Source organism: Garra rufa, chromosome 17 (genome assembly GCF_049309525.1).
Source record: "Garra rufa chromosome 17, GarRuf1.0, whole genome shotgun sequence".
Taxonomy (NCBI): domain Eukaryota; kingdom Metazoa; phylum Chordata; class Actinopteri; order Cypriniformes; family Cyprinidae; genus Garra; species Garra rufa.
In genome coordinates this window covers 39,657,465-39,729,553 of record NC_133377.1, presented here as the reverse complement: position 1 = coordinate 39,729,553, position 72,089 = coordinate 39,657,465, and the positions used below count along the sequence as shown (strand labels likewise).

General features: G+C 35.2%; 1 protein-coding gene across 1 annotated transcript; it reads left to right on the top strand.

The window, feature by feature from the left end:
* Positions 1 to 36,730: 36,730 nt before the first annotated feature.
* Positions 36,731 to 62,323, top strand: slc39a4 (solute carrier family 39 member 4). The gene is made up of 12 exons (XM_073822352.1): positions 36,731 to 36,998; positions 41,523 to 41,834; positions 45,114 to 45,318; positions 47,371 to 47,513; positions 49,756 to 49,927; positions 52,480 to 52,652; positions 55,433 to 55,603; positions 55,689 to 55,784; positions 58,117 to 58,171; positions 58,358 to 58,510; positions 61,451 to 61,638; positions 61,775 to 62,323. The coding sequence occupies exons 1-12, from the start codon at positions 36,798 to 36,800 to the stop codon at positions 61,901 to 61,903; spliced, it is 1,998 nt and encodes a 665-aa protein (XP_073678453.1). The 5' UTR covers positions 36,731 to 36,797; the 3' UTR covers positions 61,904 to 62,323.
* Positions 62,324 to 72,089: the final 9,766 nt, after the last annotated feature.

Genomic DNA, 72,089 nt, shown 5'->3' with positions numbered 1-72,089 from the left:
ATACAATTACTTTAATATAATTTTACTTTTTTATCACAATATGCTAATTTTTTGAAAAGGACCTGTACTTCATTTTAAACCATTTGTGAACTTGGACCACAAAACCAGTCATAAGGGTAATTTTTTTGAAAATGAGATTTATACATCATCTGAAAGCTGAATAAATAAGCTTTGCATTGATGTATGGTTTGTTAGGATAATATTTGGCTGAGATGCAACTGTTTGAAAATCTGGAATCTGAGGGTGCAAAAATGGATGACCAAATGTTGTCCAAAGTTCTTAGCAATGCGTATTACTAATCAGAAATTAAGTTTTGATATATTTACGGTAGGAAATTTACAAAATATCTTAATGTAACATGATTTTTACTTAATATCGTAATGATTTTTGGCATAAAAGAAAAATCGATCATTTTGACCCATGCAATGTATTATTGGCTATTGCTACAAATATGCCTGTGCGACTTATGACTTATTATTTTTTGCATACTACTGTTTTAAAATCTGTTTCACAAACTATTTAAAAGAAAAGTATGCAATGTACATTATATACGACACAGAATTCAGCAATTTAAGTATTTCCAGACTGAGAGGGTGTTTCTGAATAGTGGGAAGCCTAAATAAATGCTTTTGTTTGGGCAAAGGTGATGTTTACTGGATCATGTGCTGAATACTAAAAGTTTTACTTCGCCTCTTTCAGCGACAGGTAAACATCTGACCTTCGCCTCTCCTTCTGTCATGTGGAGGGATCCAGACGGTGCACAGGTTCATTTTTCAATCCGCTTCTCTTCAACACTGTAATCACAGCATTTCAAGCGTCACTCGTCTCTGAAATCGCCCTCTTGCTCATAAAGCAGCCTATCATTGACCTATCAAAGACAGACGCCATATGCAGCGCGCCCATAATCTCAAGCTGAACATTATCATCCTTCCAAAACTGCAGGAATATCGCGTCTGGAGTGGACGGGGTTCACAAAGCATGCTAAAATATGCAAATAAAGGCTCTTAAGAGCTTGCACAGTGGTTGGTTTCCGAGTCGAATGCTAACGATTATTAATTTGGAGGGGTTTTAATCTCGGCGCATGGAAAAGGGCCCTTTTCTGTGGTCAGGAATGTTGATTGGATTTTGGAACGCACACTCAAAATACAAAAAAAAAAACTATTTCACATTAGCAAAATAATAACCCAATGACATGGGTCGATTGGTTTTCTTTTCACATATTAGATCAACCAAGTGAGAAATTGGAAAGGAACTGTTCAAGTGTGTTTCTCGACTGCTCAGCGCTGATAATGAGTCAGGCCGCTAATCCGTGAGTCTTCTCGGCTGTCCGAGGTTAAGATGCACGGACGTTCGGCGTGTGTTCCAGGGTCACGTATCCCGACCTGCTCCAGATCATCCTTTAAGGGCACTTTCCCACTGGAGTTTACAGAACATCAGTGAACACAGAGAAATCCATTGATTTTAATAGGAACGAGGATGTCAGTGCTGGAAAAAAAGTCTTAGAAGGTTTTAGGTAGATTTTGGGCATGGGGTCCTGCTTAAAAGACCAATAACCGACTTTAAATTGGTTTAGGCTTCCAGTGGAGGTTTGAAAAAGTCCAAACTGATTTAGGTCTTCCTACACATTTAAAACAAACTTTTGTTTGTAAGTTCATGAAAAGCTAAGAATTTTATTATAAAATGTACAATTCAAATGAATAAGCCTGAAATTATAAATTATAAATATATTATTGTAATTTATATTACTATCAGGATTAAATTAAATTTGAATAAAAAAAAAGATTTAACTTTTATTTTATAATTATAATTTATTGTATAATTACAGTAGTATTTTGTCTTATTTTTAAAAAATAAGACAAAATAAAAATAATATTAAAACAGTTTTACAGTATTATTATTATTACTGAAGTCTTTGATTACTTTGTTCTTTTTTATCATATCGCAGTTAATGCCAAATTCCAAAATAATCACAATATTTTTCGTGACCAAATCATACAGCCCCATACCTAAATAAACAATTTTAAAAAGTAAAACACAAAGATAAAATATTTATTTGTTTTTCTGCATGTCATGTTATTTTGGTATCATTTAGGTAGTATTTTGAATCAGCTTTTATTATCTTTTCTGTTTTAGTTTGTCATTTTGTTAAATTTTTTTTATTATTTTTATTATTTTTTTAATACGTACACTGTTGTACATCAGTATGATGTTTTTAAAGAAGTCTTTTCTGCTCATCAAGGCTGTGTTTATTTGATTAAAAATACAGAAAAAGCAGTAATATTTTGAAATATTATTGCAATTTAAAAAAGTGTTTTTCTATTTTAATATACTTTTAAATAGAATTTAATCCTGAGATGCAAATCTGAATTTTTAGCATCATTACTCCAGTCTTCAGTGTCACATGATCCTTCAGAAATCATTTTAATGATGATTTATTATTAATGTTGGAAAAAGTTGTGCTGCTTAGTTTTCTATTTTTAATAAATGCTGTTATTTTTAATGCTTTATTCATCAAAGAATCCTGAAACAATTCAGTAATATTTCATAATATTACTTTTTCTGTATTTTTGATCAAATAAATGGAACTTTGATGAGCATAAGAGACTTCTTTAATAAAAAAAAACATTAAAAATCTTGCTGATTCTTAACTTTTGAACAGCAGTGTATATTTATAGTTTTTATTTGATTTTAGTTTGTTATTTTAGTACTGAGAAATGTTGCCTTTGCAATTAGCTGAAATAAAGTTTATATTGTGCTTCAGTTAACAGTTATTTTATGTCAAGTACTTAAATTTATGGTTTTAATTTTAGTTTCAGTTTTAGTCAACTAAAATAACCCCAACATCAGAGAAGCATAAACATGTAAATGTGTTGGTAAATTATTAAAAATGTAAATTAATACTTTATTTATGTCAAAGGGATGCGGCTGACAAAAAAGTTTGTGAATCCCTGCTGTAGTGTGTAAGCTCCCTGAAAGGTTAGTTAGCAGATTTGTCCAGCTCTGTCCTGGTGTACAGTAAGTGATAGTCCCTCACGCTAATAATGGCAGATAATGGGTAATCCAGAGGCAGGTTGCGTGTTGTAAATCTGCTAGTTGTTGTGGAAGGTCTGAGCGTGTCAGAGAGTCTCCTGTTAAATCAACAGCAGCGTGACATGCTGCCCCGGGCGTCCTGACAGCTCATGATGAATGAGTGTTTGTCTCTGGGGTCTCGTGTACAGCATCTGAGGGCTGCTGGGATATTGGACAGGAGAGTTCCCGCTTCGCAGCTGCGTGCTGGACTGTAGAAGTGCTGTGTGTTTGCGGTTGCATCAATGTTTGTCACTTTGCAAAATATATAAATCAGACTCTCATGAATCTTTTTGAACTTGATCTTTTTTGTTCTATTTGACAGATGTAGGCACTATGAGATGTAGCTGAAACAAATAACAGGATACATGTTTGGATCAACATGGGTGAGTTAGTAATGGCTAGTTTATCGGATGCAAAACTCACTTTTACATGTTGTTTGAACATTAATGTGTGTTGGCAGTTCGTGTACACAACCACCCTACAATGATAAAAATCCACCCAGTTGTATTTTTTAATCTTTAAAAGTAATATCCCCTTTTTAAAATCAGGTCATTCTCGGCTTCTTGTCGGTGTGATGGCACACAGACAGAGGCCACTCCCACTATAGTTGATGGACATGAGCGCCTTACCTTAGACCCGCCCTCAACGAGCTGAAACAGTCTGACTCCGATCGCCATTGTGTCGACTCAGGTGCAGGGGAAGACAAGTCTCAGATTGAGCGATTGAGGTGTTCTGTTGTTGGATGTAATAATGAACATAGCAGTCATCATTTTCTCCCGAGCTGCAGAGGATAACGTTAATTTAGTTTTTAAAAGAAAAGCGCAGACCCGATTTACATATGTGTCTATGTTTGTGCGAATCATTCCTGATGCAGCTTCACCCACAGCAGAAGTGAGTATAAAGGTTTTTTATGCATCTTTGCAAATGGACTTTCTTAATAATGTGCTTGTTGGCAAGTTTCATCGCCAAATGTGGCTAAAGTAAACATTACGGCTCATCATCCCACAGCAGAGAGGGGCGGGGCGAGCAGAGCTCATTTGCATTTAAAGGACCATGCAATAAAACGAGTTGAATTTTTTTGCAGAGCTGATTTTAACAAGGTAAAAGGGTGTGTTTTTTACACTACTATTGAGAATTTTTAACCAAGGTATATTATAGAGTTTTCATTAAGACCCTAAAGAAGCATATGAACTTGTAGAAAATGGGCATCCGATGACCCTATTAAGGCCAGAGGCCTTAGACATGTTTCTGTCCAAGTTGTACATGCAGTTTATAAAAACTGAATGAATTGAACATGCAACTTCCAGTCAAGAAGGAAATTGCAATTAAACAGTTCTTTCATTACATTGCAAATAGTACTTTAAGTTAAATGCATTGCATTGTGGAATACAGTATGCATGTGCCGTGTTTGTATACAGCACAATTTCATGCATAGAAAAAATACACCTCACACAGTATGCATTTATGCTCTACTTATGGATATTGTCTACTAATTGTATTAAAAATGCTACATAATTGGACACTATCAGCTGAATTAAATGTAACATGATGAGTTCATGTGACAATATGGCAGACTACTACTGTTTGAAATGTTTATGAGGGGAAAACATTGGAATATCGCATTTCTGAACAAAATCAACATTGAATTGGCACAAAATGGAAATAGAAGTTGGGGAAGCTACTATTGCTCTTATTAAATGTGATAGCCTGCTGTTTAGTATGAAAGCCCGTTTCCATCATTGGATAAAAATTTATCTCAGAATTCTGAGTTTATATCTTGCAGTTCTGACTAATTTTCTGCCATAAAATAAAAAATAAATGGCAAATTTTTTATCTCACAATGATGTTTTTTATGTTTGGAAGGGACTTGGCATGGTAGAAAATGATTCAGTTACATAACTTGTTGAGGCATTAGTTACTTTTAGGAATTAATTTGTTACATTTTTGTCCATCGTAGTTTATGCACGTCGCCTTACCTTATTAAAATTCATCCATTTTCAGTGTGCATATGCATGCTCTTTATTTGTATCTTGCAGTTTTTTTAATGCAATGTCCAAAAATCTGCAAGAAAAAAATGTATGAAGAATGAATGAAGAATGTTCTATTGTTATTCACTTTTTAGTTCACTTAAAAAGATTTGAATTTGGTACTTTCAAAGGGGACTGCCACGAGAACTTAAGTTCTGTGTGAATGCTGAAAGAGCAAAATGCATGAAAAGCAAGGAAGCAATAAAAAAAAATCTATCACCACCAACCGTAACATGAACTTAGATTTCACGCCTGAGGCAGAATCGGCGGCTTAAATCATAAAATCATTTTATCTGCTGTGGAGTTCTGAGAGAGAAAGAGAAAGAGTGAGAGAGCACGTGCAAAGACGGAGAGTTTCCGGTATCTCTGCGTTCCGTGGGGAAGATCTCGCATCTCTCCCAGGAATCGTGCGGATTAAATCCGTGTTCAGCTCCCCAAACAAACCCAGCGCCGCCGCTGAAGATTTCTAATCGTAGCCTCTGCAGTTTCTCCTTCTTTCTGATTACTCAATTAAGCCCATTGTTTACCTAATCGCTTGGCTAATTATCTTCCCGTGTCAGGCGAGGGGTCTGATAGGCTCGGAGAACGTGTCAGATAGACGGAGAAGCGTTTCACGGGGCGAACGGATGATGGGACGTGCGGCGGCCGCCGTATTGCGGAATGTTTCCGGAGATATGTATCTCCTCCACAGCTATTCCCAAACATATTGTACGGAAGCACAGCAAGCTGTGACCCAAATAGCAAACTCAATAATCTTCCGAAACAGACTCAGCAAGTGGAAGAAGAAGAAAAAACTTCTCCCGCTAAAAATACTACAGGGATTGTTGCACAAAAGCTGCTGCAGGCAGAAGAAATCAACAAGAAGTCATAACAGAAGTGAGATAATTCAATTCAGTTCTTACACAAACACGCTTCTAAGCATTAAATTGTAAAACGAGTGATAATTAAAACATTTCCTTCCAGAACAAAGAGTTTATCTTTAAAAAAAAAAAGTATAATCGAGAGAACTAGACGTGTTCTGAAGAAAATGAATGTTGTTTTCTTGTGCAGAAGTCTGCCATTGTAGTGTCAGGGCATTGCTATGAGGTGGCAAAGGACTTATAAATATTCTATAACAAGGCCATAACTATGTCTTGAACATTTAAAGAAGTATAAAGTAACAGATCTGTGAAGAAAATGCTAGCATAGAATTAATCATTTTGTAAGTAATATTTTGAAATATGCACACATTCACTCTTTTTGTATGGCTGAATGCAAAGCTTTTCTTTTCTCGTCACATTCAACTAGGAATTACCTGAATCATGTAAATGATACCATATTTTCAATTCAAAACTGCCATATTTGAGGGGGAAAAAATCAGTTTGCATTGCTGGATATTACTTTCTATCGTATAACTCTTTTTTTATATATATATTAAAGATGCTGTATGTAATTTTTGACTGTTCTAAAGCATAAAAATGCCATAATATGTTTGCAGATATTTAGGAAGCATGCTAAGTACATACTTGTTTCTTCGAAAAACAGTTCTACAGACAGGTAGTTTATTTTAAAATGTGCGTTTTGTTTTTGTTTTGGTGTGTGATTCTGCCCACTGCCAATTTTAACCAATAGTATTTTGACCCCCCCGGGTTGCCAGTTGGCGGAAAACACAGTGTATTTTAGCCATGGAAGAAATCACAGATTCTGCCTGACCTCAAAAACCTAAGCATCCATCTGAAGATCTCTATGACCAGAGGGGAACATCAGCTGAGTGTAAAGTTCCTTGCACACTGAATCCGAAGCATATTAATTCATCAAAACAATACAAAATGGAGTCTTCAAGCAGTGAGGATGATTTTGTTTTCCTCTCTCTTGTTAAAAACAGAAAAAGAAAGAGAAAATATTGGGTTCATCCAATTATTTACCTCAGGATGTCAGTGGATCAGTTTGATGCTTTGCTAGCAATCTGTTTTTGTCATACAGTATTTTGTGCTGTGAGAAGAAGTGGATTAACTTGTCAGACCCCTTTTTTGATTTTGCCGTTCGCTTGTCACAACTCCTCTCAAAATGTTTGCTACTGATGCGAAAAACAAAAAAATCAAACCCGATCTGATTTTTTTTAAATGACGAATTAAAATTTTGGAGGCAGTATAACGTGATTGACACAATGTGAGGTTGTATTTATTTTTTTAACGTGCAAAAAATTCGGATGAAACTTTTAAACTCAGTATACAAGGACCTTAAAGGAGTAGTTCACTTTCAGAACAACAATTTACAGATAATTTACTCACCCCCCTGTCATCCAAGATATTTATGTCTTTTTTTCCTCAGTCGTCAAGAAATTATGTTTCATAAACATTTCTGGAAATTTCTCCATATAATGGACTTAAATGGTGCCCCGATTTTTGAATCTTCAAAATGTCGTTTAAATGCAGTTTAAATGCAGCTTCAATGGCTGTAAACAATCCCAGCCGACGAAGAAGGGTCTTGTCTACCGAAACGTTCGGTCATTTTCTTAGAAAAATATATTTTTATATACCTTTTAAGCACTGAAACTCATCTAGCACTAGGGCTTGTAGTGTGCGTTCCCGACTTTACGTACTCACGTCGAAAGGTCATGCGTGACGTATGCGAAACTACAGACCCAGTGTTTACAAAGCGAACTTGAGAAGAGAGAAGTGCAACGCAAACAAATACTACTCCTTTAAGGCTTGTCATCTTTAATTGTCAATTGCACCTGTTGCATATCTTCAACCCATGTGAGCGGAGGAAGAGGATAAGGAAGGGGGGTTGGAGAAACAACTGTCTCTAATATTTTAAATTTAAACTGCAGTACCTATTTCATCCACTAACTAGTCTTGCGTAGCCAGGCCTTCAGACTGACGGGCAGAATGTCTGGGAAACTTGGCTGCTTTGAATGGCCAAGGGCAGCGCAAGAGGCCACATGACTGACAGGTAAACCAACCAAGTATGTTTAGTTTTGTGCCGCATCATGTTTAGGGGTGTGGAAATAGCCTCACAACGACTCTTGTGAGGCCATGTGTAAAACTGTGTAAAACTCTTGGACATATTTTAAAGGGGTCATCGGATGCAAAACTAACTTTTACATGTTAGTATCAACTCATTCTCAGCTTCTTGTCGTTGTGTCGAAACACAGTTGATTGACATGAGCATCTTACCTTAGGCCTGCCCTCACCGAGCTAAAACAGTCCAAATACGATTGCCATTGTGTCGACTCAGGTGCAGAGGAAGACTCTAATTGAGCGATTGAGGTGTTCTGTTGTTGGATGTAGTAATGAACATAGCATTCGTCATTTACTCCCGACATCTGAGGCACTTAAGAGGCAGAGGACAGCGTTACTTTCAATTTAAAAAAGGAAAGCGCCGATCACAATTTACATATGCATCTATCTTCGTGTGAATAGTTCCTGATGCAGCTTCACCCACAGCAGAAGTGAGTATAAGGGTTTTTTATGCATCTTTGCAAATGGCCTTTCTTAATGTGCTTGTTGGCAATTTTTGCCGATAAACGTGGCTAAATGCAGCTAAATGCGGCTAAAGTAAACATTACAGCTTCTAATTCCTCAGCAGAGAGGGGCGGGGCGAGCAGAGCTCATTTGCATTTAAAGGGGATATGCGTTAAATGAGCTGATATTTTGCAAAGGTAAATGGGTGTTTTTTTACACTACTATTGAGAATTTTTAACCAAAGTATATTAGAGACTTTTCATTAAGACCCTAAAGAATCTATTGAACTTGTGGAAAATGGGCATCCGATGACCCCTTTAAAGAGTGCATGACACAAACTTTAAAGGTCCCATATCGTACACATTTCTGGAGGTTTATTTTATTTGTTGATGTCCTTAAGAATATATATTTGCGGTATAAGTGCCAAAATCCATCTCAATATACTTTTACAGCTCCTTTTTTAGGAGCTCTGTCAAAAACAGGTCGATTTTGGCCCATCTAATTAATATTCATGAGCCTCTCTTCTGATTGGCCTGTTGTTTTCTGAGTGACGCACAACCAGGCCAATCACAGGTAACTACGGTCATGTATGCTGTAAGCGTAAGCGAGCTCAGAGCTCAGAGAGAGCTGATACTCAACAGGATATTTTAGAATGATCATTAATGTTTTTTCTTTTACAAACACCGAATGCAGTAGGCTACATAACTGTTGCTTTAGTAAAGCCCCTTTCACAATGCGCGCTGATTCTGGAAAATTACGGGAACTGTGTGAACCAAAGCCAGAACCTAAAGGCAGTGTTGTAGTAATGATGCACGTTATCAAGCGACTCTTCACAACGAAAAATAACGTTACATGAAAGTGGAATGAAGCAGCGATCATCAGGCAGAGCCAGCTCCTCACTATCAGCGCTGGAGCACAGTTTGTTCAGGTTAGTTTCAGTTTAGTGAAACGTACGCGTCGCATTATATCTCACATCCAAACGTCACATGTCATTATGGTTTGTGTGTAAAGCACGCACAGATTCCGGAAAACAACTGTGAATGAACCAAATTAAACAATTCCGGAACAAATCATGGGACACATTATCCGTGTATTTACCGGAATCGCTGTGTGAAAGAGGCTGAAGTTGACGTGCCGCTGGTCTCTTATATTCACGTTGTTCTGAAGCCTGTGTAATGATCGTAGCTTGACATCTATCGACTGAACAGGGTTTTCTCCACTTGTTTTCCTGTTGTTGTTGCTCAATGGAATGGATGCGTTGTTGTCTGGGGGTTTGACAAAAGGAGGGTGGGACGTTGGTTTGTGACTGAAGGCGGTGACTTGAGTCGATCGGACGTCACATCGTTACGGAAGTCACAGTGGCTCATGAAAATGAACAGCTACTTTAAGCAGGCTGTGTGCAGTTTACTGTGGATTGACTGTTTTGAAACTCATATGGTAGTTAGATAGCCCCTAGACCTTAGTTATCATGAAAAAAGCCAGGAAATTTTGATTTTGACGATATGGGACCTTTAAGTATTTAACATGCTTTTAAAAAATCCAGCCTTTGGGTGATTCTGATAAGTGCTCATTGTCATTGTCTTTGTTTCCAGGCAGGATGTAAGAGAACGCAACACACACGTCTCCTGGAAATACTGTGAAATTTAACCAATCCGCTGACGACTTTGAAACTCCTGTAGTGTTTTCCAGCCAACAGTCCGTGGGTAAGACTATCCACTAACTGTCAGTATTACATACTGCACCTTTAAAAAATTTGATACTTCCATCTTACCTCACTCTCTTTCAACTTTAAACTGATGCTTTGCCTTGGAATTCACTTTGCTTCTGTGAACAGTAAACTCCTCCTACTTTGATTTGATTGGCCATCTCAGTCATTTTGACTTTGACGAGCATTGTTAGACAACTGAGGTGGCCTAAAATGCAACTTGTAAACCTTTTTTGACATCCTAATAAACCGAGCACTGGTTTTCTCCTGAATATTGTGCTTGGTTTGAGGAATCGTTCATGTCTGGACAAACGCTTTCATACTGGTGGTAAATTTGAGCAGTAGTAATAGTTATGCTTGCCATAGTACAGTTTGTTCTTTGTTTTAATATTCTGGACTCGACAATCTGTTCCCAAGTTCATGCCGTCAGACTAGTTATGAGCACAATTAGGAAGATAATGAAGTCAAAGGTCAAGAGAAGAGTCTCTGCGGCCATTCAAGAGAAGCTTTCTCTGCTCTCCAGTGACTCGACCAGCTGCGGTTCTGTCAGGCTGTTTTCACACTCAGGGCCTTTGAGATAAGGACCGCCATGAGTACCAGTAACAGATGTTTACAATAGGAGCTATATAACAGTTTTGGTCCTGTGTTTCAAGTAAAAACATCTAAATAAGGCTGCGTGTCCACCAAAGCTTTTTTTCCTGAGGCTAGCATAAATGGCAGGAGCATGACAAGGCACTGAGTGATATTTTTTTCTTCTTTTTGGTGCCCAGAGTTAAGAATATTCAATGTTAGGTAAAACACAGCGCTCATCATAGTCACTTTTTAGTAGGGGTGGGACTAATTCCACACCGACCAACCGCCACGGCCAGAACAGGTACTTTAGATTGTGTCAACATGTTTATTTTCATAAATAAACTATATCATAGCAGATATTCTGTATCATAGCAGCCACAGCATCTCAGCTAAAAAAAAAAAAAGCCTCAGAAGCGCTCTCAAGCACTCACAGCAAGGCATTTTTAGTAGAGCACCTGACATTTTCAACTGAACTTTTTGCTGGACACACAGCCTAACGCCCGTTTCACACCGCAAGCATGAGCAGAGCGTGAGCTTCACGTCAGCGTAACTACAGCTTTACTGCAGCTGCAGACTCGCAAGAGTATTCACACTGGAAGCGTTTGTAGAGCGTGCAGTGGCTCCAAAGCATTTAGTAATCAGCTTTTCTCTGTGAAATTGATTACAGGTAAATATGAAATTGATAATGAAACTGCAGAAGCAGCTTCAACCCAGGCCTTTTCCTTCGAAGATAAGTATTTGTAATACTTATTGGTGGGATCATAAAGCACTTAGGGGAGCGCAGGGCACAAACAATGCGTTTTGGCTCGTTTATGTGTCTTGTGTTCTATGAGAACTATGTGTGGAGGGAGTGGAGTGTTTTTCTGAACGTTTAATCTATTTGCGCACATTATTTTGAACTATACTGTGTAGCTGTTTGTTGCGATTAGGGTCGTCCCACGCATGGTTGCGATGTGTTCATTGTCAAATTCAAAAATAGATTATTTTTATTATTATATATTTTTTAAAATGGCATTATTTTATTTGAGAAAGTTAATAATTTTATTTTATTGACCAAATATTTTAGTTTGTCGGGTATATTTTTTTCATTCGATCAGATAACATTTTAAGCTGTCATTTGGTGATGTTACAACGTGCTCCTCACGTGTTACATTGTATCCCATCCGCTTGGCATGTTGTCACACTTCACTTCCTTTCTTTTGAGGTAAATAACAAAAAAAACGTATACACTGTAATTATGAAACAAAGGGGACAAACAACATTTACACAAACTGAGAAATGCAAAAAGTGTTATGTTGTGCTCCCCTAATCATAAAGCTGCACATGAATGAGGTAAAATATGGGTAGCGCTAGAGCCTACATATGTGTATTTTTTTTACAATTACATTTTTCATTTATTATTATTATTATATTTTATTATTATATTTTACCTTTATTTATATAGTGCTTTATACAATCCAAGACTCAATCAAAGCAGCTTTTTCTCGATGCAAAAAAATAAATAAATAAATAAAAGAAAAAAAATACTGCCGTATTTTGTAATTTTCTGGCTTTTTTTAATACACCATGCTTGCACCCAAAATGAATAATTAAAAACACATTTATATCTTTTGTAGCCTAGGCCTACATATTTTGGATTAATTTTGCTTTTGACAACGATTCTTGTTAAACTCACTAGACATGCGTATCATATGTTTATGTTAAGTGTGTTCTATGCATTTTATATAACTTTTTTGTGTGAAATTATATTTATTTTGGCCATCAGAAGTGTACTGTCCCTTTATTTGAGCGTGAGCAGCTTAGCAAAAATAGACTCGGCGCCGAAACCATCGCTGCAGCGCTGCTCACGCGACGCTCCTGCTGCCGGTGTGAATGCACTCATTTGTTAACATGGGCAGCGAAAAAAATATGCGCTGCTCACGTGCCGCTCACACTTGTGGTGTGAAACCGGCCTAAGATTTATTTGCCTCAGAAGAAAAGTTGAATAGGATAACTAGATAAAAGTTGGTCAAACTTTAATGTTGAGACAGCCTGGCCAGAACATTATAAGTGGCTTAAAAAGCTTAAAGCTTTCAAGGCTAGTTTGAAGGTGGTATACAGACAAATAGATAGATGTGCTGTTGCTAGGATGTGCTGTGAGGTTTCTAGGGTGTTTCTAGGCATTTGTTAGGGTCATATTAGTAGTTACTAAAGTGTTGTAGGTGGTTAGGCTATCCTGGGTGGTTGCTAGGGTCTTCTGATTGGTTTCATGGGTGTTTCTTTGCAGTTACTAGGGTTTTCTGGGCAGTTCCTAAAGTGTTTTAAGTGGTTTCTAGGGTGTTGCTAGGCATTTGTTAGGGTCATCTGAGTAGTTAAAGTGTTGTAGGTGGTTAGGCTATCCTGGGTGGTTGCTAGGGTCTTCTGATTGGTTTCATGGGTGTTTCTATGCAGTTACTAGGGTTTTCTGGGCAGTTCCTAAAGTGTTTTAAGTGGTTTCTAGGGTATTGCTAGGCATTTGTTAGGGTCATCTGAGTAGTTACTAAAGTGTTGTAGGTGGTTAGGCTATCCTGGGTGGATGCTAGGGTCTTCTGAGTGGTTGCATGGGTGTTTCTATGCAGTTACTAGGGTTTTCTGGGCAGTTGCTAAAGTGTTCTAAGTGGTTTCTAGGGTGTTGCTAGGCAATTGTCTTTTGAGTAGGTGCTGAAGTGCCATTCTAGGTGGTAGCTGGGGTCTTCTAGGTATAGGTGGTTGCTCTGGTATTTTAAGTGGTTGTATGGTTGGGTTTTCTGGGTACTTACTAGGCAGATGCTAGAGTGTTTCGGATGGTTGCTAGTGTGTTCCTGGTGGTTCCTATGGTGTTGTTAGGCAGATGCTAGGTTCTTCTGGGTAGTTACATAAATGCTAGGTGGTTACCAAGGTATTCTGAGTGGTTGCATTGTTTTTGCTATGCAGTTGCTTGTTTTTTTTTCTGTGTGCGATTTTTCTGGGTGGTTAAAAAGCAGTTGCTAGGGTGTTTCAGATGGTTGCTACCTGTTTGCTAGTACATTCCTGGTGGTTACTAGTGTGTTGCTGGGTAGTTGTTGATGCATTCTGGGTGTTGCTGTGCAGTTGCTAAAGTATTCTATGTAGTTACTAGCATATTCTGGATGGTTCTGTGTGGTTGGTAAGAATGTAATATTTAATTCTGGGTGGTTGCAAGGGCGTTGCTATGAAGTTGCTAGTTTACTGGGCAGGTAACATGATGTTTTGGATGGTTGATTAGCAGCTGCTAACATATTCCGGGTGGTTGCTAGGGTGTTGCTATGAAGTTGCTAGTTTACTGGGCAGGTAACATGATGTTTTGGATGGTTGATTGGCAGCTGCTAACATATTCCGGGTGGTTGCTAGGGTGTTGCTGTGCAATTGCTAGGTATTTGCTAATAGATCATAAATCCGTTCAATTTGTTCTACAAATGCAGTACACATGCTAGAAATATGTTGGCAACATGTTAGCAGTGTCAAAACATGTTAACAAACATGTTAGAAACATGTTGAGTCACGATAGCAGTATTAATGTTATAAACATATTAATTCATGTTAACAACATGCTAACAGTGTTAAAACATGGTAGCAACATGCTAGCTAAAATATGCTAATTCAAGTTAACAATATGGTAAACATGCTAGAAACATGTTAGCATTGTCAAAACATTTTAGCAAACTTGTTAGAAACATGTTAATTCATGATAGCAATGTGTTTAACAACATGATATCAGTGTTAAAACATGCTAGCAACATTTAACATGCTAGAAACATGTTGGCAACATGTTAGCAAACATGTTAGAAATGTTAATTCATGATAGCAATGTGTTACAATGTTATAAACATGTTAATTCATGTTAGCTACATGCTAACAGTGTTAAAAACATGTTAGCAACATTAAACATGTTAGAAACAAGATAAAAATATGTTAATCCTAGCAATGTGGTAAACATGCTAGAAACATGTTGGCAACATTTTTGCAGTGTCAAAATATGCTAGCAAACATGTTAGAAACATGTTAATTCATTTTAGCAACATGCTGACACTGGTAGAACATGTTAGCAACATGTTAATTCAAGCTAACAATATGTTTAACATGTTAGAAACAAGCTACAACGATGCTAATTCATTATAGCAATGTGTTAAAAATTCTATAAACATGTTAATTCATGTTAGCAACATTTAATGTTAAACAATAGAAACAAGCTAAAAAGACGCAAATGTTGCTAGCATGTTTTAAAATGTAAACAGTGTTAAAACATGCTACCAACATGTTATTTTATGCTAACAATATGTTAAAAATGTTAGAAACATGCTAAAAAGATGCAAATTCATGATAAACATGTCAACAGTTTCAAAACATTCTAGCAAACATGTTAATTCATTATAGCAATGTGTTAAATGTTATAAACGTTAATTCATGTTGGCAACATGTTATTTTATGCTAACGATATGTTAAACATGTTAGAAACATGTTGGCAACATGCTAACATTTAATGTTAAACGTGATAGAAACAAGCTAAAAAGATGTTAATACGTGCTAATGTTGCTAGCATGTTTTAACATGTAAACAGTGTTAAAACATGTTAACAACATGCTATTTTATGCTAACGATATGTATGTTAGAAACATGTTAATTCATGTTAGCAGTTTCAAAACATTCTAGCAAGCATGTTAATTCATTATAGCAATGTGTTAAAAATGTAAACCTGTTAATTCATGTTAGCAACATGCTAACATGAATTAACATGTTTCTAACATGTTTAACATATCGTTAGCATAAAATAGCATGTTGTTAACATGTTTTAACACTGTTTACATGTTAAAACATGCTAGCAACATTAGCACGTATTAACATCTTTTTAGCTTGTTTCTATCACGTTTAACATTAAATGTTAGCATGTTGCCAACATGTTTCAAAACATTCTAGCAAACATGTTAATTCATTATAGCAATGTGTTAAAAATGTAAACATGTTAATTCATGTTAGCAACATGCTAACATTTAATATTAAACATGATGATGAAACAGGCTAAAAAGATGCTAATACATGCTAATGTTGCTAGCATGTTTTACCCTGTAAACAGTGTTAAAACATGTTAGCAACATGTTATTTTATGCTGTCGATATATTAGAAACATGCTAAAAAAGATAATTAAAATGCATGTCAGCAGTTTCAAAACATTCTAGCAAACGTGTTAATTCATTATAGCAGCATGTTAAAAATGCTATAAACATGTTAATTCATGTTAGCAATGTGATGGTAACATCTTAGCTATTTATCTAAAATATACTGACAATATTCTAAAACATGTTAGCAAAGTGTTAAAAATGCTAGCAATGTGTTAAACATGTAGACCTAGCAAAATGTGAAAATACTACAATTTATGTTTCTATGCGAGTTTCTTTCTCAGTTAAGTCTTGCCTTACATAATTGTTTCTCAAATAAATACATCTCGTTTCAGATGTTTTTACTGAAAGACAAGACAGACTACTGATTAAGAACATGTTTTATGCAGTAAACGGACCACAGCAACATCTCTAGTGCAAAAGCACCTCAAGAAAAGAAAAAGAAGATAAAAACAAGTAAACTTTTGATATTCTTCAGCTCATAGAGCCCTAATGATAATCAAATGAGGGCCCAGAGAACAGATATAAATAAATAAGAAGCAGATAATTAAGTAAAGTAAGTTGCGCACACACACAGAAGTGAGTTAAAGCAGCTGCTGGGCCCAGGGAGGAGCTGCTGGGGAGAAGCAGGTTCTGCTCAGGTACCCCAGGCAGACGCGCACAGCCGCGCTAATTGCAATAATGACTGCCGCACAGACGCTAATTAAAGCCGCGTGTTGGATGGTGGTCTGCAGCATGGCCAAGCACTGACAAACTCTGACAGCGCACGCTGGCATCCGCTAACAAAGACATAATCTCAGCTGCCGTAAAAAAATACAGCGGGAAAGTAAATATTTCCGCACGATCCCCGTGCTGACCATATGGCACGTCTGTAATTATAAGGCCTCCTTTCCCCTTTTCTCCTGTTTCTTCAAGCCGAGGAGTGCGGGAGGGTGCTTTGCCTATCAGGCGGAGTATAATTGAACAGCTTATGCAATTGCTTTAATTATATACGGCAGTCGTACCGTCTCATCCGGGCTTGCAACATGTGGAGTGTTTCATCCATTCTGCTTCGCTTGTCACGCCGCAGTTATGCTGCTTTATGTCCCGCGTGCGAAGCGCGACGTTCGCTATATAACCGTGTTTATGTATCTCGTGCAAAAATATTCCAGTAGCCAATTAACCTCCTTCCTCTGTCTGTCGGGGTTTCTAATTTGGCAGATGCATATGTAATTAGTTAATAACCAGTGGTGATATAAATATCAGTGATTCAAAGGTCAAAATGTTGTTGTGCTTGGAAAATGTTGAGGAATTCCTCTAATTACTGTTCTGCTCAAAATACTGAAGTGATTTCACATCTTTTGCACAGTGTTTGAGCATTTTTACTAATGTAGCGAGAACCAGTGCTTGATTTACTTTTCACTTACTTTTAAATTACTTTTTTGAATCCGATTTGTAATAGTGCTAATTATATATTCTTAATACACTTTAAAGACAATCAAAAATGTGTCTATACACTATCAGTCAAAAGTTTTTGAACGGTAAGATTTTTTTTTTTTAAGTAGTCTTTTCTGCTCAACAAACTTGCATTTATTTAATTCAGTAAAAGTACAGCAAAAACCGTACAATTTTGAAATATTTTTACTATTTAAAGTAACTTTTTCTGTTTGAGTATATTTAAAAATATAATTTATTCCTTTGATTTCAAAGTTGAATTTTTAGCATCATTCCTCTAGTCACCGGTCACATGATCCTTTAGAAATCATTCTAATATTCTGATTTGCTGCTCAAAAAAAAAATAAAATAAAAAAATTTATTATTATTTTTATTATGTTGAGTAGAATGATGCTGAAAATTTAGCTTATATCACAGGAATAAATAATATTTTCAAATTGAAAACAGTTATTTAAAATAGTAAATATATTTAAACATTTTACTGTTTTGCTGTTAGATCAAATAAATGCAGGCTTGGTGAGCAGAGGAAACTTCTGACTGGTAGTGTAATATTTACAAATATAATTTTTTTCTAAAATTAAAATATAATCTAACATTAATATAATAATGCATATATTTATCAATATTAATAAAATAAAATACTTTTGCATCTTGTTGGTACACTTAAAAAAAACATAAAAAAAATTATATATAGATATATTTTTTCCCTGTGTAGTCACACACATATTTTGCTTGATTTCAAACTTTTTGCACAGTATTTAAGCATTTTTACCAATGCAACAGGGAACCAGTGTTTGATTTACTGTTTGCATCCAGTTTAATTGGTGGTAATTACATTAAGCATTGCTATTATTATTGCTCATGATGTGTAAACCATACATTATCATAAAACTCATCCTGCAGCGTTTGTTATGTTGGGGAGAGATGTGCTTGCTTCCTTTAGAGCAGTGAAACAAACAAAGGGCTTCTGTAAATGGTGGTGGTCTGTGGATGAGGTGGTTGCTAATTATCATGACTTGACGACCCTGAAACACAGTCACCTTCATGACGGGGGATGTCCTGCACCAGCGGGTCTGACTTCAGTTTTGGCCGACCAACAGAAACATTTTAAGGACACTGGCAATTAAGAGGTTCAAATACCGTTTAATTACATGTATGAAAGGGGGCCATTCCTAGTTAATTAAGGCGTTTTTAAGGGGAATCTTCACATTCAGCAGATACAAATCACTCACTCAGGTTATTCGACTGTTTTTTACAAAAAAATCAAATATAAAAAAATATTTATAGAATTTAAAACTAAATATTTTAATATACTTTATTATTACAAATGTAAACACACACTTGTGCATAAAATACTAAAGTTATGAAAGATTTAAACAAGTGTGGAGGGAGTTTTGTGTGGAGAAAATTGCAGGATTTGGAGATCAGAGGAAGTTGTTCTTCACAGCTGGTGGAAAATTGTGTTTTGCAGCCTCTCACGCTTCATCCATCCATCCGTCCTCTTCTTCTTACTGTATGACTGTCTTTCTCATCCTCCTCTTTGACGCGTTAGACAGTGCTGCCGTTAATTGAGTTAATCACGCTCTCCAAACTCTCCCCACATCCCTCGTTTCTCACGCACCACAGACTCCACAACCAACAGCTGAGCTCTCACACTAACAAAGAGAAGTGGGACACATCACCACAGAAAACAAGATATCAGTTATGTTTCAATTAAGTGTCATCTTGGTCTCAGATGTTTCTCCTAAGAAGAAACAATAATAGACATGGAGTAAATGAGTTCTCATAAAGTAAGAGCCTAGAGCTATAGATGAATGTGGAGCAGTTCAGATAATTTGATGAGAAATATTTGAGTTCATAGTGAGATGTCTGACAGGTAAAGTTCTTTTGTTATGCATTACGTTTTAATACTGTCTATGAGAAATAACTGATCTATTAATGAGATCAGCTTTTTCCCCTAAGGAGTAGAAAAGATGCCGGAGAGAAAGAAAGGGGTGGAAAAATTTGAAGTCTTGACAAATCTGAGCACAGGTGGTTAAGGTTAAGGCATTTCTGTGTGGTTGCTAGGGTTTATAAGGTAGTTTAGGCGTTGATATGTGGTTGCTAGGTTTTTCTGGGTGGTTTGTAGGGCATTGCTCTGTGGTTACTTAGGTGTTCAAGGTAGTTTTTAAGTCGTGACATATTGTCAAGTATGGTGACCCATACTCGAAATTGGTGCTCTGCATTTATCCCATCCAAGTGCACACACACACTCGGGGAGCAATTGCTCGGTGCCTTGCTCGAGGGCACCTCAGTCATGGTATTGAAGGTGGAAAGAGCGCTGTTCATTCACAATCCCCACTTTCAATTCTTGCCGGTGTGGGAATCGAACCACCATTAGGCCATGACTGGCCCCTAGTTTGGGTGTTTCTATGTGTGTTTAATGCATTTCTCTGTGGTTGCTTGAGTGTTTAAGGTGGTTTAGGTGTTGCTATTTGGTTGCTGGGTGTTCTGGGTGGTTTGTAGTACATTGCTATGTAGTTGCTAAGGTGTGTAAGGTGTGTTAGTCATTTCTCCGTGGTTGCTAGGGTATTTAAGGTGGTTTAGGCATTTCTGTGTTGTTGCTAGGGTGTTTAAGGTGGTCTAGGCGTTGCTATGTAGTTCTTTTTTTCTAGGTGGTTTGTAGGGCATTGCTATGTGGTTACTAAGTTGTTCAATGTAAGTTAGGCATTTCTCTGTGGTTGCTAGGGTGTTTAATGTGGTTTAGGTGTTGCGATGTGGTTGTTAGAGTGTTTAAGGTGGTTTAAGTGTTGCTATGTGGTTGTTAGGGTGGTTACGGCATTTCTGTGAAGAAGTCTTGACAAATCTGAGCACAGGTGGTTAAGGCATTTCTGTGTGGTTGCTAGGGTGTTTAAGGTGTTACTATGTGGTTGCTATGGTGTTCAAGGTGGTTTAGGCGTTGCTCTGTAGTTTCTAGGGTTTTCTGGGTGGCTTGTAGGGCATTGTAGTGTAGTTCCTAAGGTATTCAAGGTGATTTATGTGTTTCTATGCAGTTGATAGGGTTTTCTGGGTGGTTTAGGTGTTGTTATGTGGTTGCTGTTGTTTTCAGGGTGGTTTATGTGGCTTTTAAGATGTTCTGGGTGGTTCATAAGGCATTGCTATGTGGTTGCTAGGGTTTTCTGGGTGCTTTATAAGATGTTGCTATGTGGTTGCTGGGTTGTTCTCGATGGTTTATAGGTTGTTGTCCTGTTGTTGCTAGGGTTTAGGCATTGCTATGTTGTTGCTGGGGTTTTCTAGATGGTTTAGGCTTTGCTATGTAGTTGCTGTTTTTTTTAGGATGGTTTAGCATTAGTATGTGGTTGTGGGTGTTATGGGTGGTTCATATGATGTTGTTTTGTCTTTTTCAGACAGTCTGGGTAGTTTGTAGGGTGATGGGGCCCCTTATTTTCTGCTTTCAGTAGATATTTCAGAGTCTGTTTAATTTATAGAATGCAGTGAAGAAAGATACAGTATATGAGATGTTTTAAGGTGCAACAGGACCACCAGAGACTCTCCTCACTTAAATGAGCATCCATTCGTCAACCAGAGGGGATTTAACTGGAGAGGGCATCCGGGCATGTTTCCCTGGTGACTCTGTCCAGAGTCTGTCTGTGTTTGTGTGTGTGTTTTGGGGGATTCCTGTGCAGTGTCCGTCTCCATCCCCTGGGAGTCATGGGACCCTGGACATCTGTTCTCTTCCACTTGCTGTGGTCAGTCTGGCATTCCTAATCTTCGCACCCCTCGCGCTCCCTCCTGGAGGCGCCTGTCCACTGACCTGCTTTCCCCTCTCTGCATCTCTGCCGCTTTATCTCTCTCTCTCTCTCTGTCTGTCTTTCTCTTTCTGTCACTGAGTGCCAGCAAAGCCAATCGGATGCGGCCACAGTCTTCCAGATCAAAGCTGTGCTGATTCCACGGCAGGAGCTTTTGAAGTGTTCGGAAAACCGAGTCACGTGTGGTGTCTTTATGACAAAATTCTCCTGATGCCTGTATTTTTACATCTTCATCTGTGCCGTCCGGCCCTCGTGCGCGGCTCTTTTGCGAAGATGATATTTACATTGCTAAAATAAAGCATGACGGTTAATCCGGTTAGTCTTTTGCGAAGTGTTTTTCCCTCTTTCTGTTTTTCTGAGAGCGTGGCCGAGTAGAAACGCACGGCGCTTGTCTCCCAGCACTAGTTGAGCTGTTTGAAGCTGGAGCCCTGCTGTGCTTTCACACAAAGTTTTAACCTCCGGAAATAAATAAAATAAACAGTGGTAATCTTGCTAGGTCGATCCCAATGTACTTCCCTGAAGTCTTCAACGAGCAGGACATTTTCCCAGATATCATCTGCCTGTAGCTTTTGCTTTACCTTCTTCTATCTCTCACTTTCTCTCTGGCATCTGTCCTGTTCCCAAAGGGAAGGAGAAACCACAAAGGAGATTTCTTTTATTGCTCAGTTGTTGCTAATAGAGAGCAATGAGATCAAATGTTTATGGGGTGTTGCTATGTGGTTGCTGGGGTGGGTGGTTTGTAGGATGTTGCTATCTGGTTGCTAGGGTGGGTCAAAGACCTTATATATAGGAAGACTGTGCACACCTATTATTTACGAATGGGAGAAAATGTAATGCCCAATATGGTGAATAAGCCCCACCTTATAAGTGAAAGAGCCAATTTTTGATTAGTTAAGTCATCACGTCACTACAGCTGCCATTAGAAGCTCCGGTTCCTATACAAACAGGCAGCATTCGCAAACTCGTGTTCATGACTGCTCATGTGCTTTTACTTGTCTAGCATCAAAAACAAGTTCTTTTATCGCTACTGGGGCATTAGGAACAACATTTATTGGGCAGTTCTTGTCAGATTTCATTTGTGATTTTAAATATGAAATTTATCCGTAAGCTTGGTGAACAGTTTTTGAAAATGTGATGTTTCCCCATCCAAAGAGTTGGTGGGTGGCTTGTAGGGCATTGCTATGTGATTGCTGTGGTGTTCTGGGTGGTTAATAGGGTATTTCTGTGTGGTTGCTGGGGTGGGTGTTTTGTAGGGTGTTACTATGTGGTTGCTGGGGGTTCTGGGTGGCTTGTAGAGTGTTACTATGTGGTTGCTGGGGTGTTCTGGGTGGTTTATAGGGTGCTGCTGTGTGGTTGCGGTGGTGGGTTAGGTTTGTAGGGTGTTACTATGTGGTTGCTGGGGGTTCTGGGTGGCTTGTAGAGTGTTACTATGTGGTTGCTGGGGTGTTCTGGGTGGTTTATAGGGTGCTGCTGTGTGGTTGCGGTGGTGGGTTAGGTTTGTAGGGTGTTACTATGTGGTTTCTGGGGGTCCTGGGTGGCTTGTAGAGTGTTACTATGTGGTTGCTGGGGTGTTCTGGGTGGTTTATAGGGTGCTGCTGTGTGGTTGCGGTGGTGGGTTAGGTTTGTAGGTTGTTACTATGTGGTTGCTGGGGGTTCTGGGAGGCTTGTAGGGTGCTGCTGTGTGGTTGCGGTGGTGGGTTAGGGTTAGGTTTGTAGGGTGTTACTATGTGGTTGCTAGGGTGGTCTGGGTGGTTTATAGCAGTGGTTTTATGTGCAGATGCAGTGGGTCCCCAGGATCAGGATTGAAAACCACTGGTTTATAGGATGTTGCTATGTAGTTGCTAGGGTGGGTGGTTTGTAGGCTGTTGCTATGTGGTTAGTGGGGTGTTCTGGATAGTTTGTAGGGGATTACAGTGTGGTTGCTAGGTTGGGGGGCTTGTGGGATGTTGCTATGTGGTTGCTGGGATGAGTGGTTTGCAGGGTGTTGCTGGGGAGCTCTGGGTAGTTTGTAGAGTGCTACTGTGTGATTGCTGAGGTGTTCTGAGTGGTTTGTAGGGTGTTGTTGTTTGGTCGTTGGGGTGTGTGGCTTGTAGGGTGTAACTGTGCTTGCTGGGTTATTCTGGGTGGTTTATAGGTCGTCGTCATGTTGCTAGGGTTTAGGCATTGTTTTGTGGTTTCTGGGGTGTTCTGGGTGGTTAATAGAGTGTCGCTATGTGGTTCCTGGGTTGTGTGGTTTGTACGGTGTTGCTGGGGGGTTCTGAGTAGCTGAGGGTGGTTTGTAGGATGTACCTGAGTTGCTTGGGTGAGTGGCTTGTAGAGCATTACTATGTGATTGCTGAGGTGTTCTGGGTGGTTTATATGGTGTAAATATTTGGTTGCTGGTGGGTTCTGGGTAGTTTGTAGGGAGTTACTATGTGGTTATTGGGGTAGGTGGTTTGTAGGGTGATGTTATATGGTTGCTGGGGTGGGTGGTTTATAGGGCGTTACTATGTGGTTTTTGGGTTGGGTGACTTGTGGGATGTTACTATGGGGTTGCTGGGGTGGGTGGCTTGTAAGGTTTTACTATATGGTTGCTGTGTTGTTCTGAGTGGTTTATAAGGCCTTATTATGTCATTGCAGTGAGGTTCCTGGGGTATTAAGGGTTTTTTGTAAAGCATTACCATGTGGTTGCTAGACTGTTGATTGTGGTTTCTTTGTGGTTGTTTTTTTATCTTTAACTCAATATATGTGCAATAGATACAGTGATATTTGCCCTTGGAAACACCGCTAATGCATGTGCCATATTCACAAATGAAATATCTACAGATCAGGCACAGTAGAATAGGAGCAGCACAGAGTACCACAGTCTTCTGTGTATTAAACCACATAATAAAAGCTGTAGCCCACAAAAATGTTTTAGTAAAAACCAGAGCTCATCTCCAGATATTGCCGCCCTCAAATCAACAGGTAACAGAACCTGTATGTACCTGTACGTGACTGTCATTTCAAAAAGCATCTAAATCAGCTCACATTAGCGCAGTAACACTCAACGACGGTGGCGTTTCTGACATTACAAGCATCGCGTTATTCATATACAGTATAAATAATGAGCACATCTCATGTTTATGCAGTTATCACTGTTACCGCCGATTATATTAATGCTAATTAATTCATACGAATGCTCCGGTGCTAGTTTGACAATCACAGCGGTAAAGCACTGTTGATTTGATCTGATTTGATTAGAAAGCCAATGTTAGCAGGAAGGAAAGGGGAAGAGCGTGTAAACAAGTTAGGAGATGTTAATTCATACGCTGTCCGGGGCAGAGCATCAATCTTGCTTTGTGAGGTTCATCATTCCAGTTGCAAGAGTTCCTCGTTCAGTCGCACTGTCTCTCACTCCAACAACAGATCCATCATCCGTGCGGCTGATTGGGACAACAGTACTTGTTATGCTATAAAACCTATCATCGGGATGTTAGATGCCATAAATCTTCCCTTAAACAGACAACAAGCTCTGGAAACACAGACAACACTGCTTCTCATCACAGATTGATGGCAACTTTGAATGTGCATGTGCTCAAAACAGTGTGTTTGTGAAAAAGAGAGTGTGTGAAAGTTGTCTAATGGCTGATATGAATTGAAATGTGATGCTTTCTTGTTGTTTCGCTAGAAGCTTATGAGAGATTACAATCCAAATTCAGTACAACAGAGTATATCAGTCTTCACAATAACTATAGTTGTTGGCTTCATGCTTTTGCTCGTATTGTGAAACTGGAAATAATCAATGCAAGTGATGTAAGAAAAATGCCAGATGCATCAGATACAGATTCAGTCAACTGCTGGTTTTGGCATCTCATTGAAACACTAAGTGGACGCTCAGATTCTTTCATTTCGTTTTGCACTCTATCATCCACGCCAAATTTGTTTGTGGTTTTCACCAGAGCAGCCAAAGTATTTAAATACACCAGGAACAAGCTTTCAATGCACGACCCAAGCTTTTAAATACGTTTCCAGCTTATTTTTAAAATGACCATTCTCTAAAAGCCACCTTTAAATTACTAATAATTTAATTTGGGTATATTAATTGGATGGTTATTTAAGTAGTTACTATAAACGTCTCAACTTTAACTAACTTGTTCAGCAAGTTTCTCTTTAAACTGTTGCAAAGAAATTGGAAAATTTCTTACAGAAGATGTTCATGCTAATTCCTGTTATAGTGGCCCTTTGTGCTGACAGAGCATTGTTTTGAATAGTTTTAATGCAAGTTAATTAAAGTTAAGATGTTTATAGCACATACCTGAATAATAACACATCTGATAAATATCCCCAAGTTAAGCATAGCTAGAAGTATTTGCATTTATGAACTTTATTCTCAGCTGTTACACTTAAAAGTAAATACATATTATAATATTACTTTTTATGAGAAGTAACATATTTTTGTTTCTTCCAGAATATCACTACACTTGGCTCTCGTGTGTGTGTGTGTGTGTGTGTGTGTGTGTGTGTGTTTGTTTTTGTGACATATCAGGACACAAATTGGTGTAATAACATGGGTATGACATAGGTATTACAAGGAGAGGGTGACTTATGAGGACATTGCCCATGTCCCCACTTTTCAAAAGGCTTATAAATCATACAGAATACGTTTTTTTGAGAATGTAAAGATATGCACAGTCTCCTGTGAGGGCTAGGTTTAGGTGTAGGGAAGGTGTAGGGTGATAGCAAATATCGTTTGTACAGTATAAAAACCATTACGTCTATGGAATGTCCCCACAATTCACAAAAACAAACATGTGTGTGTGTGTGTGTGTGTGTGTGTGTGTGTGTGTGTGTGTGTGTGTGTGTGTGTGTGTGTGTGTGTGTGTGTACCTTGTTTTTGTGACATATCAGGACACAAATTTCTGTAATAACATGGGTATGACATAGGTATTACAAGGAGAGGGTGACTTATGAGGACATTGCCCATGTCCCCACTTTTCAAAAGGCTTATAAATCATACAGAATACGTTTTTTTGAGAATGTAAAGATATGCACAGTCTCCTGTGAGGGCTAGGTTTAGGTGTAGGGAAGGTGTAGGGTGATAGCAAATATCGTTTGTACAGTATAAAAACCATTACGTCTATGGAATGTCCCCACAATTCACAAAAACAAACATGTGTGTGTGTGTGTGTGTGTGTTTTATTTTTTTTATTTTTTTTATTTTTTTTTTATTCAGGATTCGTACAATGTGCTTGAAGTACTTGAATTTGACTTTTTGAAATTTAAAGCCTGGAAAACCCTTGAAAATAGCAATATTCCTGAAGAGATACTTAAAAAATGCTTGAATTATTGAAAAACAATGTATATATGAAATAAGTGTTAACACATCTTTTTAACGCAAAATTAATGCAATTCAAAAAACATCATACCTTTTTCAGTTAATGTCAGAAAACCAAATTAAGCAAGTAGTGGTAATGACAGTGCCGTGTAAACATGGCTGAAGATGTAAAAAGAGGAACAGATGAACCAAATCAATAGAGTCATTTATGCTGGAATCGCTCCGATTGATTCAAACTCATGACTTCGATCATTCATTTCAAGCGGTTCACTAGCAAAAGCCAGATCAAATTAAAAGAGTCATTTATTTTCAAATTTTGACATCACTTGTAATGATTTTAAAAAGCACCTATAGTGATAGGTGAAACGAAGCTTTTCGAAACTCTGAATCAGTTAAACCATTGTGTTGCAAAATGATTCATTCACCAATCATTTGTTTCAGATTGGGACTTCAAATCGCATATCGCGAATCATTTGATTCAGATCGGAACTTTGTGTATTGCAAATCATTGGATTCAGGTCAGGACTTTGGAACGCGTATCGCAAATCATTTAATTTAGATTGGAATAGGATTTTGAATCATTTAGCGAATTGAATGGACTTTGGTGCGGGTTTGCAAATCATTTGTTTCACATCAGGATTTCAGAGCGATTTTGTTCATCTTTTTTTTCTGATTTTTTATTTATTTATTTTTTTCATCAATCCATTCGATTTAGATCGGAACATCAGAACGGGTTTGTGAATCTTTTGCTTTAGATCGGAACTTCGAAGTGCGGATCCCAAATCATTTAATTTAGATTGGAACTCCGGAGCAGATTCATGAATCTTTTGTTTCACATCAGGATTTCGAAACGATTTTGTGAATCATCTTTGTGATATTTTTTTTTCTTGAACAGTAGAAAACATCAAACCATTAATACAGTAGTTAAAAAAAAGTATACACAAACACAAATAAAAGTGGTTTTAGAAAAAGTTTAGTATACTTTAGTGTACTTTTAGTATACTTTGTAATATTTTATTAGTAATAATTTGGATGTGCTTCACTTTATTTTTATTTTTTATTTTTTTGCCATTTTTTTTTAATTAGTATATTTTTATTTATCCATTTCTCTTTTTTAGAATTTGAAATGGAATACTCTGTTTGATAAGTGAGATCTCTGACTGAAGTCCTTTAAAAATCAAAAAAAGTAGTGCTTGAAAGTCCTGGAATTTAATTTTACAATATCTGTACGAACCCAGTTTATTTTATTTTAATTGACTTTTTTTTTTTTTATTATTATTATTATTTATTTTTATTTATTTATTTTTTTTGCTGCACTGTGGTGTTGATTTCATCCTGACAAAATGTGCATGCAGTGACCAAAACATTTTCAGAATTTTACATAAATAGCTTGCAATAGTACATTTTTAACAATTGATTGATATTTATCCATGCAAAAGTATGGTTGCCATTTTAATACGTTGCTATTGCTAGAATGAAGTGGCTTATACAATTTATACAGCCTCCTTTAATGTGCATCTAGGCTTTTTTTTCACCTGTTTTATCGTCCAGCAGTAAGTCTCACAATGGCACTTGAAGCAGTAGAAGAGACATTGTTGAAAAGCGGCATTGTTGCTGTCATAAATGGGCGTGGCTTAGACTGGCCTCGTCTGACAGCGCAGCAGATCGAGGGTAACCTTTAATTGGCTGCTGAAGTGTTGAGGCGGAGCCAAAAGCTAATGACAGTGCCGTCTCAGACGGGACGCTCCTTTTGTGTAAGAGACCCTCTGTCCCTAGGGAGCAGTACTATATGTTTCTTCATTTAACGCTTCATTTGTGATTGGCCGGATCTGTCTGCGTGTGTGTGTGTGTGTGTGTATGTATGTCTAGGTGAATCTGTGTTCAAAATAGAAGCTTTAAAGTTTTAAAATCAAGTTTAAAATCACCTAAAAACAAACATAAGGATGAAATGGATTAATAAGATGCAGCTAGTAAAAAGAGTAACAAAGTGTGCATGTTAAATAGCATGTTTACTGCAAGAACAGTCGTATATCAATGTGTGTGTGTGTGTGTGTACGTGTGTGTGTGTGTGTGTGTGTGTGTGTGTGTGTGTGTGTGTGTGTGTGTGTGTGTGTGTGTGTGTGTTCGGAGGTGGTGGGGATCATTGCGTGATTTGAGGTGGTGTTAATGTCTCCAGTCTCCCCTGTGTCTATCCAGACACAAAGGCGGCCCCCATGTGGGACGGGCCCCTCTCCACTCCTGGGTCCTAAAGTGATCTTAATATGAAGATCATTAACTCGAGACAGAGAGGGAGGGTGAGCTCATGTGCGAGAGCAGAGAGGGTCTGTCAGGAACGGCCCATGCCATCAATCTTGTCATTTACACAATGCAAAATCAAATCAACGGCAAATAATAAACTGCCATCGACAAGCAGGAGCGTCGCTAAACACAAATAGACCTTCAGAAACTCATTAAAGCCTCTTTTTTTACATGCAAAAAAGTTGTTTTACAAATCCATGCATGCATGTTAATGCATTTTTATTAAAGAGTGGTTTTTGCTAGTTTATTTTAGGAGAAAGTTTTTCACCATTTTTAAGCATTTTTGTTTTTTGTTTCAAGTATTTATATTTAAATAGCCCTGAATTTTTTTCTAAAAATGATGCATGCATAAAAATATTTACGTTAACTTTAATTATTTTTGTCCATATGCATATGTAATATTTCCATGCATATATGTGACCCTAGACCACAAAACCAGTCATAAGGGTCCATTTATTGAAAATGAGATTTATACATCATTTATACATCAATAAATAAGCTTCCCATTGATGTATGGTTTGTTAGGATGGGACGATATTTGGTTGAGATACAACTATTTGAAAACAGAAATCTAATGGTGCAAAAACCTTTACAGCCTTTATAGTCTTTACAGTTGTCTAAATGAAGTTCCAAGCAATGCATATTACTAATCAAAAATTAAGTTTTGATATTTTTATGGTTGGAAATTTACGAAATATCTTTATGAAACATATTTACTTAATATCCTAATGATTTTTGGCATAAAAGAAAAATTTTATCATTTTGGCCCATACGCTGTATTTTTGGCTATTGCTACAAATATACCTGTGCTATTTAAGACAGGGTCACATACATGCACTCGTTAATGCATTTATGTAAATGGGCATTTATTCTAATTCATTTTAGGATAAAGTTATAGCAAGTGCAGTTTTTCACCATTTTAATCACCTTTTTTTTCACCGTTTTAATCACATTTTATTTGCACCTGCAGAAGGGAATAATTATGCATGCATATGCTGTTTTTCTATTCACCATTTATTTATTTATTTATTTGAGATTTTTTTCAGTAAGAGACTAGTTGTAATCAATATTCCCATGCATATATGTGTAATGAGGCCTAACAATCTTGATATGCCTTTGTTGAGCATATTCAACAACAAACCTTTTCAAAGCTGTGCTTTCTCCCATACAAGTCCCCATCTGCACTGGAAAGCCTCTATGAATTGTTCCTAAATAGACTGCGAGCTGCTAATAAAGTATACTTAACATAACAATAGAAGGCAGACCGCTGTCACAGGACGGCCGAGTCAGCCTGGGTGTAAGATAATAGATCCGGGAGCCAATGGGATGGCTCGGATGGCTCGTACCTTCTCTGACTCTCGTTTTTTTTCCACTCTGCTCAGCAAAAGCCGAGCTAAGATCAATATCGTGAGCGCTCCCTCTCATCCTAAATTACCGGCTAACGGCAGCGTCCTTTTCCCCCCTCCGCTACACTCGAGACCCTGCGGTAGCGAGGGATCGGCTATCTTTAGCAGTAATGGAGGCTGTTTGTAATAAAGCAAGGTGGTTAATATCTGCTTGTCGGCTTTCTCTGCCTGTTTCTCTACTCTCAGGGGCTACGGTGCTTATATTATTAGCCGTGTAAAAACGGCACTAGTGTGTGGTGGTGAGGTCTTATTAAGCTTTTACCTGCAGGCTTCTGTCCAATCTCAGCAAGCTGCAACAGTAAGCAGAATGTTATATTGGAGGGTTTTATTAAATTGACGGTTGCAGGTCTCTGTGGAGGAGATTTGGGAACGGTGCGGGAAGAGCGACCTTTGAACTTTGACGGTCTTTGTCGGTCCCCCAAAAGAATCGGCGATTAGTGTGAACCACAGGAGTTTAAAAAGCGTCAGAACTGTGGCACAGTAGGTGACGTGTGCTTGTGAGACAAGGGAGAGCTGATGACTCATGGGTTCAGGTCTGATCTGGGTCATATGCCAATCTCGTTCTCTCTGTCTCTGGACCCCTGGAGATTCATAGAGGTACTGCATGTACAGAACTTTCGTTGAAAGATTCTGTATGTGTGTGCATGTTATGCATTTATAGAAGAAAGTGTTTAACTTGCATGCAAAAAACATTTCTGTATAAATGCATGCATGCATATATTATTGCATGTTTATAAATGGGTGGTTTACTTTAGGCTGGAGTTTATTTGCATGTGTAGGAGAAAGCTGATTTGTTCTACTTTATTTAAAGATAGTACTCAAATAAAGAAAAAAATTACAAATACATGCATGCAATAATGCATTTACCTAAATGGGTGGTTTGTGCTGATTTCTTTTAGGCATAAGTTTATATGCAATTATAGGAAAAAGTATGTTTGTTCTACAAATTAATCATTAAATTTTCTATTTTTACATTCATTTTCATGCAATTCTCATTACAAATTCATGCATCCATGCATTTATTATGTACGTTTATTTTAGGCAAATGTTTATATGCATGTATAGAAGGAAGTGTATTTGTACTTTTAAAGGTGAATCACTCATGCTTTTTACATGCAAAAAGAAACTTCCTTAAACTCATGCATGCATTTAGTAATGCATGTTTATAAATGGGTGGTTTATTTTAGGCTTTTCATATGCATGTAGGAAAAAGTGTATTTGTTCTACAAATTAATCATTAAATGGTCTATTTTCATTACAAATTCATGCATCCATGCATTTATTATATAAATAAGTTTATTTTAGGCTAAGGTTTATATGCATGTACAGAAGGAAGTCTATTTGTACTTTTAAAGGTGAATCACTCGTGCTTTTTACATGCAAAATAAATTTTTCTTCACAAATTCATGCATGCATGTATGCATCACTGCATGTTTGTAAATTGATAGTTTATGGGAGTTTAATTTAGACTAAAGGTTATATAAGCATATAGAAGATAATTTATTTGTTGTATTACTTTATTTGAAGGTGAATCACTCATTAAATTCTTTCTTTTTGCATGTAAAAAGACTTCCTTTGCAAATTCAAGCAAGCATGCATACATGTAAATATGTTAATGCTGGTTTATTTTAGGCTTAAGTTTGTATGCATGTATAGGAGAAAGCGCATTTGTTCATTAACTATTTGTAAGTCGGCTACTCATTAACATTATTTTTCATGCAAAAGGAAAGCACTTTTTTAACAAACTAATTTATCCATGCATGCATTGATAATGCATGCATTATCAATGCATGCATGAAAACTGAAAAAGAAAATGCATTCAATAAGAGAAATGCATGCATGAAACTGTATTGTTCAGGGAACCTGTTGGAAACATTTGTTGATTCTAATGGTGCAGGAGCCACACATTTCACCTTTAAAATGTACAATTAAAAGAAATAACATCTTATTTCATTTTTGCTTGATTCTAACAAGCATAAAAATGTCATTAAAACTGTAAATCTCTTTTTTACACACTAAAGTGCTGCAGTGAATTCAGAACGCTGTTCTGAAGGTAAGTGTGTTAATTGAGAGACAAGGAAACGAGAGTAGCGTAATGTAATAATGTTGACAACCCCTGCTGTTCAGAAAGGATAAACTAGCTGTAAGCAAAAGGTAAAATGTTTCATCTACTCGTACTAAATTCTCCAAAATTCTCTTTGTAAATCCCTCACTGATGAACTTCTTCTGGTTTAGTTTCAGCATTTCTAGGGACAAGGACGCCCTCCTCTGGCCAAATCTGTAAAAACCGCTATGGTTGTATGACAGTTGTGATATTAATTGTTGAAGACACTCCTCCTAGATTTCCAAAGCTTCACATGAAGATTATGACTGTAAGATGCAAAAATAGTGCATTTCTTTCTTTTTAGGGTAAATAAGACTTGGCCAAAAAGCTTCCCATGTTTCACACAGCCCACCTGAAGATCCTGAAGCACCAACAGGTACATCACACAGGGTGTGACTTTTCTGTCACAAGACAATGCTATAAAACACAAATGTGACCCTGGAGCACAAAAGCAGTCTTAAGTAGAATAGGTATATTTGTAGCAACAGGCAAAAATACATTGTGGGTCAAAATGATAGATTTTTTTTTTCTTTTATGCCAAAAATCATTAGGATAAGTAACGATAATGTTCCATGAAGATATTTTGTATTTCCTGCCATAAATATATCAAAATGTAATTTTTGATTAGTAATATGCATTGCTAAGAACTTCATTTGAAAAACTTTAAAGGCGATTTTTTTCAATATTTAATTTTTTTTGTACCCTCAAATTCCAGATTTCTAAATAGTTGTATCTCAACCAAATATTGTTCTATCCTTACAAACCATACATCAGTGGAACGCTCATTTATAGATGTATAAATCTCAATTCCAAAAAAAAACTGACCCTTATGACTTTGTGGTCCATGGTCACAAATCACAAATCTCTTTAATGGCTTGGTGGTTTCTTCTAGACAATATCACCTGAGAAAAATCCCCTAGTAATCTCACGTGTGTCTCTTCTGGAGTTTTTCAAGTGATTTTAACAATATCAGATCTCAATATGAACCAAAACTTAATTCCCTAAATTTTATAGCGACTAAAAAGTGTGGGATTTTATGGGAAATTGTCACTCAGAAATCGCTAGAAAATTGCAAACACAATTACAAAGAAACTGCAAGTAACAGTGAATTAAACATGACGTTTTGAAGTAGTTTTTTGACTCTGATTTATGGAAGCCCATTTCTGCCATTGAATTTTTTTAAGGTTATTGTGACTTCTCAGTGATACAAACTCACAATTCTGACTTTTTTCTCAGAGTTGTGAGATATAAACCCGCAATTGCGAGTTATGAAGACATAATTGCGAGATATAAACGAACAATTCTGAGAAATAAAGTCAGAATTGCATGATATAAACAGGTTTATATGATGCAGTTCTGAGAAAAGTACATTTATCACACAGAATTGTGAGATGTATTAACTAACATGAACAATGAACTACATTTATTACAGTATTTATTATTTTTTGTTAATGTTAGTAAATTAAAAAATACAGTTGTTCAATGTTTGTTCATAGTGCATTAACTAATGTTAACAGATGCAATTTTTGCTTTTAATAATACATTAGTAAATGTTGAAATTAATATTAACTCAGATTAATAAATGCTGTAGAATATTTTTTATTCTTATTTCATATTAACTAATGTAGTTAACTAATGTTAACTAATGAAACCTTATTGTAAAGTATTACCAAACAAAGCTGATACTAAATTAACTCCATTGAATCTCCTGAAAGAGTAAGATCTTGCATGAAGAATGTGATATTTTTATAGTGTCACTTACTTTGTTCAGATCAGAGCTCTTCCTCCTCTTTGAGGTAAATGTCATAAAGTTCTCAGCTAACTGACCTCATTCTATTCAGTGATGTGCAAACAACCCTTTTGAATGGCTGTTGACTTTTCACTTCCTGTTGACAAATCCGCCCAACTCAGATCTTCAAATGCTCCATGTTTGCTGTGGAAACAGACCTCGTCAATATCTTTTTCCTACAGCAAATTAAAGGCATAGTTTACCCCAAAAAAATGAAAATCATTAATTACTAATCCTAAGAGATAGTTAAAGGTGTTATTTTTGTTTTCTTTGCACACAAAAATTCTCATAGCTTCATAAATTTATGGTTGAATAACTTATTTTTACATACTTTTTAGCTTTCTGTAAAATGAACGAAGGTCTTACAGGTTTGGATTAATGACAGAATTTCAACATCTCAAACTCAAAAAGCTACTCCAGTTGAGACTGTCATTTAGATCTGGTTGTTCCTGTGAAAGTTTATAGACAGGTGGATCTGACCCCAAATCAGAATAAAACACAACAAAGTTGATAAAAGAAGCTGAGACATTTTGCTTTGGATTACTGTTAACGGCATATCGTGCAATAACCAAATATACTGTATGCTACATTGGACTGTTTAAATATTTGTATGTAAAGCTGTGCATTATGCAAAAATAAATGCTTCAAACACTATTGTTCGTCATTATGCTGCATGTTTTGATACTCAAGTTGAATTTGGTTCTCATTTTACACTCTCAGGAAAAAAGGTACAAAAGCTGTCACTGGGACGGTTTCAAAATTAATATGTACTCTTTAGGTGCTATTATGTATCCTAAATTTCGGGGTAAATAGCATACAAAGATATATCTTTTGAAAAAAGTAACACCCCAGTAATACCTTTTGTGTGTGTGTGTGTGTGTTTTCTGAGAGTGCACTAGGAAAAGTTTAATAAATATAAATAATGCAATGAAGCACAAGGGTCTGTGATAAAAAGGAAAATAACAGTTTTAATTTAGTAACATGTAAAACTAAATCAGCTCTGCGAAAGACAGTGTCATTTTATTCAGCTTAACAGTTAAGTGTTGATTCAGTTCAGTAATTCAGTTTTTATTCTCATTTTATCAGTGTCAGAGCAATTACAGTTGAAGTCAAAAGTTTTTAGACACCAGTGCACTAGCCAAGCTTTTAATGGTGGGTGGAACCTTTTTTTAATTTGAAGATCAGGGTAAATTTAACTTATTTTGTCTTTTGAGAAACATGTATCTTCTGTAGCCTCTGAAGGGCAGTGCTAAATTAATAAAATATGATATTTAGGCAAAATAAGAAAAATGTACACATCTTCATTCTGTTCAAAAATTTTCATCCCTGGTTCTTAATGCATGGTGTTTGCTTCTGAAGCATCAGTGAGTGTTTGAACCTTCTGTAATAGTTGCATATGAGTCCCTCAGTTGTCCTCAGTGCGAAAATATGGATCTCTAAACCATACAGGTTCAAATACACAGTAATGCTGAAAAAAAAAGAAAAGAATTTATGGGACCTGAAGGATTTTTCTGAAGAACAGCGGGCAGTTTAACTGTTCAAGACAAACAAGGGACTCATGAACAACTATCACTAAACAAAACAAAAAAAAACAGCTCTGGACCATTCAGGTAACAATACAGTATTAAAAATCAAGAGCATGTAAACTTTGACTATTATTTTGTGGACTACAGTATATGTAAACAAATTTTATGTGAAATATCTTATTCAGGTCAGTAAAAATAAAAAATAACATGCATTTTGTATGATCCCTTTTATTTTGGTAAAATAATTAACATTTTGCAGATTTTGCAAGGTGTGTGTAAACTTTTGACTTCAAATGTAAATAGCTGCTTTTTATTGTTTTTATAAAATGCAATAAAACATAGCTATATACACACAGATGCAATCGCTATATGAAAAATAGTCAGAATAATTATTTTGCTTAATAATGAAGTTTATCATCCTTATTGTGTTTGTTTACTGTTGCCAAGCAACATAACTTGTTGCATTAATATAGAATGTGATGTGTCAGGTTTGTGTTTATCAGCATTTTACAACTATAAATGCTGCTTATCCAGACAGATTTTAACGCTGATTTCTGTGTGAAAACAAACCTACTATGTTTTGTGAAATGTTTTGGATATTACCAGCGTTTGGTCTCCTTTACACAGACTTTTATCTTTAGATATGAATAGGATAAACAACTCTTTAGTAAAAAGACAATCTGGCCTTATATGTACAGCATGCAATCTTTTCTAAAAGCCAAACTGTAATATTTAATACTACCAGTTGGATTGTTTCTCAAATGTGCCTATTTGAGTTCCTCCATTCAATGAACACTTCCCTCAGACGTGTAATTAGGCCCATTCTGAGAGAAGATGTGTTGATGTGCAGCATTTCAATATGCTGCAGCTCTTCTTAGTCATTTTGTGTATGAAATATCACATGTTCGTATTATTTCTAGAAGGCACGTGTTGAAAAGTCCCGAAATGTGATCTCCAGACCAGGCAGCCCCTGTCCGAACCCCTCAGTGCAGGTGAACGGAAGAGGCTTCCCTCCTTTATGAGACGTATTTGAGTGCAGGTGGAGAAGTGACCAATCAGAGGACAAGCAGAGCTTCTACCTGAGCAGGTATCACCCGTGTGAGGATTTTTAAAGCTGCTGTGCGTGTGTGTGTTCGGGCAGTCTATCGGACCCTTCTCACCTGAAAACCCCTCTGAAAACCGACAATAGAGCCAAAACACAACGATTATGGAGACTAGAGGTGTTCTGCTTTTGTGTTTCGCCTGCCTCGGCGTGTTTACCGGCGCTCTTGGCGATAAAACGGACATCTACGGGAAAGTCGTGGACTTGCTGGCTCCAGGTGAAGAGTACCTCACAGAAGATGCGCTTCTCTCGCTGTTTGAACGGCTGGAGAACCGTGTGCAGTGCTCCGGTGTGTCGTGTGGAAAGGTAGGATATATTTGCGGACTTTTGGAAAGGTCGAGGTTCAGCTCGCGCACACGGCGGGTGAGAGCTCGTGCGCTACAGCAGAGAGAACTAATCTGACTTGGCGCGTAAATCACTGTTTTAAAGCCTTATGAATATGAAACTTGAGTCTCATATAGGCCAAACAAGTTACTAAATCTACAAGTTACTAACTGTTTGAAAAGAACAAATCGTGCCTAAGAAGAGAAATCAGTGTTTCTGACGCACAGCTCATGAACCGATTGAACGTGTGTTGTAACCGGTTACGAAGTCTTTTGAGCTTTGCGCAATTTTAATCACCTTTAATCTCTTTTTGACCTTTCTTCCAAGTGGTCCTGTGCTGTGACGAATTACTTTTTTCAGTATAAATGACTTGAGATCGTTCAAAACCTGTTGGGCGCTTTTGGGACATGTTATCACAACGCGAACCTGTGGCATGTATCTGTATTCAAAATGTATATTTAAGTTCCTGTTTAAAAAAAAAAAAAAAATGTTATAAGATGTTTCACTAACGTTCCCATTAAATTCCAAAAACTTTATTTTCGAATGTTCTTTAACGGTTCAAACGTTTTAAAAACGTTTTTAGTTGGTTATATGAACGTTAAGGGAATATTCCATTAAATTCATTTTATAAACATTATGAAGAGTTACTTTTGAATGTTCTGAAATGAGGAGACTGTTTCAGGAAGAGGGAAAAAACATTAAGAACGTTGGAATGTTTTTGGAACATTCCATTTCATCATTTTACAAACATTTACTTTTAAATGTTCTCTGAATGTTCTAAAACAAGTGACAAAAAACTTTAGATGAATGTAAAATGTAATGATTCAGGATAAGAAGAACTTTTAAAAATGATAACATTGAACAAATAGTCTATCAACATTACTGGAAGAACATGTTCATAACTTTGTGCGAACCTTGCCAGAACATTAGTTCTAAGAACTTTTCTTAATGAGTAATTTAATATTTTAAAACAGTAAGCAGTTATGAAATGCTGTAAGGTTGCTTTGACACAACTTGTATTGTAAAAAGTGCTGTATAAATAATCTTGACTTGAAATGCAAAACTATTAATAAAACAACAATAACAAAAAAAAACTGCAAAAAACTTAGCCTTGACCTGAGTTTAGCCTTTCAGATAAAACCATATGTTAAAAAAGAGATAAAATAAGTCGATGCTTGCCTTTTTTTTTCTTTTTTCTTTTTTGTATTCACAAAATCTACATAATCATCTTGACCACCAAAAGTACTAGAAAAATAAGTTACTAAGGCCGTGACACATTTAGTCGTGTCTGCACTATAATGTAGACCTGTGTCATAAAATACATTACCATCATTAGAAATTATGATCAATAAACCTATGGTTTTTTGTTAACATTTTACACGTAATTTTACATATATTATAAAATATACTTTTACTGTTCAGAGAAGCCTTTGATCAAATGATTTGTTTAACATTTCTAGAATATATGTAAAGACCGATAACGCTGAACAAACAATCTATCAACATTATTCAAGGAACTTGTTTGTAACTTTGCGCAAACCTTGCCAGAACATTAGTTCTAAGAACTTTCCTTGATGGGTAATTTAATATTTTAAAACGGTAAACGGTTATGAAATGCAAAACTATTAATAAAACAACAACAACAACAACAACAACAACAACAACAACAACAAAAATGCATAAAACTTGTGACAACAATTTCCCCTTGACCTGAGTTTAACCTTTCAGATAAAAACAGTAAATGTGTGCCATTTTGATTTTATTGTATTCACAAAATCAATATTCTTGACCACCAAAAGCATTAGAAAAGTGTTTGTGTGATTGGGCTTTGACTCTTAAACTTTGTTACTAAGGCCGTGACACACTCTAGTTGTGTTGGCACTATATGAAATATATTACCATTATTAGAAATTATGATCAATAAACCCATGGTTTTCTGAAAAAATAAATATAATTCTGACAGAAATGAATGTTGTAAATGTTCTGGTGACATTTTAGTTCAAGTGACAAACTTTAAAAACAGCTCCCTTTGACCTGAGTTTAACCTTTCAGGTAAAATCAGTTATGTATATATAAAGATTAGAAATTTTTAAATGTATTTATTATTTCTTTATGTATTTGACAGTTTATTTAATCAGTGATCGTATAGGCACATGTTTTCTTTATTTTTTCTTTATTTTTTATAGAGGTGAAACTGTAAAATCCTAATAAATTACAGTGTGTCTCCACAATAGTAAGACACTTTCTAGAAATCTTTTTGTTATGTCTGTTTGATTTGTTTTTTGAGGACAGTGGTAGTTAATGTGTAAATATGTACCACAGTTATGAGATTTTGGCAGGAACTGTGTCGAGTTTTGCATGTCTGTATTTGTACATTGAACTCTGTATTACTTTAAACATTATTTTTATGTCGATTGGAGATTTGTGTTCCTCCATAAAAGTCTTTTGAAACATTTTTTAGTTGGATAAATATTAACTTTGTGTTATAAAGGTTTTAGGTTTGTTAGCAACAACACATTATTAGTTAACACAAGTTATTATTTTCAAACAGATTCAATTATGACCATCTAAGCTCATCTTCAAAATAAGTCATCTCAAATAAACAATTTTTTTAAGGCAAGAAGACACTAAATAAATTAGAAAATACTGTCAACAACCAGAAAAAAAAATAGAAAAGAAAACATCTAATTCCTAAAACCATTTCAGGCAAATGATATACAAACAAACTCCTCTATAACAATCTTCACAATACAGATATAGAATAAAGAATGAAGCCGTAAACTTAGAAGCAATAGTAAATTTGTACAAACAATTTTCACTCAGAAATTAGTAGTACATTTCGTAATTACAAAGAAACAGCGATGAACACATTGAAAAGAACCATGTTTAAAGTAGAAAGACTGTAATAGTATTTATTGTAAAACAATCCAGCAATGTAAATGTAAAACTTTGTAAAATCATTTTTTGCAGTTTAAAATCGACCAGTGAGTGAAAAACCAATGGCTTTGCCTGAAGTGTTTTGACTTCTATATAAAGCAGTTGCATTGAATACAAATGTGACTCTGGACCACAAAACCAGTCTAAAGTATAACTGGTTTATTTGTCAAAAATCATTCGGATATTAAGTAAAGATCATGTTCCTTGAAGATATTTTGTAAACTTTCTACCATAAATATATCAAAACTTAATTTTAGATTAGTAATTTGCATTGCTAAGAACTTTATTTGGCGACACTTTATAATAACTACACACTATGAATCACTAGTTAAGCATTGGTAAATAGTTAATTCATCTTTTATAAAGCATTATTCCTACATTAATACACATTTGTAAGCAGCTTATAATTACAGCTATAAATGCTTTATTCTTGGTTTATAAGCATCTGTATAATATGCTTAATAATTGTATTTTCATACTTTATTAAGGATCAGTTAATCATTTCCAAATTAAGCATTACATTATTTACAAACCGGTTAGTTAGTAGTAAGTGTTCATGAGATCATTTAGAAAGTGTTAGTAAATGATTCATAAACCATTTGAATGCAGATTTATACAATTATGTAGACATATATTAACAGTTAGTCTGTTGCTCTATTAACATATACTCCTACTGTAACTCATAATTAGATGGTTATAAAATATTTACTAGAAACAGAAAAAGGAAAACACAACACAGAGGGAAACATACCATAGAAATATTTATTTCAAGATGCAAAAGAAATGAAACCGTACAACTGTACATATTAATGAATATAAAACAATTTGATATAATAAAAAAAACATAATAAACCTCTGCAAAAAATGAAATGGTACGTGTTTTCCTTTTTCTGTTTAGAAGATAAATAAGCCTTTAAATCTAATTTGTAAACACTTTATAAGGCATAAATAGTCCTCACTTCAGATGAGCTCACAAAAACCACTAACTGACAGCTAGTAAATGTTTTATAACTACCTAAATTAATTATGAGTTACAGTAGGAGTATGCGTTAATAGAGCATTTATTAACACACTGACTAACTGTTAATATATGTCATGAACCACTTACAAATACTAACTTACCGTTTTGTAAATAATGTAATGCTTAGTTTAGGAATGATTAACTGACCCTTAATAAAGTATGAAAATACAATTATTAAGCATATTATTCAGATGCTTATAAACCAAGAATAAAGCATTTATAGCGTTTATAGGAATAATGCTTTATAAATTATTAATTAACTATTTTCCGATGCTTAATTAATGATTCATAGTGTGTAGTTATTATAAAGTGTTACCCTTTATTTGAACAACTTTAAAGGCGATTTTCTCAATATTTCTCAATAATCCTGAGTTTTCAGATTTTCAAATAGTTGTATCTCAACCAAATATTGTCCAATCCTAACAATCCATACATCAATGTGGAAACCTTATTTATTCAGCTTTCAGATTATGTATAAGTCTTAAAAAAAAAAAGATCTCTTATGACTGTCTTCATTTCCTCATCATCTTTCTGTCTCCTGTATATAGTGTCTTTCAGTGGATCATCTCTCTCAGCTGTTGAGTAACTACAGCAGCTCACAGGGGCTTCAGATGGAGGATTTCTTCACCGTGGCTCCTGGATTCTGTTTGTTCCTCAGCGCTCCGCTGGAGACCTGCAGGGCCGTACAGGAGGGTAGCTGGGCTGAAGAGACCGATCACTTCATCGAAACGCTCTACGGCCACGACCACAGCCATAACAGCACCACCGAACATCCTCCTCATGGAGACATCACTGAAAATGAGGGATTGGAGAAGATGTTTGACGATATAGAGAAATACTATCAGCCTGACACACATGAGGTCAGCACAACTTACTTATATTAGTCCTTAAGATTCATTTTTATTTTGTTAGCCCTCCCATCAAGTTAATTTGACCTACAGTTGATTTACAAATTGCTTAAAATACCGTTAAACTATGGTTTCATCTTTGGTTACTTTTTTCTCATTTAGGGTCATGAATGTACATGCAAAGTTTCAACAAGACTCAACACTAAAGAGTCTGATAAACATTTATTGTAGCTTGTCAAAGACTAAAATATGAAATACATGAGGACTTTAAGGTTTTCAGAAATCAATCAAGAAATCTGGTTCATTAGTTGAGTTTCACCGTTAAAAAATCTTCAATTTTGTCTGTGCAGATCATTTTAAACTTAAAACATGTTAAAGTTTTAGTAAGTTTATTGTTTAGGTAATTTTAATTAAATATAAATATAAATTAGAATATAAATTAGTAGTGTTGCCTTTATCGGCAACTAAGTGAATTTTTTTAAGATTTTGGTTTTTCTTTTATTTTAAGTAATGAAATTTTTTTTTTTTATGTTTTAGTTAAAAAAGACACTAAAAACAGAACATATTTATTGTAGCTTTTATATTTTATTTTATTTTTATTGTAAACTAACTAAATTCAACACTTTGAAAAAAGAAACTAAACACTAAAAAAACCTTATTGTTGTAGCTTCATTGAAATTCATGACTTAAAGTTTACTCGATACTAAGACTCATCTTCTGAATCATACAAAAAATATAACTATAACGATTTTATACATTTTATTTCAGTCAACTTTGTAGAAGCCTTTATAGTAGCTTTTATATTTGGTCACACTTTATATTAGGTGGCCTTAACTATTATGTACTTGAACTTATTTTTTTATCTAATGTACTCAATGCGGTCATATTGCATTGCAAAACACTTTTGCTTCTATTAAGGTGGGATATGGGTAAGGTTAGGGACAGGTTTGGTGGTTGGGTAGGTTTAGGGGTGGGTCAATAGTGGTAATGACAGAAATTAATTACAAATGTAATCACATATAGTTTTTTTTTTTAAAAGGTAAGTACAATGTAAAAACATGTATGTACACAAAAAGTACATTGTAACAAATGATTCATTTAAATGTAAGTACATAGTAGTTAAGGCCACCTAATGTAAAGTGGGACCTTATATTTTCTTTTATATTAAGGTAAAAAAAAGTATTGTTTTAGCTTTAATGATATCAACACTTGCAGCTAATTTTGATCATAAAAATATATATTGTTGTTTAATTAAGTTTATGTTTAAGTTATTTTATATATATATATATATATATATATATATATATATATATATATATATATATATATATCCATATAGATTTAGTTACTTCTTCCAGTTTTAGTGATTTTTATTACCTCAACGTAAAATACAAGAAAAAAAAATCTAAAGTCGAGTGACATGACTTGCCTTAAAGGGACATTGGTTTATGTACCACCAATGTTTTCTTTGAAGTTTTAGTTTCAGTTAATTAGATTTTCCACAAAAATTGGAAATTACGTCAGCACAGGGTAAAGTTAGTTCTGATACAGGTCTGTGCCTATTATATTAATATGCTCTTGTCTCAAATAATGATTCCAACCTTTTCTGTTTTGTCTGTTTTCCAAGTTGTTGTTATATAATCAACAAAGAACAAACATCTTACTTGTTTGTAATATATATGGGCACTCAGACCGCTGACTCGTCAAAATAATATGTGCAACATAGCACCAGCTATAGTTTCTGTTCTCCATTTCTGGTATATTTAAGCGTATTTTCTCAGTTTACTCAGTCATTTCCCTCGGATCACTACATAATGGTAAATTATGACAACATTTGACAGCATTTATATGCAAATGCACATTTTCCCAAGAATAAATTAAATGATTCTGAGTCCGGATGATGCATAAACTCAATACAACAACGTAATCCCGATCCAATAGTAAAAAAGCCATTAATCGGAGTCATCTCTTGTTTAGTATTACATTATTTTATTATGTATAGCACATTATACAACATACCATTATATTATAAGGATTAGATCATTATAAGGAGAGCAAAGTTTTTGAAGAACACAAAGTTTTTGAAGAAATGTTTGCTATTTTTAGAGTAAAACACCGGTGTATATATCGTAGTATCATAGTATCTATTTTGTAAAAATAGACTTTGAATCCGAACTTACTCTTGTTGAGTACGACCGCTGCTGTCACAAACTTTTACCCTGCAAGCGCCAATCCGGAAGCCAGAAATACGGAAGTGTGAAAAAGGCTAATTAAATCAAGACTTTAGGTTTCAAGGTAATGAATACAGAAAACATTTTTTATTTTAATGTTTTTTTTTTGTTTTGTTTTTTAGCTTTAATGAATGTTATCAACACTTTAAAAAACACTGAATACATTAAAAAGTCTTCAACCAGCTACAACAATGTTTAAAAAAATAAATTAGAACTTATCATTTAAGGAAAATTAAAGTTTTTTTATCTAATATAGTTTCACAGTAAAAAAAAAAAGTCAATTTTGTGTCTGTGCAACTACTTTTAAAATGTGTCAGTTTTAGTAATTTTGTTTTGTTAAGTCATTTTATTATCTCTTTAATATATTGATATAGATTGTATTAGTACAAAACTTAGTTTTAGTAATTGTATTACTTCAACTTAAAGTAAATGAAAATTAGAAATGTTGCATTTATTGGCAACTGAATTTCTTTAAAAAAATATTTTGTTTCTAGTAACATTTTTTTCATTGTTTTAGTATTAGTTAATGATATCAATACTTTAAAAAGCGCAAGAAATCGTTAAAAATAAACAGAAAAACTTTGCTTGTAGCTTCGCTTCACAAATCGTAGCTTGGCGAGAACTACGATTTAAAATACATGAGAACTTGTGAAATTTATGACTCAAAGTTTACTCAACTCATATTTAGAATCATTCCAGGAGGATCAAAAAAGAAAGAATATAGAGTCAAAAATAGAAATCTAACACAATAAAAAATGTGAAGTGTTTAATTTCTTACTTATTTAAAATTTTTCATCTCTGACATGCTGTAAAAGAGGTTTTCTGTTTTTTATATTAACAGAAACACAAAAGTTGTACGTTTTTGAACACACCAGGAGATTTGTTTTTTTTTATGCTGCTTGTGGTCATTTGTAAAGTAAATTCATGCAAAGGCTAATTGCTGCTTGACTTTTGCCATTGAGACTGACAGCAAGCCTCTTAAACTGCAATCCAAACTGACACATGATGGACGTTTGACGCTGACGGCAACATCTGTCTTGTGTTTATCTGTTTGTTTTAGCCCTGTCTCACTATGAAGGACATCCTGGAAGAGAGCAGCCATCAGGACGGCGATCACATGCACACAGAGCTGGACTCCGTGGTGGGAAACGTCCTCTATCACGCCCTGCGTGGAGACTGCATGAAAGCACATGACCTTCCTGAGCAGCAGTACTTCCTGGATTACATCTTCAGCCATTTCGGCACAGATGATCTTATGCTTCATGGTATGATGGTCTGAAAATCCTACAACAATCCTACATCTTTTGAGCAATACATTTCCTCAGACTCAGATTGTGACTCTTTACAATAAGGTGTCATTTAGTTAATGTATTAACATGAACGAGCAATGAACAATGCATTTATTACACTATTTCTTAAGGTTAGTTAATAAAAATACAGTCGTTCATTGTTTGTTCATGCATTCAGCGCATTATCTAATGTTAACAAACATCTTGTGATTTTAGTAATGCATTAGTATATTAATGTATATTCTTAGTTCATGTTAAGGGGAGACACTGCAGGCAAAAACAGTTTTTTCATGCACCTGTCAAGTTTGAGATTTTGGGCTTTTTGCTTTTTCATAAAGCGTTTTTTCAGACTAGTGGAAAGAAAACACCCATAAGACACAGTTAAGTGTTTCTTTTTATAGTATTTTATCTATTTGTGTCAGTAGAGTTCAATTACAATACACATTTTTAAAGGCTGTTTACTTAAAATGAGACTCCTACACTGAGCCATAAATCTCCACTTCAGTAGCACTTACACACACCAAACTTGACATTTTATTCCTGTCAATATCCTGAAGGTTTTTACAGAGGGATTTTTTTCATATATAATTTGCTTGATTATATACAACATTTGTATCCCTCCCCCTCCCCCCCAAAAATTGAAAATACATTGTTTTCTTTCTGTTTTATGTATTTTCTGAATTACGGAGTGACAAAATTAGACACCGAAAATTCCCTCTGTAAAAACATTTGACTCTAATATGTCAAAAAAATTAAACAAGAATTTTTAAACTGACTTCATCCAGTGTTTAGATGTTTGTAGTGGAACTGTATACAAATTAGTGCATATTTCATTAAATAATGCATTATTTACATATTTAAACCTAACATTTTAGAAAAATTGTAATACAAATATCAATGTAATACAAATATTAATGTAATCAATCAACTGGCCTAGTAAGGCGATAATTATCAGGGTTTTTTTTAACCCTATTTACCTGCAGTGTCTTGCCTTAACTAATAAATCCAAAAAAGCTTTAGTATTATTAACAAACTAAGTAATAGTAGTAGTTTTGATTTTTATATTCTCAGTTTTTCTTTTAATTTTAGTTAAAGATTCTCCATTTTATTTAAGTGTATATATATATATTTTTTTTAATAAAATTTGTTAAAACCTTCAAATGTTGCCTTGAATGGCAACTAACTTTTATGTGACCCAGGATCACAAAACCAGTCATAAGTGTTCATTTTTCAAAATGGAGATTTTTACATAATCTAAAGGCTGAATAAAAAGCTTTCCACTGATGTATGGTTTGCAAGAATACTGGAGGACAATATTTGTTTTGATACATGTATTGTAGGAAATGTACAAATATCTTAACTGAACATGATATTTACTTAATATCCTAATGATTTTTGCCATAAAAGAAAATTTTGGCTATTGCTAGAAATATATCCGTGCTACTTAAGACTGGTTTTGTTGTCCAGGGTCACATATATTATATATTTTTCTTTTTATTTAATTTTATTTCAAGTTAAACTTTATCAGGTTTTATTTTTATTTTTAGTTAGTAGTAATGAATATGTAAATAATGGAAATAAAATAAGGATATGTACTAAAATTATAGAAATTAAATCACTGAAAAAAGTTAATACAAATCACAAAAACAGAACAAATATACTAAAATAAACTAAAATTAAAATATAACAATACAAACTCATTCAAAATATTCTAAACTATGAATTAATTCTATTAATTCTAGAATTAATTCTAATTCTATTTCTTTGAAGTCTTTGGTTGTGCTAACTTTCATTGAATTAATGGTTTATTCTAAAAGTATTTTGTCTTTGTTTTATCACATGTGGTTTTTCAAAGCTGTGATGTAAAAGAACATCAGAGCTCTTGTCTAAACTTTTTTCCTTCAACAGAAAATTACCCACACATGTGGTTTCAAAGTTCTGCATCAGTATAATATTAGCTTTAATCCTGATCATGTTTTGTTTTGTTTTTTTTTTTGTTTTTTTTTTAAATAATATTATTCTTTTCAGATTTCGAAGGGCTTCTGACGGCTTTAAACCTGGGTGGAGGGGAACTTGACCATGACCATGAGAACCATGACCATGACGCTGAAAACCAGCACAGCAGAAACAGTCATGAGGATGTTCATCGAACCAACAGCAGCTGGGACACGGTAATCCTGCGAATATCAACTGTTATTTTCTCATACGAACCACTTAAATCTACACTGCTAGTCAAAAGTTTTAAACCAGTATGATTTTGTAGTCAAGTAATGTTTTTTTTGTTGTTGTTTTTTGTTTTTAAGACGTCTCTTCTGCTCACCAAGCTATTTATTTGATCTAAAGTACAGCAAAAACTGAAAAAAGTGAAATATTTTCACTATTTAAAATAACTGTTTTCTATTTGAATATTTTTTTTATGTAATTTATTCCTGTGATTTCAAAGCTGAATTTTTAGCATCATTACTCCAGTCACATGATCCTTCAGAAATTATTCAAATATTCTTATTTATTTGATCCAAAGTACAGCAAAAACTGTAACATTTTAAAATATTTTTACTATTTAAACTAATTTAGTGTTACATGATCCTTCAGAAATCATTCTAATATTCTGATTTTCTGCTCAAAAAACTATTATTATTATTATTTAGAAAATTTTCAGGTTTCTTTAATGAATAGAAAGTTCAGAATATTTTTTGTAACACTATAAATCTATTTATCATCACTTTTGATCAGTTTAAAGCATTCTTACTAAATAAAGTAGTAATTTCTATCATTTCTTTCCCCCAAAAAATAAAAGTTAAAAATAATACTGACTCCAGGCTTTTGAATTGTATAGTGTATAATGTTACAAAAGCTTCTTTGGTTCGGCATTTATCTAAAATAAATGTACTCGGCTATTTTAAAAATGTTTTAAAAATGTAAAATGTTTAAAAATGTATAATAATAGTAATAAAAACAGCAAATAAGCAGGTAGAATGATTTCTGAAAAGATCATGTGACACTGAAGACTGGAGTAATAATGCTGAAAATGTAGCTTTGATCACAGGAATAAATTACATTTAACAATATATTCACATAGATAACAGTTATTTTAAATAGTAAAAATATTTCTAAATTTGACTGTGGATCAAATTAATGCAGGCTTGGTGAGCAGAAGAGACTTCTTTAAAAAACAGTAAAAATCTTACTCTTCAAAATGATTTATTTATTTTTTTAATTTTATATGTGACCCTGGACCACAAAACCAGTCTTAAGTCGCTGGGGTATATTTGTAGCAATAGCCAAAAATACATTGTATGGGTCAAAATTATTGATTTTTCTTTTATGTCAAAAATCATTAGGAAATTAAGTAAAGATCATGTTCCATGAAGATTTTTTTGTAAAGTTCCTACCGTAAACCTATCAAAATGTAATTTTTGATTAGTAATATGCATTGCTAAGAACTTAATTTGGACAACTTTAAAGGTGATTTTCTCAGTATTTTGATTTTTTGCACCCTTAGATTCCTGATTTTCAAAAAGATGTATCTCGGCCAAATATTGCCCTATCCTAACAAACCATATATCAATAGAAAGCTTATTTATTGAGCTTTCATATGATGTATATATCTCAGTTTTGTAAAATTTGACCTTATGACTGGTTTTGTGGTCCAGGGTCACATATATCAATTTAAATTAACTTTTCATCAGTTCACAGGTTGTTGAACTATTAAGTCCATTTGGACACATAATTCATCTCACATATCATCAAAAAAGACAGTTATGGTAATAAATCAACTTTGATTGCATGCACAAGGGTTTTCTAGTACTGGAGTACATTACCTGTGTTGAATTTCATTGAATATTTCACTTTCTATCATTAAATTCCAATACTAGATTCTTCACTAAACCTTACAGCAGCATTAAAAACATGACTTTTCCTGTACATTCTGAAGGTTTATGGGGCATCATGGGAAATCTTTGCACGCCACAGAAATCCAATCATTTAGCCGTGGCAGTTGACGAAGAGAGCAATCATGTGGCTGTGCAAGAAATCATTACGAGGCCTGTAACGTGAAGTGTCAGCGGCGGTCGCTAATGTTTATTTTTCTTGATGGATGTTGTGACAGACGTCTCATCTGTCCACAGTCATAATCATAGTGAAATTAAGCACTACGTGTGCTGACGGACATCCAGCTCGTTTTTAATCATGATGAATACTTCCAATTTCTTTAAGCTCACGCGCCGTCTAAATAAGACCTGTCGTCTGACATCCGTGGAATTAATAATTCAGCAAACAGTAAATATGAGTGTTTCACGCGTGATTATGGGAGCAACGGCGCCGCTGTGGTGTGAAATGAAATATTAATGTGGAAATATGTTTTATGCATTCGTACATTTGCATGTCTCAGTGTGGATTCTGCTGTGCTTGCAGGCCTGCTTCAGCGCTGAGGACCTGTTGAGGATTCATCAGTTGAACTCTTCATCGCTGACCAGAGATCAGTTCACGCAGATCAGCCCTGCTCTGATTCAGCAGATCCTCAGCGGAGGCTGTTCTGTGACCACTCCTGAACCCGTGAGCCCGGATTCGCTCAGCACTGCCGAAAGTGAGTGTCCTCTTCATACGCTGTAAATAGTTCTCAGTAATTTGATGGTATGATAAATAATATAATTTTATTATTATATTATACGATTATATGATATAATAAATTACTGATATAATGTTAACTTTGTTCCTTAAAAAAAACACCATAATTGTAAAATCAAAGTTTGCATCATAAATGAAATTGGCTTTTCCATGAAACGTGGCTAATGCATGTGATCTCAAGAATTTCATGGAAAATATCTGGGTAGATCATATCTCAATTATCTTCTGCTTAAAGACAATCAGACCTATTTTGAAGTTTTTTCCCCCAATATAACATTGTTTTATTTGATATTAAAATATTGTAATATAGGTGCTTTAGAATACAGAAAATATTAAATAATGCTAAATGTTAATGTTAAATTATACAAATAGTAACAAATAATAAATATTACTTATAATGTTTTATAAAGAATAGAATTGTAAGTATACATCCATGTGATTTGAGATAACCTTATAGTTTTATTAATATTTGAATTATTTTTGTTGTAATATTTTTCAAATTTCAATTTAATTTTAAAGTTTTAGTTTTTGTTGTTAGTTACATTTTATTTCTAATGTTTTTTTACATGTTTCTATATATATCTATATAATTTTGTTAATTTTTGTTTTAGTTTTAGCTATTTAAGCACATTGTTAATATAAATATTTTTATTATGCTTTTTAATTTAATGTTTATTTTATGTAATAAAGATTTTTTTTTATGGTTTCATTTCAGTTTAGTTAAGTTAAAATACAAAAAATCCAAATGCTCTTGCAATATAGGCAATTTTTTGCACATATAATCTTTCTTTATTATTTTAGGCGGGGGAAATCAACCACACATTTTATTTAGAAAATTTTAGCCATATAGACAGTATTTAGTTTCATAAGAGATCTCAATATAAACTCATACATTACAGTTGAGGTCAAAAGTTTTCATCCCCCTTTCAGAATCTGGAAAAACTTTATTATTAAACCGCAATAAGAGGGCTCATACCAAATGCATGTTATAGTTTATTTTAGGGCTGTGTAGTTAATCGAAATTAACTTATGATTTGGGCTTCAAACAATAAATTTTTCAAATTTCAATTAATTTGAAAATACAGTCATCAAATTAAAACTTCTTTAGACTTGCATAAAAGTATTCAGTATCTTTTTTCTATCTTTAAATTAATCACTAATATAAAGTTTTGGAACCAGTCATAACCGTGTTAAATAATCATGATTACAATATTGACCAAAATAATTGTGATTATGATTTTTGCCATAATTGAACAGCCCCAATTTACTACTGACCTGAATAAGATATTTCACATAAAATATGTTTACATGTGGTACACAAAATAAAATAAAGCTGAATTTATAAAAATTACCCATTCAAAAGTTTACATTCCCTTTTTTCTCAATACTGTGTTGTTGCCTGAATGATCCACAGCTGTGTTTTTTTATTTAGCGATATTTGTTCATGAGTCTCTTGTTTGTCCTGAACAGTTAAACTGCCTGCTGTTCTTCAGAAAAATCGTAAATGTCCCATAAATTCTTTGGTTTTTCATTATGTTTGTGTATTCTGAACCTTTTCCAACAATGACTGTATGATTTTAAGATCCATATTTTCACACTGAGGATCATTACATAAGATTCAAATGCTCACTGATGCTCTAGAAGAAAAAAACAACCATTAAGAGCCGGGGGTGAAAACTTTTGAACCAAATGGAGATGTGTACATTTTTCTTATTTTTCCTAAATATTATATTTTTCAAGTACTGCCCTACTGTTTCCCAGAAGACAAAATAAGTTACAATCACACTGATCTTCAAATTCAAAAGGTTTTCAGCCCCCGGCTCTTAATGCAAGGTTTTTTCTTCTGGAGCATCAGTGAGCTTTTGAACCTTCTGTAATAGTTGCATATGAGTCCCTCAGTTAAAAAGGTGGTCCTTAGTGTGAAAAGATTAATCTCAAAATAATGGATTCATTATATATAGTTTTTATAGGATTTTTTGAACGGGGTCATTTTTTTATAAATTCAGCTATTATTTTTTCTTGAGGACTATATATCTTATTCAGGTCAGTACTAAATAAACACTAGCATGAAGTTTGTTTGATGCCTCTTATTTTGGTAAAATAATTAACATTTTGCAGATTCTAAAAGGGGGATGTAAACTTTTGACCTCAACTGTACGTTGTTCTCCATTTAATGTTTTTGAATTAAAAATACTGATTTAATTGCTAAAATAAAAATGAATTGTATTTATTGTGAATATCTACATTATATTTAACGAGACAATGCATATTTTTACTGTTTGCACCAAAGAATGAGAAAAAAAAAAACATTCATACACCTAAAGCGGAAAAGAAGTGAAACCGTTTTCTCAAAACAAACTTGATTCTGTCTGGATTGCCCATTATAAATCTCAGTGTGAATGAGTACTTGAAGAGAAGCGAGTAACACAAGCACAATGCTGTCGTTTATTCTGCTAGAAGAATGTGGTGTTGTTTATGTGTATGCTCACTGAAAGAGCTCTTTGTGTGAAGGATATGGATATGCCACGCTGGCCAACCTCATCATCTGTCTGATGTCCATGTTTGGGATCGTGGTGCTGCTGTTCTCTGCCTGTACGCAAGTGTTCGAGCTCTGCATCCAGTTCTGCATCAGTCTGGCTGTTGGGTCGCTGTCAGGCGATGCTCTGCTGCATCTGCTGCCCGCGGTGAGCAAACGCCTGCATTCAACACAGTACAGACAACTGATGGCTTTCTGCATCTTCTTGTAATCATAAAATGATGATTTTATGCTATAAAGCAGCTGCTATTGTTACAAACCAGCAGAGAAAATGGCTAAAAAATGTAACCACAGTATAAGAAAGCAAGAGATGGGCTTCTGAATGGAAGAAATAACAATAATCAACCTTATTCTCCTGAAATTTGTATTCGCTTTGAAAGATTTCTTAAAGGAAATTAATTATTTCATTCAGTAAAGAATGGCTGACAGTAAAGACATTTATAATGTTACAAAAGGTTTATAAATAAGTTTCTGTTCATCAAAGAATCCTGAAAAGTCAACATTGATAATAATCAGAAATGTTTATTGAACAACAAATCAGCATATTAGAATGATTTCTGAAGGATCATGTTGCACTGAAGATTGGAGTAATGATGCTGAAAATTCTGCTTTGATCACTGCAATAAATTACATTTTTAAATTATTTTCAAAAAAGAAAGCAGCCCTTTTTATTTTACAATATTACTGCATTAAAAACCAAAACAAATGCAGCCTTGATTAGAACAAGAGCCTTCTTTGCAAAACATGAAAACATTTTACCCACCCCAAAGTTTTTGTCACTAAAACATCTAGACAATTCGTTTTAGTCTTACCCAAAGCTGTATTTGCATGATTGGAGGCAGCTGATAACTCTACTGTTTAAATGACTTGATTTGCCTACATGACTGGTTCTTTTCATACATTTGCATCTTCAATCCCAATTGCAAGTGTTAAATCATTTAGTGTTCTGAACTAGACAAAAATGTTATTTATAAAAAAATATATATTTTAATAAACGTAAAATACTAAAAGTATTATGACAAATCTTTTATGTGAAGTAGAATTATATGCTTATGTTATTTTAGTATCATTAAGATATTTTTGATTTTCCTGTTTGATTTCAGTTAGTTTTATTATTATTATTTTTTTAAATATTGTATTTATATTTTATTTCTTTGTTCTATTCTATTCATCTGTTTTATTTCAGTTTTAGGTTATTTTAGTACTTAAAGTTACGGTACAGTTGTGGTCAAAATTTTACATTTACACCCCCCCCCCCCCTTTCAAAATCTGCAAAATGTTTATTATTTTACCAAAATAAGAGGGGTCATAGAAAATGCATGTTATTGTTTTAGTACCAACCTAAGTAAGAAATCTTTTAAACGACCCTGTTCAAAAGTTACTTAATACTTAGTACTGTGTTGTTACCTGAATGATCCACAGCTGTGTTTAGTGATAGTTGTTAATTTTTCTGCTGTTCTTCAGAAAGATCCCTCAGATTCCACAAATTCTTTTTTTTTTTTTTTGCATTTTTGTGTATTTGAACCCTTTCCAGTGTATGTCTGTATGATTTTGAGATCCGTCTTTTCACACTGAGGACAACTGAGGGACTCATATGCAACTATTGCAGAAGGTTGAGATGCTCACTGATGCTCCAGAAGAAAAAAACATACATTAAGAGCAGGGAGTGAAAACTTTTGAACAGAATGAAGATGTCTATATTTCCTTATTTTGCCTAAATATCATATTTTTTTATTTATTACTGACCTTTAGAGGCTGCAGAGGATAGTTACATGTTTTCCAGAAGACAAAAAAGTTACTTTATCCTGATCTTCACATTAAAAAAAGGTTTTACACCCCAGCTCTTAATGCATCATTTGAGTCCCCAAAGTGTGAAAATATGGAACTCAAAATCATACAGTCATTGCTGGAAAGGGTTCAAACACAAAAAAATACTGGACAGACCAAAGAATTTGTGGCACCTGAAGGAGTTTTCTGAAGAACAGCACGCAGTTTAACTGTTCAGGACAAACAAAGGGCTCATGAACAACAATCACTAAACAAAAAAACACAGTATTAAGGATCAAGTGTATGTAAACGTTTGAACAAGGTAATTTTTATGAATTCATCTATTATTTTTCCTTGTGGACTATATGTAAACATCTTTTATGTGAAATCGTATTCAGGTCAGTGCTAAATAAGCAATAGCACATTTTGATTGATCCCTCTTATTTTGGTAAAATAATTAACATTTTGCAGATTCTGAAAAGGGGATGTAAACTTTTGACTCAACTGTAAATGTAAATGAGAAAGGATACCTTGGTAACTAGCTGAGATAAAATGAGTTTGTTTGTTTTTAAATTCATTTTAGTTAATGTTTATTTTATTTCAAGCAATGATATCAGTTTCTCATCATTTAATCTTCTTATTAGTACCAGCCATCCCAAATCATGACTAGTGCTGCCAAAATGCAGGTTAATCTTTAACTCTGAATAACTCTGAAAGGGCAAAAGAGCGTATATTTTATATTTCATATTGCTGACATGTCAAATTTTGCATGCAACGTTTTCGCTTTAGCCTTCATCTCACCCTCAATATCTCTCTCAATCACCCTCCGATTGCTCTTCGGCTTGGTATCTTCTGAAAGCTCACAGAAGGCTCAGTTTTCTGGTTTAACGGGGCAGAATGGGTCTCGGCGGCAGGCCTGGCACCCGTTATTTCCCCTGAGCGCTGACATCGCCCACGTTCCCTCATCCGTTTAGATCCGTGTCAACATAACTGCAGCCCTGTCACGCCATGTCATCGCCCTGAGTGGAAAATAACCGGATTGCTGAGAGAAACAGAGCTCGCTTATTGAGTGCAGACAGGAATTACTATACAGCGCTGCTGGGAAATCAAAGCACAATCAAAGTTTCCAATCGGCGTTAATGTCGTTTTGTCTCTCTGCAGTTCTTAGGCCTCCACGTTCACGAAGACGGACTCGATCACGATCACTCGGAGGTCAACTATGACTATGTGTACAAACTGCTGGTGCTTGTTGCAGGCATCTATTTCTTCTATCTGATGGAAAGCATCTTCTCCATCATCAATCGCGGGGAACATCAGCTTCATCATGATGAAGTGAGTCTTTCGTGCTGTTTGAGAATAATGTCAGGGCCAATTATAAATCCATGGCCTGACCGCTAACATGCTGTTGTGTTCACAGGAGGAGTCTGATGTTCATCACTGTGATCACGGCAAAGTCCTGCAAATGTTCCAGCGAGAGAAACAGAAGAAACACTCCAACTCACAGGCCGATCTGGTGAGACAATCACACTGAAACCCAATTTTAAAAGCTAAGAAAAGCAGATAAAATCTTTGCTAGAGAGTAAACGAATACTAATGAAGTCTGAATTCAGAAACAGTTTTTTTTAGCATCATTGATATATGTAACCCTGGACCACAAAACCAGTCATATGGTTAAATTTTACAAAACTGAGATATATACATCATATGAAAGCTCAATAAATAAGCTTTCTATTGATGTATAGTTTGTTAGGATAGGACAATATTTGGCCGAGATACATCTATTTGAAAATCTGGAATATAAGGGTGCAAAAAAATCAAAATACTGAGAAAATCACCTTTAAAGTTGTTCAAATTAAGTTCTTAACAATGCATATTACTAATCAAAAATTACATTTTGATAGGTTTACAGTAGGAATTTTACAAAAAAATCTTAATGTAACATGATCTTTACTTAATTTCCTAATGATTTTTGACATAAAAGAAAAATCAATAATTTTGACCCATACAATGTATTTTTGGCTATTGCTACAAATATACCCCAGCGACTTAAGACTGGTTTTGTGGTCCAGGGTCACATATATAATTTTAGTTACTATTATAGTTAAAACACTTTTTTTGTAATGTTTATATATATATATTTTCTGAAAAGAAAATTTCATAGATGTCAAATCAATTAATTGCGATTAATCACAAACCAAAAATAAAAGTTTGTGTTAAAATAATATATATATGTGTCTATACTGTTTGTATTTATATATATTTGTATATATAAATGTATACACATATCATGTAAACACAAACTTTTATTTGGGATGTGATTAATCACGATTCATCGATTTAACAGCACTAGAAAATATAAAAATTAACAAATTATATGAATGTTGTTTATATAAAACATTCATAATATAATTATATAAAAACTCACCTTTATTTTGGATGTAAATAATCGAGTTGACAGCACTATTACTTTCTGTTTTCATTTTAATTTTAGTTCAGTTTTATTACTTCTGTTTAATTTGTATTTTTGTCTGTTTTACATTTTTTAAGTATGTATATATAGGGTTTTTTTATTATTTCACATTCACAATTATTTAACATTTATTGTATTTCAAGTATTGAATTTAATTTTGTTTAAATCACACTGAAACCCAATTTTAAAAGCTAAGAAACGCAGATAAGAGTCTTTGCTAGAGATCAAAGTAATACTAAAAGAGTCTGAATTCAGAGCTTTGTTGTAGCATCATTGATATATATATATATATATATATATATATATATATATATATATATACACACAATATAATAGTTACTATTATAGTTATAACACTTTTTTTATATTTATATCATTTTAAAATTTAAGTTTACTAGTGCTGTCAAATTGATTAATCACGATTAATCGCATCCAAAATAAAAGTTGGTGTTGACATATTATATGCGTGTGTCTACTGTGTATATTTATATGTATAAATATATAAATATATACACATATTATGTAAAAACAAACTTTTATTTTGGATGTGATTAATCGTGATTAATTGACTTGACAGCACTATTACTTTTTCATTTTAACTTTAGTTCAATTTTACTACTTTTGTTTAATTTGTATTTTTGTCTGTTTTACATTTTTTAAATATGTATATATAGCTTTTTATTAATTATTTCAATTTTAGTTATTTTAGTACTTAGAGTTAAATGAAAATGAGAAATGTTGAGAAAAGGTTAAGTTGTTTTCATATTTTATTTCAGAACATTGATTGTATTTCAAGTATTGAATTAAATTTTTTAAGGTTTTAATTTCAGTTACTTAGTTAAGTTTTTGTTGCATGTATATATTTATATTCATAGAATTTATATTAACTATAAATATATTTAATGTATAAATGTAACATTTTCTTAAATATATAGATGTATGTATTTATATATACATAACATAATATATAATTGTGATTAATCATTGCCCAGCACTAGTTACAATACATTAATAACCCTGTTCAGACATTTAAAGATGGTAACAAAATGCAATATTTAAATGCTTTGAGTGTAAATATTGTAGTTCTTTAAACAAAAAATATAAATTGCATTCACACATAAATTTACTTAAATATTTTCTGAACATCTATATTTGTGACGTCTTGTATTATTACTTTATGAATCATTTTAATTCAATTAAATACTAAGCATTTTATTTAAAATAATAATGATTTATCTGAAAATCGGTAGTTATCTAGTAAGTTTGTTGTTTGTAAGTCATGTGTCTTGTGTTATTACTTCAGGAACAATATTTAATTAATTCATTAATAATTAATAATTGTATATATTTATTTATTTAATCGTTATTGTTGTAGGTGGATGCCGAAAAAAATGAGAATTCCTTTCTGGCACCTGTCAGCCACAGCAGAGGTAATTTTGCCCAGCTTTGAGTTCATGATATATTACTAAAACAGACAACCTATCAATCACACATCTATCTAAGGGAGGCAAATTAGGTGTTTGGTGCAAATGAGATTTGGGTTAATAATATCCCCATAGGCCACTAGTAAAAGCTGTCATGCATTTTAACAGTCATTGTCATCTCTTGTCTCTCAGAGCAGCGTTTGCTTCCCTATATGATCACCATTGGAGACGGCATCCATAACTTTGCGGACGGTCTGGCAATCGGTGCAGCTTTCTCCATCTCGTGGCGATCCGGTCTGGCCACATCTCTGGCTGTGCTCTGCCATGAGCTGCCACATGAGTTAGGTGAGCAGCATAATAATGTTTGACATTTATATAGATAAATTCTCAACAGAGATGCACACACAGACGCATACATAAACTACAACACATAGTGAGCTGTCTACTGCACATATAGGGAGCCCTGCAGTGGAAACTAGGTGAGTAAAGTTCACTAATGAACATGGAAGATGGTTAGAAAATGCCTTGAAGTAGAGTTGGGGTCTTGTACTCGGACTCGAGTGCGGTCTCAAGTACAATGTTAAGCGGACCCGGACTTGTCATGGACTCGGATGCATTTTGACTCGGACTCGAGCTTTTCGGACTCTTGAATTATTGCCCAGTCCAGGGAGAGTTGACGGAAATTTTACTGACTCGATGCATTATTATGAAAGTGACATTCAGTATTCGCATGTTAATAAGTCTTGCCAGTACTTGAAAGCCAGCTGGTTTCTTTGCATACACAAACACCCAAAGCGTGCTCACCGAAAGCGCCTCTCAGTCAGCGTGCAAATGCTGAATTAAAGTTTTCTTTTGCATGTTATTGCTACACACTTACAAGAAAAGTTATGTCAAGATGCACCGTCTTGGAGAGTATTCATGCAAATGCAGTCGGTTTTGCCTTGAGTGAATTTGAACAGTTGAGAGAAATACAGATGTGTCAAAATATATGATCTGTGCGTCCGGTCTTAAAGCGACAGCAATGTAAACCTGCTGCTCAAGACTGCGTCATATTACATTTACCTATTTGATCTCACAATTCACAATTTTTTTTAAAATGTTGTTTATATGTTGTATTTCTGACTCTATAACTCAAATTAACTCAAAAGAAGCAAGTTTGTTAGTTCTGAGGGGAAAAATGTCAGAAGTGTGGGATTTAAACTCAAGATTTTGAGCTCAGGGGAAAAGGGAGAATGTAATTTCTTATCAAAATTGTGAGGTATAATCTCGTAATTGTGAAAATAAAGTCAGAATTTTGAAATATAAACTCAAATTTACTTTTTTTTACTCTTTTATTCCATGGCCTCCGTAGACTGCTACTTAAAAACTGTCCCCTCACAGCCTCATTTTCATCCAAGAAAAAAAATTTAAATGCCATCTACCCTGTCTAAGGTCTTACCATTCATCATATAAAACCCAAAACACAGCCACAATCAGATTTAAGAGGTGAATTTTCTGCTCCTCAGGTCTCATTCACTAAGCTTCCTACCCACCCGTTGAATTTTACACTTACTATATCACAGCAAATAAAGTCAACTCCTGTCCTCTCCTTTAATTTTTCACATTCTAAAAGCTGTTTCACTCTGAAATATGTCACAATGCATAAGCTATAACTTCTGTTACATGACTTTAAAGTTTGCTGAGCAGGACACTAATTATGAGATGGTGTGAAAATATGCAGTAGAGGTTTGCTTTTTTTACATTTAAATTGTCATTGCCTTATTCTAGTTGTAAAGGTTAAAACAAGGTTAAGATACTGACAAACAGTAGTGTTTAGTTGGACTCGGACTCGAATGGTTAAAGACTCGGACTCGACTTAGGTTTCAATCATGTTTCTAGCGTGATTAGCATGTTGATTGCATGTTTTAGGCATAATTTGTTTGTTTGTTTGTTACTAACATGTTTTGTAGCATGATTATCATGTTGCTACCATGGTTTTTGCATGATTAATATTTTGTTAGCATGTTTTTAGCATTATCAACATGTTGCTACTGTAGCATTCTTCCAGCATGATGTTACCATGTTGTTTTTAGCAACGTGCCTCTACAATGTTTCTAGCATAACGATGTTGTTGGCATGTTGGTAACATGTAGCTAGCATGATTAGCAGGTTGCTAGTATGTTTTTAATAGGATTAGTATATTGCTAACATGTCTTTAACATGATTAGCATATTGTTAGCATGTTGCTAGCATGCTTTTAGGATTATTCACATTTTTCTAGCATGGTTATGGTATGATTATCACTTTGCTGTTTTAGTGTGTTGTTAATGTGATTAGCATGTTATCTAGGGATAGTCATTAAGCTTTGTTAGTAATAGATGGCTTAAGCAAAAGTTTTCACCAAAATCGCCAAAAATTTCTGTACAAAAGTTTTGACCCCCTCAATGAAAGTCTGTGGGATTTTTGGTGATTTTGATAGTCTGGTTTTTAAAAACCATAAGCCGGATCAGTTAGAAAAGATATAGCAACTAACTTAAGAACAGTTCTGACCCAAGTTTGGTGGTTGTAGCTTTAAAGCTTTAGGAGGAGATACTGACTACATTTTGACTTAGAAGAAGCTAAAATACTTTTTCAACATAGAGTTTTGTGTTAACTTTAATAAGCATAAACTTTAATAAGCATAAAATATGCAACATTTTTTCATTCAAATCCCAAAAAAATGTATTATCTGTATTGTATTGTAAACTATTTTTACAGTTTCAAAAAACTGGTTCTATGTGAATATATGTTCAAATGTAATTTTTTCCTGTGATGCAGTGCTGTATTTTCAGCATCATTACTCCAGTGTTCAGTGTTACATGATCCTTCAGATTACAGTTCTGTCAACAAGTGCTGACCAGCTATTAGTCACTGCTGAAGGTCTTTGTGAAAACATCTGAGCAGGGGTTTCAATAAAAGGTCTCTTCACGTTTCCTGATGTGAGTCACGAATGTCCCAGATAAGCACAGATAGATGCTGATTAGTTCATAACCGCACCCTTTTAGTTTATGAGTTCCTCATGCTTTCTGCACACATGAGATTTGTCCTCGTGAAAAATCCTGTGGTTTGCTTCTCCTGTTTTACAAAAAATAGTTACACCTCTGTGGGCTAAAATATTCATTTTATTTAACTTTTTTAAATTGTAACATTATTTTCATGAAGAAACTTGTTCGGAAATTTCACAAATATAAGCGAGTTCAAAGTTTCTCAAATTTAAGCATCTGAGAAGAAGAAAGCATCATCTGAATATATTTTTTCTTGTCTCAGGTGATTTTGCGATCTTGTTGCACTGTGGTTTGTCTGTCAAGAGGGCTCTGCTGCTGAACGTGGGCAGCTCTCTCTCCTCCTTCATCGGCCTGTACATCGCGCTGTCCGTCTCCACAGAAACGGTTGCTACGGAGTGGATTTCGGCTGTCACCGCAGGCCTCTTTCTGTACGTTGGTCTGGCAGACATGGTACGTTACAGTCTATTCAGTCTAAAATGTTAGTGCATTATCTAGCTGTGAACAGTTTGCTCTTTCAAACTTCTCAGCATGCTTATCAACAGCAGCTCTGAACTTACATTGACTTAACTCTGTTTTTGTTGTCTAGCTTCCCTCTCTGATTCACGTGGACAGTAAAAGACCTTGGCTGGTATTTTTCCTGCAAAATCTGGGACTTCTGTGTGGTTGGGGCATTTTGGTGCTCTTGTCCTTTTATGAAGACCAAATAGGGGTCTAAACAGTTTATTTGTGCCTTGTTCCTATACATCTGTCTGTGTAACTACTGGAACATACATTTTAAAACAACACTTTGGATGAAAAAACCTGCAGTTTAGAAGTCAACTGTGTGCACCTTAAAGCAAAGAAAATGTTTGCACCTTTTCTAGATTCATTACTCAATATAAATCAATAATTCAGTTCACTCAAGATGAGATGTAAGGCTTTTTTAATGTAGCTGTTGTCTTTTAAATGTTATTTTTATTAGTAAATATTTCTCTACTGTATTTTTTAAATAATATTTTTAGGATCAAAGATCATAGTAATATATATGTTATACCTGATATGAGGCAGTGATTAAATTCTGCTTTTTCAGAAGAATTTTGTGTTTGGCTAAACGTCTGATGTGTTTTTATAGAAATGAAATAAGTTGATAAATCTAAACAAATATTTGTCTCCCAGAAGTCCTTCACTTATAGATATTACATAAATAGCGGTCATAGTGCATGAGAACACAATCTCTGATTTCATAAACTGCAAGTCTTAAGAGTCTACTCAGCATTAAGTGTGTGTGTGTGTGTGTGTGTGTGTGTGTGTGTGTGTGTGTGTGTGTGTGTGTACCTGGTATTCATCACGTTGTGGGGACCAAATGTCCCCACAAGGATAGGAATACCAGTAAATTTTGACTTTGTGGGGACATTTCTCAGGTCCCCATGAGGAAACAGATTTATAAATCATGCACAATGAGTTTTTTTGATGAAGTAAAAGTGTGCACAATCTCCTGTGAGGGCTAGGTTTAGGTGTAGGGTAGGGTTAGGGCGATAGAAAATACGGTTTGTACAGTATAAAAACCATTACGCCTATGGAATGTCCCCATAAAACATGTAAACCAGTGTGTGTGTGTGTGTGTGTGTGTGTGTGGTGATATGAGCTGATGACGTCCTTGGGTCAAACTCTAAACAGCGGGTTCACCGCGTTTATCTAGCATTACTGAACTAAACCACACCTCACAACCTCAAGACAAGCTCAGCAGAACCACAGGATGATTACAGACTAAAATAACCTTTACTCACAAATACAGAGTGGCATCTGCAAAACGCAGGAAAATGCTCTTATGGTATATGTTTAAAAATAGACAAGGATGTATGGATGGATAGACAAACAGATGAATGGATGGATAAATGGATAGATGAATGAGTAGATGGATATACAGGTGGATAGATAGACAGACCGATAGATGAAAGATAGATAGATGGATGAATGGATAAATGGATGGATAGACAGACCGATGGATGGATGATAGACGGATGGATGGACTGATAGATGGACAAGCGAATGGATGGATGGATGGATGGATGGATGGATGGATAGATGGACGGACGGACAGAAGATGAGTGGATGGATGGATTAATAGGTGGATAGACAGAAGGATGGATGGTTGGATGGATGGATGGATGGGTGGATGGGTGGATGGATGGACAGATGGAAGAGCAGATGGTAGGATTGATGGATAGATATATGGATGGATGAATAGATGGGCAGACAGACGGGTGGATGCATGGATAGATGGGCAGATGGACGAGCGGATGGATGGATGAATAAGTAGATAGATGGAAGGACAGATGGATGAGTGGATGGATTAATGGATAGACAGACAGATGGATGGATGGACTGATAGATGGACAAGCGAATGAAAGGATGGATGGATGGATGGATGGATTAATGGATGGATGGATGGATAGGTGGATTGATGGATTAATGGATGGATGGATGGATGGACAGATGGATGAGCAGATGGTAGGATTGATGGATAGATATATGGATGGATGAATAGATGGGCAGACAGACGGGTGGATGGATGGATGGATAGATGGACGAGCAGATGGATGGATGAATAAGTAGATAGATGGAAGGACAGATGGATGAATGGATAGACAGACAGATGGATGAATAGATGGATGGATGGATATATGGATGAATGGATGATGGATGATTAGACGGACAGACAGGTGGATGGATAGATGGACGGAAGGATGAATATATGGATGAGTGGATGGTAGGATTGATAGATGGATAGACAAACAATGGATTAATGGTTGGTTTGATAGATGGAGAGACAAATAAATGGAAAGATGGATAGACGGATGGAAGAATGGATGGATAGAGAGACAATAGATGGGTGGATGGATAGACAGACAGACAGACAAATGGATAAATTGATCAATGAATGGATGGATAGACAGAAGGATGAGTGGATGGTAGGATTGATGGATGGATAGACAGAGAAAACGGATAGATGGATGAATGAATAGATGGATAGACAAACGATGGATGATGGAAAAAAACAATGGATTAACGAATGGCTGGATAGATGGATGAATGAATGGATGGAGAGACAAATGGATGGAAACATGGATAGACAGAAAGACAGATGGATGAATGGATGGATAGACAGGCAATAGATGAATGAATGGATAGATAGACAGAGACAATTGGTTGGAAAGATGGATAGGCAGATGGATAAATGGATAGATAGACAGATGGATGAGCGGATGAATGAATGAATGGATGGATGGAGGAACGGATGGACAGACAGGTGGATGGATGGATGGATGGATGGATGGATGGATGGATGGATGGATGGATGGATAAACGGATAGACAAACAGGTGGATGGATGGATGGATGGATTGATAGACAGACGATGGATGGATAGATAAATGAATAGACAAACAGGTGGATGGATGGATAGACAGATGAATGGATAAATGAATGAATAGATAGACAGACAGATACTGTAAATAGATTTATTTGAGATATTATTATTGCATATCAGCTGTTCTTTTTGGCCTGTTCTGTAAGAATGAACAAAGTTCACCCTTCATCCAAACATTGTAAATCTTATTGTACATCATAAACCTTGTGTCTGTCAATGTACAGGTCACATGAGGTCAGAGATTCTGACCTAAATGACGGATCCTCAACATGGGCAGTGAAGCGATTGCAAGGCCTTCATAAGACTGACTTAATGTAAAACAGACCTCAATCTCACATAGGGTTCCCTCACAAGTCTTTGATTAGTCAGTAGCTAATTAGAAAATTCATTAACATAAAGAATTAGTCCTTTAACTATGCTTTTCTTAGACATCAATTAGATTAAATGAAGGACAAATAAAGAGCTCCTGCTTCTCAGATGTTTCTCCTGAGAGAAAGACCAAAGTAACCTCACATCTAAGCCCTCTAGAGCTTCAGAAAAGATCTCAAACTGTGCTCAGATTAACCTAGATACCAACACCTGCCATCAAAAAACCTATCTCAATATGAACATCTCTCGTCAAATTCTTCCGAATGAAACCTCTGAAACATAACTGAGTCTCTTAACAAATAATAATCATTTTAGCACTCACATTATGAATCAGCTTTTTAGAGGTTGTGACCATTTCTTTACAGTAAAAGTGTTTGCTTAAGGGTTAATTTATAATCACCCTTTTCAGCAATTTTATAAACGGATGGCAAACAAACAAATATATGTTTAAGTTGATAATGAGAGCAAACAACAGCAGTTTCCTCATTCCACCTGACCATTGAAAGTGTTTTATTGTATTAATAAACTTTTGACTGTAGTAGTCTTGTGACAACCGAAAATAAAGTCAATTTCTAGCGATTTCTGATTCCTTTACACAAGCAATCAATTCATTTCCACCCACTAGCATCTTTCAGAAGTGATTTTCTGAGAAAAAAATAGCAACCATAACCAGGTAATTAAAGTATCAATCAAATGAGGGAAAATGGAGAAGGATAAAAATATACAGGGTGGAATGCACAGTTATCCAGTTAAACCTGCATCATTAGTATCTGTCAGTTGTCTATCAGTTTGTACCATCCAAAGTACAGGCCTACTTCCAAAGTCTTGACACAATAAAGTATGTAGGGTCATTTATCTGCTGATTTTGGATTTGCTTTATTGAAGCCTAATTAAGTCGTGACACATGGAGAGGCCTGAGCAAAGGCCCAAACCAAACCACAGGCACATGAATAATCTAATCAGCTCAGACATGCGCCGGTTTATATAACTGCAGTAACTTTGCATGACCAGCTATAATCTGGATTATAAAAGTGATCTTTGTGTTGAAGTGTTTGGGAATGTTTGACATTCACACTTAGTCAGAATGCAAGTGGAGAAGATAGTGAATAACACAATGCTGCCCTCTAGTGTACAGACAGTGTAAGTGCACATGCCATCTATAGCTACTGTGTCACTAAACACTAATATTTGTCAGTATCTTAACCTTGTTTTAACATTTACAACTAGAATAATTAATTGCATATTTATATATTTATATTGTCATAATTTCACATTGATCCTCCAGAAAAACATAAAGATGGTATATTTTAAATGTGTTTAATGACATCTTTCTATTTAGTAGCCTACTGGTTTCTCTATTAAATGCATTTTCCCTCAATTTTCCCTATAATTATAGTCATTCAACATTGCAGTATAATTGAAAGCCATTATTGTTAACATTTATTTAATTTAAAGCCATTATTTATAACATTTAATATGCTCTGAATATATAACTTCTAATTTTTAAAACTATAAATTTTATATGCATAAACTATATAGATTAATCTTTATTCAAGCTACAAAAGTTAATCAGAGACTAGAGCAGTTGAGTGATTTCTCTTTTTCTTTAGTTCTTTGATTTCCATCAATGACAGACTTCAGCAGGTTTCACTTTAAAAGCAGTGCGTTCTCTTTAAAACCTGATGTACACAAGGCCAATCTGACATGCATCCGAAATTCTCAAAACTCTTTACGGTCATTTAAAACTTTAAGTAATATAGGAGGACCACGTTTATGAGGTACAGTCAAGCCAGAAATTATTCATTCCCCTGGCAAATTCTGACTTAAAGTTACTTTTATTCAACCAGCAAGTTTTTTTTTTTTTTTTAATTAGAAATGACACAGACGTCTCCCAGAAGATAATAAGACGATGTACAAGAGGCATCATTGTGTAAAAAAATTATTACTCATCTTTTATTTACATTTTGACAAAAAGTGGCATTTCCAAAATTATTCATACCCTTCTCAATAATCATTAGAAAAGCCTTTATTGGCTATTACATCAATCAAATGCTTCCTGTAATTGCTGACCAGCTTTTTGCATGTCTCCACTGGTATTTTTGCCCGTTCATCTTTAGCGATGAGCTCCAACTCTTTTCAACTATTTCACCCTGATCTTTAGCTCCCTCCACAGATTCTCAATTGGATTTAAGTCAGGAGTCCGGCTGGGCCACTGCAAAACGTTAATGTTTTTGTCTGCTAACCATTTCTTGTTTTCATTCATTGTCGTGCTGAAATGTCCACTGGTGCCCAAGGCCAAGTTTCTCTGCAGACTGCCTGATGTTGTTGTTGAGGATTTTGATGTATTGCTCCTTTTTCATGGTGCCGTTTACTGTGATTAGGTTCCCTGGTCCACCGGCTGAAAAACATCCCCAAAACATTAGGTTCCCACCACCATGTTTGACAGTGGGGATGGTGTTCTTAGGGTTGACGTCATTGTGGCCAAACAATTAAATTTTTGTTTCATCTGACCAAGAAAAAAGCCAAGCGGGCTTTTGTGTGCCTTATCTGGAGAAGTGGTGTCCTCCTTGGTCTGCGTCCGTGGAACCCAGTGGTGTTCAGTGTCCGTTGGACTGTCTGCCTTGAGATGTTGCCACCAGCAGAGCCCAGATTCATCAGGATGGCCTTGGTGGTGATCCTTGGATTCTTTTTTTACCTCTCTCACTATCCTCCTGGCCAGCACAGGTGTCACTTTTGGCTTCCGACCACGTCCTCTGAGATTTTTCACAGTGCGGAACGTCTTGCATTTTTAATAATACTTTGCACTGTAGCCACTGGAACTTCAAAACATTTAGATATGGTCTTATAGCCCTTTCCTGACTTGTGAGCAGCCACAATGCGCAGCCGCAGGTCCTCAGTGAGCTCCTTTGTCTTAGCCATGACTGTCCACAAACCAACAGCAGAGAGCTTCTGTTTTTCACCTGTTGAGTTGATTAAAACAGCTGTTCCCAATGAATCAGGGTAATTAGGATGCTTTAGAACAGCTTGGACTATTTGGAGTGGTATGGAATTTAGGATTTTCCCATAGACTGTGACAGTTTGCCAGTGGTATGAATAATTTTGGGCTTCACTGTATATAAACTTTATTAATAATTAGAAGCATAAATGCACTTTTTATACAGTTATAACATTACATTGCACTAGTCTTCTCTATGGTGCAGTAGGATATGAAACAGTGCCCTGAATTGCAGCAGGCAGTCTTAAAGATGTTTAACTAATTTTACAAGGCAAATTGTTAGAAATGTCCTCAAAATAACAAATTGAAATAAGACTGTGTGGTTTATGTCAATCAGATGCGCTTGAAAATTGTGTTCTCTACTACAGTAAATCAAAATGTATCCAATTTCAGGACGATTCTGAAAAAGAAAATGTGCTAAATTTTCTTTCAGAGTCGTCCTGTAATTGGATTAATAGTAAAATCAAGTAATGTGTGATTAAGACACCCAGAACTCTGATGCTGCTCTCCCCACCAATGTCAAAAGCAGACTATAAGCAAACTATAAAGAAATCTGTTTATATACATTTCTTTACTTTTATTTACTATTTTTTTTCTTCCTTTTCGCTGTTTTAAATCTTGCCGAACCGGAGAGCAACTCACAGCAGTCCAATACAGTTCATACAAAAGTTTTCTTTATGAATTAACAAATTTGCGTCGATAAGTTTGAAATACAGTGTTTGACAAAACAGAGAACAATACATAACCTTCCAACCTAGAAGTCATCATGTAGCCTACATTAACAATTGGAACAAATACAATGTGATTTTATGGAAAACTTTAACTGGGTGCAATACAGTGGCGTAGCAAGTCAGCCCTGGGCCCATGTGCCAAAAAAAAAACTGTATGGTCCCCCAATAATCAATTTGCTTAACTTGTTTATTTTACTTAAGTATACAGCATTACATAAGTATTCACAAGCTGTTTTATTTACGCCATAAATGCTTTGAAATTTTCAAGTCAATTCATTATTTGTAGCACGCAAATCTCAGCCTATATTCTGAAAATTTTATGATTCTTTCTCTTTTTTTCTCTCTTTCATTACTATTATTTTGTTTCAACATTTTATTGTATATTTTCATTTTTACATTACAGTACAGTAATCAAAAACAAACTATTTTTAGGATACAAAAGCCTCTTAACACAGTCACACTGTTCTTAAAGAAAATTAAAAGTTGTATACATTACTGCACTGTGAAGTGAACAAACAACAAGCTGTATTTTTATTAACTAATACTAAGAAAGCTTTAAAAAATACTGTAATAAATGTATTGCTCGTGGTTAATGTTAGTTAATACATTAATTTTAACAAACAAAACCTATTGTAATATGTTACCCTGAAAACAATGTTTTGCTTGATAGAGAAAACACCACATAAATGAAAAATTAGTCTTTGTCTGAATAGAATGCTGTGAAGACCCCCTTCTTTCCATTGCCACTGTATCCAAAGGTGTAGATTTATCCACAGCAAGTGCACCTGGTGAGCTCAAACTCCACTCTGTATTCTTTCCTCACTTCTGGACTAACAGATTTCCAGTCTGAAAAAACAAACAAACTCTGAATTAATGCAATAAACTTTCTATTTATTTTTAAAAACCTTGTTTAGTTAATAAAATAGTTAAATATACATGCATATGTCCAGTGAGCAAAGTGGGCTTTTCTTAGAAAAATCTGATGGTTGACAATCTCATGGAACTTCCTGCACACTAGTGACAGAGTGAGAAAGGCAACATCTAGGAGAATGTGTCTGAGCAGCTCTGATGGTAGTAAATAACAACAAAATATGTTAATGGCAAAAAATTCATAATATTCAATTTTTATATCAGCAAGACCTCCTGTTGGGTCGATGGTTGAAAAAGAAAAACATACATATATCTTTATAATATTTAAAATAACAATTAGTAATATTTATAATACGTAAAATCACTGTAATGCCAAGCCAGCAGAGGGAGCCATCACCTGAGTACTGACTGAGCGCTCCCTCTGCTGCTTCTACATTCACTTCCTGTTTGGAACTATTTAAGCTGTGAACATGTGCTTGCACATCGTGAAGTATTGCCAGTTTACCTGCCTTACCAAGCGTTTCTTCTGATATCCTGATTGTCTGCATGTGTATGATTCTGCCTTGTTCTCTGACCATTGATTTCACGGATTACCCTTTCTGGATTGTTTGCTTGTGTGGACTGATTTCAAGGTTTGACTTCTCTGCCTGGCTTTTTACTTACGTCTCTCTGATTACCCCTTGGATTGTTGAAAGATTGGACTGCTTTACGGTTATCGACCCCCCCGCCTGTTTCCACGTGTTTGTTTGCTGCTGTTTGTAATAAACTTCCGCATATGGATTCTAACACCGCCTCAGCGTCTTCTTCACAGAATACTTCGCCTACCCTGAATCCAGCGGAGGTTTCCAGTTTGCAAGCCGCATTCGCTTACCAAAGTGAATTACTGAAGAATTATCAGGAACAACTTGCAAAATTACAATCAGTCAACGAACACCTGACGCACTACGTACGATCTCTTCCTCCTCCCATGCCGTCAACGGTAAGCTTTGCTCTTCCTAACAAATTTGATGGGTCTGCTGAGCAATGCAAGGGGTTCATTCGGCAAGTTAAGCTATATTTTGATTACCAAAGAGATCGATTTGAGTCTGAAGAAAAAAGATGTGCATTTCTCATGACTTTGCTTACAGGAAAAGCCCTCGATTGGGCTTCAGCAGTGTGGGATAGCGATCTACAGCTCAAAGGATCTATTGATTATTTTTTGCATGAACTTCAAGAAGTTTTCGAATATCCCGCAGGGGGCAGGGATATTTCGACACAAATCATTCAGGCTAAACAAGGTAACCGCACCGCTGCTGAATATGCTATTGAGTTTCGTACGCTGGCAGCTCAGAGTGGATGGAATGATGTTTCCCTCAAAGCCATCTTTTATAACAGTCTCAATGTTGATCTACAAACTGAACTCGCCTGTCGTCGAGAAAATTTATCGTTTTCAGAACTGGTGAATCTCACCATTAAGATTGACAATCTCATGAGGCAGACTCCCAGGCAACGAACTAACAAGAGTGGTTATCGCAATTCCCCAATCGGCAATCCCATTGTGGAAAAATCATCTGTAGAACCCATGCAAGTTAACGCTTCACGATTGACTGAGGAGGAACGAACAAGACGTCGTCAAAATCATCTGTGTTTCTACTGTGGTGAACCAGGCCATTGCAGTATTGGTTGCCCACTCAAGCTCAAGTCTTCAGCAGGGGTAAATATTCACAATTTCTCTGTCCTTAAAAATAAGTCACTTACATTGCCCATCACCATAAGAACTGATACTCTGTCTCTTGATCTAACAGCTATGATTGACTCTGGAGCCGCACTAAATATCATCAATAAGGACATCATTCAGAAGTACAACATCCCCACCCAACCTTGCATTCCACCCATTCAGATTAAAGCAATCGACGGCACACTCATCGATCAAGGTATCCATTGCCAAACGAAAACCTTGAAACTTCAAACCGGTCTGTTCCATCAAGAAAATATCACCTTGTATGTCGTTGACTCACCCAAATATGAAGTCATCCTAGGATTTCCTTGGCTGTCCATCCACGATCCTTCCATTTCCTGGTTTCAAGGGGAATTAACTCGCTGGTCACCATTCTGTTTGAAGAACTGCTTTTCCACTCAATCACAACCCTGTCTAACCACAAGCATTGAGAGTCCCGAAACACAGATGAAAGTAACCATCCCCAACCATTATCAAGATTTATCTGAAGTATTCAGCAAAACCAAGGCCACACAACTCCCTCCACATCGTCCATGGGATTGCGCCATTGATTTACTTCCCAACGCCATGCCCCCTAAGAGTAGAATTTATCCGTTATCCAGGATAGAGGATCAAGCTATGGAGGAGTACATTGAAGAAGCCTTAGACTCCGGTTTCATTCGTCCGTCTACATCCCCTGCTGCCGCCGGGTTCTTCTTTGTGAGCAAAAAAGATGGTGGTCTAAGACCCTGCATTGATTACCGCGGGCTCAACAATATCACAGTAAAGTTCCGCTATCCCTTGCCTTTGGTGCCCCCTGCTCTAGACCAAC

Excerpts from the sequence above, each read along its gene's own strand:
- slc39a4 (XM_073822352.1), top strand. The coding sequence starts at position 36,798 with ATGGAGACTAGAGGTGTTCTGCTTTTGTGTTTCGCCTGCCTCGGCGTG. Across the intron at positions 49,928-52,479 it reads TTCGCTCAGCACTGCCGAAA|GATATGGATATGCCACGCTG; the intron begins GTGAGTGTCCTC and ends CTTTGTGTGAAG. Across the intron at positions 61,639-61,774 it reads ACGTTGGTCTGGCAGACATG|CTTCCCTCTCTGATTCACGT; the intron begins GTACGTTACAGT and ends TTTGTTGTCTAG.